General features: G+C 41.7%; 1 protein-coding gene across 3 annotated transcripts; it reads left to right on the forward strand.

The window, feature by feature from the left end:
• Positions 1 to 2120: 2120 nt before the first annotated feature.
• On the forward strand, positions 2121 to 31218 carry TMEM40 (transmembrane protein 40). 3 transcript variants are annotated; one of them, XM_072598419.1, is made up of 12 exons: positions 2125 to 2523; positions 20095 to 20175; positions 21082 to 21240; positions 21630 to 21683; positions 22771 to 22824; positions 24128 to 24163; positions 24262 to 24294; positions 25503 to 25553; positions 27113 to 27184; positions 27281 to 27355; positions 28941 to 29003; positions 30463 to 31218. In XM_072598419.1, exons 2-12 carry the CDS (start codon positions 20103 to 20105, stop codon positions 30480 to 30482), a joined length of 690 nt encoding a protein of 229 aa, XP_072454520.1. In that variant the 5' UTR covers positions 2125 to 2523; positions 20095 to 20102; the 3' UTR covers positions 30483 to 31218. The 3 variants fall into 3 exon arrangements, with proteins under 3 accessions (XP_072454523.1, XP_072454520.1, XP_072454521.1); XM_072598420.1 differs by lacking the exon at positions 2125 to 2523 and adding an exon at positions 15533 to 16174; XM_072598422.1 differs by lacking the exon at positions 24128 to 24163 and having other exon boundaries at positions 2121 to 2523.
• Positions 31219 to 62491: the final 31273 nt, after the last annotated feature.

Below are 62491 nucleotides of genomic sequence, written 5' to 3' on the forward strand. Positions count from 1 at the left end.
TCCCCAGCAGTAAGGAAGACAGGCATGTGTTATCACTTCTGGCTCTATTTTTTGTTTTCCAAAAGTAATGTGAGGAGCTCCCTTTGAACTTGGACATATTGCCTGGAAAGGTTCTTTCCATTACATTCTGCTATGTCATCCTTAATAATAAGAGATTCATCCAAACCTATGCCTTTCCTAGTTGTGACTCCTACTGTATCTAACATGAAATAGACATCTCATTAAAATGTAAGCTCTTTTCAGGACAAGAACTATGTTGCTTTTCCTCTTTGTAACCCTAGAACTTAGCACAATATTTTTTTTGGTCCATACCTGGGATTTAATCAGTCTAGTGAACTCCCTGTATAAAAATATCTTCTACTAATGCAGATTTCCAGCTTAGCATACAGGAGGTACTTAATAAGTATTGGTTGATTCTGGAGAATCTCTTAAACTATGCCCAAAGGGCCATAAAACTGTACACACCCTTTGATCTGGCAATACCAGTACTAGGTCTGTATCCCAAAGAGATTTTTTTAAAAGGGGAAAAGGACCTATTTGTACAAAAAATATTTTAGTAGCTCTTTTTGTAGTGGCAAAGAATTGGAATTTGAGAGGGTGCCCATCGACTGGGAAATGGCTGAACAGGTTGTAGTATATGATTGTGAGGGTATACTATTGTGCTGTAAGAAATAAGCTTTGTACACAGCAACAACCACAGTGTGTGAGGAATTTTTCTGGTAGAGTTAGTCCTTTATGGCAATGCAAGGTCTTAAATAATTCCCAATGGTCTCTTAAGGCAAAATGCCGTCTACATCCAGGGAAAGAACTATGAAATTCAATTGCAGAATGAAACAAATCATTTTCTTTTGTATTATGTTTTGATTTGTTTTATGGTTTCTCCCATTCATTTTAATTCTTCTATGCAACATAACTGAGGTGAAAAATGTATTTAATAGGAATGTATGTGTAGAACCTATATAAAACTGTATGCCATCTCAGGTAGGGAATGGGAAGGTAGGGGAGAAGGGGGGGAGGGAGGTGAAAAATCTAAGATCTATGGAAGTGATTGTAGAACACCGAAAACAAATAAAATAATAAAAAATAAAATAAACCCACACAAAAAAAGAAATGACAAGGAAGGTAACTTCAGAAACACCTGGAGCAACTTACATGAACATTATACATAGTAACAGCAATACTGTACAGTGATCAACTGTGAATGAGTTAGCTCTTCTCAGCAATACAATGATCTGAGACAATTCCAAAGGACTCATGATGAAAATGCTATCCATCTCCAGAGAAAGAACTGATGGACTTTGAATGTAGATTGAAGCATCCTATTTTTTACTTTATTTTTTCATGGATTTTTGGTGGGATTGTGTTTGCATTCACAACATGACTGATATGGAAAAAAAAGTGTTGGTTGGATTGAATTGATGTCAGGGTATCTTATTTACTACCAATGTATTCAGGTTTGTTTCTGATGTATTGAGAGAGGGACAAAGATACTGAAATCTTTTTAAACTCTTCTGCCCAAGGACATAGAATTCATTTGGAGGGGGTAGTGTGGTATAGGACATGATGTAGGTTCTAGAAGGCCTTACTCTGTGATCCTGAGCAAGTCTCTTAACTTGTCTTGGCATCAGTTTCTGCATCCCTCAAATAGACCCTCTCCGTCTTCTGCACTGGCTGGTCATAAAGAATCAAGACTTGTATGTGAAAGCACTAGACTATGAAATCTTTGAACCATAACTAGAAGTCACCTTAATAGTGATAGTCATTTACCTCTGAGAAAGTAAGGGATTAGAGATGCTCTTACTGAGACCCAGAGAAGGGAAATGAGTTGTCCAAATTCATTTGGCCAATTAATGGCAGAGCTGAAACTAGAATTCTCAGATGTGTTGCCTGAGAGAACCCATGGCCTTCTATGGATCACCAAGAAGAAGCTTCCATAGGCCCAATCTTCCAAGCAAGGTTTTCTTTCTTACTCCTAACTCTCCTCTCCTCCCTCTCCCACTCCATTTGCTACCAGCGCTACTTGTTCTCCCCGAAGTCAGGAAGTCAAACTAGTTTCATCCCCACCCAGACTCATCAGGCAGGTTTGTCTGCATGGGTAGGCAGCTGTGTAAGACTGGGGGACCTCGGTGCTGCCTCTGACTTTCTTGGGCCAGAACGTGAAAGAAATTCAGGGAACCTGGAGACAGGGAAGCCAGGCCTGTGTATCTGTTTGCTGCAGAGGGTTAGATAAGAGGATATCGGGAGCTCCAGCCTCTTTCTGTGGTCCATGTCCTTGAAGGGGACCCTTGCCCCAAGATGGGCAGCCGCAGGAAAGGAGGAACAAGGCATGACTAGAGATGAGTCAGAGCATGGGGCCCAGGAGGCAGGGAGCTGACCAGAGTCACGTGTTTGCTCATTCACAGCCTGTCATCTGTGCTTAGGCAGGCCTGGCCTCTTCCTGGATATCTTCTTCTGTGCCCATCAGTTACCACATATTCTGAGGCACATAGCAGCAGTACTCACTGTTCCTGCCTCCGAGAACAGGTACAGTAGATGCTCTGCTGATTTCCAATGGGGTTGTGGTTTCTTCTGGGTAACTGAGGAGTATGGGGGGAGTGGTAGGGAAGAGAAGAGAAGGAGCATTAAGGACTCTGTTTGTTTAGAAGTTCTTTTTAATTAGTTAGTAGTGACTTGTTTTCTTGGGTGGGGAGAGCTGGATTATTATTGCTTATTGTCTTCTCTGTTCTTGGGTACTTTTCTTAATAGAAGCTTAAAACCTTTCTGTGCTATAGTAGAAATACACTGAACTAAGGATGGCAAGATTTGGGTTCAAGTCTTGACACTTACCCTGAAAAGCTGTGTGAACTTGGGCAAGTCATTTCATCTCTATGGGCCGCAATTTCTGCCTCAAGGTAGACTAGGATCAGGGGTTCTTAATCTAGGTCTCCGTGAACTTTTTTTTTAAATTTCATAATTATATTTGAATATAACTAATTTCCTTTGTAATTCTCTCTATTTTATTTTATTTAAAAACATGATTCTAAGAAGGGGTCTTTACCAGATTGCCAGAAGGAGCCTTCACACACACACACACACACAGAGTTCAGAATTTTTGAACTAGCTAATCTCTAATATATTTTGGGGCAACCAGGTGGTACAGTGGTTAGAGCACCAGGTCTGGAACCAGGAAGACACATCTTCCTGACTTCCATTCTGGCCTCAGACACCTACTAGCTGTGTGACCCTTGGCAAGTCACTTCACCATGATTGCCTTGGTTTCCCCATATGTAAAAGGACTGGAGAAGGACATGACAAACCATTCCAGTGTCTGCCAAGAAAACTCCAAATCGGGCCATAAAGAGTCAGATATTAACTACAGCAATGTATCTTTGGACTTAAATGTTCTGTGTTCCAAGGGATCTTCCATATCTGGCTTTTATGTTCTAAGGTCCCTTCCAGTTCTCACATTCTGTATCCTAAGATCCTACCCCAAGCTCTAACATTCTGTATCCTAAGGCTAGCTCTGACATTTTATAATCTTAGAAACAGTACCTTTCTAATTTCACCAGCGTGTCTACCAAAAGAAGATAAAATTGTTCTCAAATGAGTGAAATTAGCATTCTCTTCTATTTCCAGAAAATTAAGAGGTTCCTGACCATTAGAAAAGTTTTTTCTAAGGTTAGTTAATTTCTCTTGGGGAGGATAAGTCAAGATTCCCTTCTTCCAAGGCTTTGCTATTCCCATGTCTTGAGTGGAATCTTGGGGTTTCTTGATGGAAAGTCAACAGTAGAGCCTATGGAGTCCCATAGAATCATGGTATCTCAGTATTGAAGGTGACCTCTGAAGCTATTGAAGCCCATTTGAACTTGAGTAGGAATCTCCTCTATTATGGATATTATATATCTATCATATATCTCCTCTATTATATCCTCTAATATATTCTATTATATCATGTTTTTAAATACATAAATATACATTATATTATGACACAGGGTCATCTAGCCTTCACTCAAAGACCTCCAGAGATGGAGAACTCACTACTCCTCAGTTCAGTCCATAACATTTTAGCTAGCTCTGTGGGAAGACTCGTTTTCCTGACTTCCAATCTGGCCTCAGATCTTTACTAGCTGTGTGACTCTGAGCAAGTCACTTCACCCTGTTTGCCTCAGTTTTCTCATCTGTAAAATGAAATGGAGAAGGAAAAGGCAACCGCCTCTGGTATCTTGGCCAAGAAAACCCCAAATGGGGTCAGGGAGAATTGGATACAATGAAAAAATGATTGAACAACAAGAAAATTTTTTAAGATTTCTCTGCCTGTAAGATTCTTGAAGACAGTCATCAGGTCACCTGTAAGTAAGCCTTCTCTTCTTCAGATTAAATTTTCAACCAGTCCTCAAATACATAGCTTCCAGGATGGGAAGTAGCTTCTTTTTAGCGAAGGTCAGCAGGAAATGGCAGACCACTCTAGTATCTTCTCCAAGAAAACCCCAAATGGGGTCATAAAGAGTCAGACAAAACTGAAATGACTGGACAACATCAAAAAAGGTACTAGATAGATAACTGGATATCGGGGACCCCAACCTCTTTATCTGTCGTCCTCTCTGTGAGGCCCAGAGAGTACCCAGAGTGTCAGATGGCAGATCAGCCTCTCCCTGCGTAGGGTAGGTAACAGGACCACATATTTGGGAAATCACAAAGATCACAAATTTTAAGATAGAAGAGACTAGTATAACTAGTATAACCTTCTCACTTTAGTCCTGAAGTCCAGGAAAGTTAAGTGATTTGTTCTGGAAAATAGGATGCTTTTACTTCACATCCAGGACAATGCACCACTTTGTGGAATAACTTAAGTCCCTTATCTTCTGAGTATGAATGAATTAATTGATTTATTTGGTGCAATGGGAGAAGGGATATTGGGTACCTAAGACTGTGGGGACCCTGAGCAAGCCACTGAAAAACAACTCATTTATATAGCACCCTATGATGTAGATACTGTAAATGTTATTATTCCCATTTTACAGATGGGAAAACAGAGGCTTAGTGAGCACAGTGTGATGATTAGAGTGCTGGAATTAGAATTAGGAAATTTCACCTTAGAATCTTACCAGTCCAATGACTTTGGGTGAGTCCTAGGATCATAGATTTAGAGGCTGCCTAAAGCACCCTCACTTTACAGGTAAAAAAACCGAAGCCCAAAGAGCTTAAGTCACTTGTTCTAGGTTACATAGGCACTAAATAACAAAGTCAGGATTTGAACCCAGGTCCACTAAACTCCTGGGCAGCTAGGGGACACCATAGTACACAGAGTACTGACTTCAAATCTGGCCTCAGACACTTACTAGCTGTATGACCCTGGGCAGTTCTCTTAATCCTCTTTGCCTCAGTTTCCTCATCTGTAAAAATCACCTGGAGAAAGAAATGGCAAACCACTTCAATATCTTTGCCAGAGAGTCTGACATGACTGAACAACAACCTCTAAGCTCCAAATCTAACACTCTTTCTGCTGTACCATGTAGTCTCTGATCTCAATTTCTTCATATATAGAATGGGGATAATGATATCTGAAGGATTTTGATCACAAGCATGTTGTGAACATCTAATGAGGTCATGTAAAGTCCTTTGCAAACCTTAAAGTGCTACATAACTGTTGTTTATGTATTGTTTTAAATTATTGTTAGCATTGTTCAAGGCTCCATCACTGCTAAGTATGAGAGTCAAGACTTGAAACCAGGTTTTTTTTTAACTCTCAAGAATGGTGATTTTTCCATAACATACCCTGTTGCCTCTAGACCAGAGGAGTCTACATACGGCCAACAACCCTCTTTAGTGCTGCAGAACCAGAGTAAAACATAATTGAGAAATACTAAGCAAAATAAATAAAAATACAATAGAACATAGATAATGTTAATATGTGGTTTCCCAAGTCAGTGGGGCCCCTAGGGATCCTTATGTATGGGTTTGTGTCCCCATTTCTGTTGAGTTTGACCCTAGACTATTTCATCTTTCTTCACTCCATTTCCTCTTTCATAAAATGAATATAATAATTACCTTCTCCAACTCCCAGTGTGCTGGAGAAGGATCAAGTAAGACAACAATCTGATCTTCTTCTGGACTGTATAAAGTGCATGGCAGTGTGGGGAGAATCCAAAGTGACATTTGTTGTTCAGTCATGTCTGACCCTTCATAGCCTAGAGTTTCCTTGGCAGATGCTGGAGCAGTTTGCCATTTCCTTCTCTAGCTCATTTTACAGATGAAGAAACAGAGGCAAACAAAGTGATTTGCCCAGGGTCGCACAGCTAATAAGTGTCTGAGGTGAGATTTGAACTGCCAAAGACGAGTCTTCCTGAGACGACTCCAAATCCACTGCACCGCCTAACAGTGAATGAGGTAGAAGTGAAAAACAAGAGATAAACCTGGTTTTAAGGGACTATGTTCTCATTTAAGGAATATTCATTGAGCCTCACCTTAGCACCTCTGAAAGGAATATGAAGCATACAGAGTGTACATTGCTTTGGGATATCTGTTTTGGTTTCTGTATTAGCACCGGTGCTAAAAGATACTTGGCTGGTTGATGATTGACGGGGGCAAGATTGGGCCCCTGCAGTGTGACTTTGGGGAGGCTGATTCATTTCTCTAGACCCCAGTTTCCTCACCTTTGAAACACACACGAGTCAGACTTGATGAGCTTCTAGGGGCTTCTCTGAAACTGTGGATTCTATGACTACTTTCCTCCTAATGCCTCACTATGAAAGGGTGAAAAACAAAATTCGGATATAAACCCTTTGATAGCAAAGATCGTTTTGTTCTTTAAATTGGTAGGAAGGAAGCCTTTGCCCTTGGGACAAAGTTTCATTCTTCCTAGTTTATCTACCCCTTCTGGAAGTGCGGCATTGGCATCTGACATTTGGAAGAAGCCTTTCTTAGTACAATGCTAAGTGCTTTACGACTGGGTGGCACAATGGATACAGTGCCAGCCCCTGGAGTTGGGAAGATTCATCTTTGTAACTTCAAATCTGATCTCACACACTTAACTAGCTGTGTGACCCTGGGCAAGTCACTTTACCCTGTTTGCCTCAGTTTCCTTGCCTATAAAATGAGCAGAAGGAAAGGGCCAACCATTCCAGTATCTTTTACCAAGGAAACCTCAAATGGGATCACAAAAAGTCGCACATGACTGAAAAATGACTAAACAATTAAAAACCAAATGTCACTTTGTTTTTTTCCCTCTTCCAAACAGAGAAAAATAATTTTTATTGTTCAAAACAAGGTCAGACTGTTATCTTGTTTGTTCCTCCCTCAACACCCTGGAAATTAGAGAAGGTAACTATTATTCTCATTTTATGAATGAAGAAATGGAGGTCAGGAAAGGTGAAATAATCTAGGGTCAAACTCAGTAGAAACAGGACCACTAGCCCATATGAAAGGATCCCAATGGATCTCATCAACTTTACAAAATCACATATTTGATTTTCCACAACTCTGAGAAGAAGGTGCTATTATTATCCACATTTTACAGTTGAGGAAATTGTAAATATCTGTTGCTGGATTTGAACTCAGGTCTTCCTAACCCCACACTCATCTCCCTATTCATTGATATCTCTAGGTATCTGAGGCAGAAAGAATGCTAGAAGGTTCAAGACAGGCCACTAAAGGAGGTAGAGGTTGGGGAGAGATAAAAGGCCAAAGACAAAACCCCCTAACTTGGAAATTTTGCAAAGACCCCTGAATGCATACATATGTATATATACATATATATATATACATATACATACACACACATATATATATGTGTATATATACACACACACATATATATATATATATATATATATGTAAAATCTTAGATTCTTAGAATCTAAGAAAATTAGAGCTGGAAAACACTTTGGAGATTTTAAAGCCAAAACCTTGATCTGAAAGCCAACCTTCCCATGGAAGGATCATAGATACATGGGATGAGTCATCCAAAGTCATCTTGCCCAACCCCTGCATTTCACAGATTTGGAGATATAAAGCTAGAGATGTAGTAACTTACCTGAGGTAACAAAAGCATATGGCAGAACCAGGATTTGAACCAGAAATAGAATCCCCTCAAATCTTTCACTCCCAAGTCTTCCCTACTGTCCTAGTTCAGTCTCTGCCACTGATTAGCTGTGTGACCATGGTTAAACCACTTCCATTCAATGAACCTACCTAGCCTACTGACTTATGAAACAATGCATGTGGAAGCATTTTCAAAGAGATAAAATGCAGTCATTAATTATTAATATTACCCATTATAATTAAAATATTATTAATAGTCCCCCTCCCACATGTCTACTTCTCTCCTTTAAAGGTAATATGAGAATCAGGAGGGTGGAGGAGAAATGGAATCCCTTTGGAAACTCCTGTAAAAAGACTCTATTTATTCTGAGTTGTCCCTTATCTTGGTCAAACTTGGCTTATGGAGGTCAGTTTGGGTCACTCGATCTTGTAAAAAGGATTTTGATAAGCTCTAGAGTAGACAGAGAAGGGTAGCCAAGCTGTGAAGGACCCAGAGGTCTTGCCATATATGGATGAGTCAGAGGAGTCATGGGGGAGAGAGGTTCAAAGAACTGTCAAGAGAGAAGGCATTCAATTTGTGTTGCTTGTCTCTGGAGTGCCAAACTGGGGAGCAAGGCATGACAGTTTCTGAGAGGCAAATGTACGCTTGACATTAGGAAAAAATGCCTTCTGAGAGGAGCTGTCCAAAAGTGGAATTTGTCGCCATCTTAGTCCAGGTACATTCTGGCCCTAAATGCAAGGTATGGATCAAGTTCAAGATCTAAAAAAGTTGATTCCACTAGGCAAATTTACAAAGTATTCTTTAACTAAATGTAAACAAACTCTTAGAAAAGCTGCATAAATACTGTCAAGTGTAAATAGGTACAGCTCTCCAGGTCCCTACTTAGGGGCATTTACAAAAGTCAATAGCGACAGCCCCCCAGTGGGAATAAACAACTCATCCAATTGGTAGGGTTAATTAAAGCCTCCTCCATCCAGGTTTCCACAGATTCCCTTCCAAAGTGGGCTTTAGCACATTCCCATCCAGTGGTGACCAAGGGCTATTCATGTATTTTAAATAATTAAAGGCTCTCACTGTAATCACTCCCTTGGGGCCTAAGATTGGGTCTTAAAGAACGAAGACCCCGCAACTACAAGTGTGGCTTCTCATTGGATTAGTCATAAAGAGAATTCTTTTTCCAGTGGGTCTTTGTGGACTAAGTTGGATGGGTTAGGCTAGATGGTCCCTGAGATTTCTTTCCTCTCTCAGATTCCAAGATTCTTTGGGAGTAGGCCTGACTTTGAGGTTAACATTGGGTTTTTCATGGGGACGCAGGCAAGCCCTTCTCCCCTCTGGACTCTATTGTGCTGGTGTCCATGCATTAATCCTACCTGTCTCTTGGAGAGGTGAGGGAGTAGGAATGGGAAAGGTCTTCCATTCTATATTAACTTCCCAGCACTCTTAGGAGAATCTGTAGAATGGGGATAATAGCTGTACTATCTAATTTAAAGGTTCACTGTGAAGGTGGTAACTTTTCTAGACTGTAAAACACGTTACAGTGTAGGCTACTAGACCTGAGATCAAATCCTGATGTGGTTATTTACTAAGGGTGTGAACATGGGCAATTCCTGATCCATAATGGGAATGATACATGTAATACCTACTGCACTGGGAGACTCTATAAAGTGCCTTGTACATCTTGAGAATGCTAGTTTAAACTGTTTTGCTGTTGAGTTGTTTTTCAGTCATGTCCAACTCTTCATGGCCCCATTTGGGGCTTTCTTGGCAAAAATACTGGAGTGGTTTGCCATATACTTCTCCAGTTCATTTACAGATGAGGAAACTGAGGTAAACAGAATTAAGTGACTTGCCCAGGGTCACACAGCTAGTAAATGGCTAAGGCCAGATTTGAACTAACTGACTCCAGGTCCAGCACTCTATCCACTGAACCCCCTAGCTACACATTATTAAACTGTAAAATGCCATATTAACATAAGCTGTGATTGTTGTCTTAGAGGTAAAAGGTAGCTCAGAGATGATTTAATCCACTTCCATCATTTTGTAGTTAAGAAAAGGAAGCCCTAGAAAAGGGAAGTGATTCACCAAGTTTTCCCAGTGAGTTTGTGGTGGAACCAGGCCTCCTGGACACTCTATATAAGGCCCTTTCCATTTCATTAGTTGCTTAGCCCCTTGGGAGATAGTATGGGATTGCAGGATTTGGACTATTTATTTCTATCAATCTCGATCTATCTTTATTCATCCATCCTTCCATCTATCTATCTATCTGTCATCTAGCTTTCTGTCCATCTGTTTCTTTATATCTAGTATCTATCAATCACTTTCTATCTCCATCATTTGTCTATTTCTTCACGTATTAACCTTTATCTAACATTTATCAATCTATCACATCAAACTATCATTTATCTATTATTTATTTTATCTCTCTGTCTCTGTCCCTCTGTCTCCTCCCTCCCCCTCTCTCCTTTCCTCCCAAGATCATTCATACCTTTGAATTCAGAACCCTAGAGAGCCTCTTTTTGGAGTTTTCTACCACCTTAGGAATATAACCCAGAAAATTTATCTCCCACCATTTTTCTTGGGAAGATGAGCAGGAGTAGGAAAAGGAATCCAGATAATTTTCTTTGGTCAATCTTTGGGACTCTGAAGGGAAAAACTATGCTTCTGAAACTCCATATTTACATGATTCAAAGGCAGCAGGATTGAGAATCTCACGCTATTAAAGGGTGAGGGGAACCTTGGGGATTATGTAGTCCATTCCCCACCATTCTACAGTCCTAGGAAGCAGAGATGTGTCCTAGGTCCTTCAGGGAATTAAAGGCAGAGAGTTCAGGTAGTATAGTGTGGTATTCTTGAGAGTATGATTCCAGGAGGATAAAAGCTTAGAACTTTCATCACCTTGAGAAATCATAGGTTTTGTAGTGGGGGTGGGAAGGAATACATAGGAGGAAGAAGGCACAGAATTCTATATTCTTAAAGAGCTGGGGTAGCTGGAAGCAGAAATAATGGGGTGTCCTAGAGAGGATTTCTTTCCTTCCTTTCTCTCTTTTTCTTTCTCTCTCTTTCTCTCTTTCTTTCCCTCCTTCTCTTCCTTCCTTCCTTCCTTCCTTCCTTCCTTCCTTCCTTCCTTCCTTCCTTCCTTCCTTCCTTCCTTCCTTCCTTTCTACCTGGGTCTTAGTTCTCTACTTATATGGTCTAATTTGAGAAGTTCCTGCAAGGTCCTAATTCCCACCTACCCAAAGCCACCTTATTATTATAGGTTAATCACTGAAATACCATCATTAGTGATTCATTGTTTTTCATTAAGCTTTTCCTTTTCCCTATCTTCCTTTAAAATGTAAGTATTACAGGGATAGGCAAAGAAAGCATTCAGGGTCCCTCAGAATTATCAAGTCTTTTCATCTTGGTTGCGGGAGAGGTCCTGAACTCTTAGAAGTGTATGTGTGGGGGTAGCCATTGAAAGGCAGGACATCAGGCAGAAAGTGAAGGTCATACTTACAGATCTTCCAGGCATTGGCACCATGTGTTAATTTTTTTCCACACCCCAATCCTCACATGAAACGAAATCCCTCAGAAGCCCAAAATAGCCCAGGAGTCTGAGGAATGTACTATTAAGTCTGAGAGAGCTCCATTAGCTTCCTCTGTGTCATTGTCAATGTCTAATTATATCTGGTCCATATATAACTCATGCATAACTGTAATTACTGTTTGCTATCTACCATACTTGGTTTGAACCTTTCCCCCTTGTTCAGGACTAGAATCCAAGAGTTGGGATCCCCTGAAAAAGCCCCCAATCCGTTGGCTAATATTTGAGGCACATTGGACTAATCTTATATGATGCAGTTTAAGGGAATAAGTCCAGAACTGGGTGAGAGGAGTGGAGTCTCCTAAAATCTCATGTTTCCTTCAAAGCTCAGCTCAAGTACCATCTTCTGTCTACATGAAACCTTTCCTGATTACCCCAACTGCTAGCTCCCATCCTCCCCAAATTATTACCCTGTATTTATTTATCTTGTATATACTTTGTGTGCACACACACATGCACACACACACACATACACACACATATACACACATGAGATCAAATCAGTCAATAATTTAAAGAAATTAATTCAGGCTATTCATTGGAAGGTCAAATACTGAAGCCATAGGCTGAGAAGAAAGGACTCATTGCAAAAGATTCTGGGAAAGACAGAAGGCAAAAGAAAAAGGGGAAGGCAAAGATGAGATGGATAGGCAATGTCCTGGAAGCAGCAGACATGGGCTTGGACAGACTTTGGGAGATGGTGGAGGCCAGAAGGGCCTGGTGTGATATAGTCCCTGGGATCATGAAGAGTCAGACACAACTGAACAACAACAATAACACACATGCTATTGCCTCTGATAGAATATAAGCTTCTGGAGGGCAAGAATTATTTAATTTTTGATTTTCCATCCTTAGGTCTTAGCATATAGTAGGAACTTAACAAATGTTTCTTGATTAATGGATTGGTCAAATCATGGGGTGATAAGAGATATAGAACTGAAAAGAACCTCAGAGGCCAATCAGTTGCCAGATCTTATCATGGTCCCTTTGTACCCCCTGGCAGTCTGGTGAAGCCTAAGGACCCCAGTGGTTAGCCAATTATGTCACCTGGGCATCTATAAGACAAGAAGATGCCATCAAGCTCACTCCAGGGGCAGTTCTGATAACTGTAGTCATCTGGAAGTAGTGATGAGGGTAACTCATCACTATTGATGAGACATCTGCAACAACTGTAATGTGATATGGAAATGTCTAGGATATCTGTGGGTGGCAAAGTCACCCACTGGTACTGCTAATACAACTGAATTGAAGGAAATGCTAAATTTCATTACAGGTAAGTAAAAATAAAGATGCATTTTATTTTTCCATCCAAGTTCATAGACCCCCCCAACCTATATCTGATGAGGGCTGGAAAGGGGGGGGGGTGAGACCCCCACAAAGATCGTGGTACCAGGGGCAGGTCACTTGGAAGGAATTCACAGACTCAAGCATTGTTGAGGTCAAGGTAAAGATTTATTATGCTTTTCAGTGGGCAAGAGTTCTTAGGGAACCTGCAACCTTAGAGGCATACAGGTAAAGTTTATATAGGATATTCTATAGGAAACATGTGCCAAATATGCTAGCTAGGTGTTTTGGTGTGGGATTAGGGAGTGGTTAGTTCTTAAAGGAACATGCACTTTGGGTATCTACTGCTCAGGTATTTTACTCAAAGTTCATTGGGAAATAGCCCAAGGTGGGTGCTACATAGAGGTGTGGTTTTAGGCCTGAAATGTCACTAAGTCAAGTAACGGTCAGGGCTGGCTCAGAAATACCAGGTTGCTCTCATCAATGTCTTATTAGACAAGAAAAATGTAAGAGAGTGTACGTGTGCCTAAATCTAGGACACACATGATGGGTCAGTGAGTAGTTAACGTCATTATGACCCAGTGCACAGCGCATTCAGCCAGGACACAGCTGGTTCAGACTAATAAGTTCTATGTGTATAGCTGGCTGCTGTATCAGGTAAGGAGATCAAGACTGTTGCTGGGGGAGGCTGTGTCTTTGGGCTGGGGAGAAACTGCCTGGGATAGTATTATGAGGCTAGAGAGAAATGTGATTTTTAAAGAGAAATGTGATTTTAGAATTGGGACCCAAGCACATGCACCCAAGCACCCCATCATATCCACAAAGGTCCTTGTACCCTAGGTTTAGATCCCCTTCTCTACTCTAAGACATGTCTTGGAGATGTCTTTTGTCTCCATTTACACAATCCTCTCCTCACCCCCTCACCCCTAGACCAAACCCATATCATCTCTCTCCAGCTACTATTACAATAGCTTCCTGATTGGGCTCTTTGCCTCAGATCTCTCCCCTCTCTGGTTCATCCTCCATAGTGCCGCCAAAGTCATTTTCGTAAAACACAGGTCTGACCAAATCATTCCCCCACTCAAGAAACTTTGGTAGCTCTCTATTATTTCTAAGAATTTTGTAAACTCTGTTTGGTATTTGATGTCCTTCATAACCAGGTCTTTTCCTATCTTTTTAATTTTCTTGCATGTTATTCCTTTCCATGATTTCTGTGGTCCAGCTATGCTGACCTATTTACTATTTCTCACACAAGACAGTCCATCTCCAGACTCCAAGCCTTTGTATTGCCTGCTCCCTCCTTCCCCTGCTTGGAATGCTCTCCCTCCTAAGTTCAGACTTTTAGAATACTTGAATTCCTTAGGACTCAGCTCAGGCAGACTCCTCTGAGTCTTTCCATGGCCCCCCAGGTTCCACCTTCTTTTCTAAGACTACTTTCCATCTACTCTGTCTAGTTATTCACAAGTTCTAGCCTCCATTAGGATGTAAGCTACTTGAGGGTGGAAATTTTGTTGTTGGTTTTTTGTTTTCCTCATATCCTCAAAGCTTAGCTCAATGCCTGACGTGGATGGTGGATAAATGGATTGATCTATTTTGACATGAGTTTATAGGAGAAAGGTGAGGTCTGGGGAGGTGAGGTCATTCACCCAAGTTCATACTAGTATAAACGTCAGAGGTAAGTGGAGAAGTTTCCCCTAGGATTTTCAACGTACTATTTAAATTTTTTCAGTTTACTGTCAACTGATATTTAGCACACGTAAAAATACCCTCCTGGAGAGTTGTAGTGAACCAGTCATCCACACCTTATGGGAATTAATTTAATTTGCTGTTTTCTTCTGAATACTTAGATAAGATTAGCCTGGAGGAAATGGGAGTTTTTTATTGGAGGGGAGGTGGAGCAAATTACTGATAGAGATTACCCAAAGAATGTGGTTGACTATCAATTTAAAAGTGGCCTGTCACATCCAAGCATACTTTTTTCAACTTTATTTTTCTTGTTTGGGGGGAGGGTCCGTGTTTTCTTTCACAGCATGACTAGTGTGGAAATACGTTTTGCACGAGTACAAATGTATGACCTGGATCAAGTTGCTTGCCTTCTCAGTCAGGGGGAACAGGAGGGAGGAAGAGAATTTGGAACTCCAAATTTTGAAAAACAAATGTTACAAATTGTTTTCCATGTAACTGGAAAAAATAAAATATTATTATTTTTTTTTAAAAAGGGACCTGTCCCTGTAGTTGCCTTGTCTCTTGTGGCCTGTCAGGAAGTTCGTTTGGAAGAGCTGGTCTTTGTAGACAGCCAAGTGGCTACAGTGCTGGAGTTAGAGTCAGAAGTCTTGAGTTCACATCCAGCCTCAGAAAACAGCTACATGACCTGGACAGTTATATGACCTCTTACCTCAGGTGCTCCGTTTGTAAAATGAGGATAATAACAGCACCAACCATAACATTACTGTGATGATAAAATGAGATAATATTTGTAAAATGTCATACAAACTTTAAGGCCCTATAGGAATGCTAGCTTTAATTAACATTTTTGGCAATTGTGGAAACGTGGAAAACGTATTCCCTACGGCTTCACGTATCGTGGGCTTCTCAATGGCAGGGGTAAGGGGAGGGGAGCCGGAGGGAGGGAGAAAATTGCAACTGAAAATTTCAAAATGAGCATTCAAAACATCTCTAGCTTTGATTTGAATTATATTTGTATTATTACATTTGTATACACTTGTATATTTGTATGTGCTATGAATCTGTGGGTGAGTGTGAAGGGGAAGAAAACTCATATGTTTGGTGACAGAGTAATAATAGTTATTTGCATATAGGCTTTTATGGATTGCCTAGCACATTTTATTCATTTATTGCCATTGAATCTTACGAGTTAGGTACTATAGGTATCAATCAATAAACATGCATTAAGTGCCTACTATGTGTTAGGCACTGTGTCCCCCAAAGAAGGGACAAAATACAGTCCCTGTCCTCGAGGAGCTCAGAATCTAACATGCCACAAATATTTACAAAGCAAGCTACAGAGGATAAATAAGTGATAATTAACAGAGGGAGGTCACTAGAATTAAGAGCGGTTAGGAAGGCTTCCTGTGGAAGGTGGCATTTTAGTTGGGACTTAAAAGAAGCTAGGGAACCTGGCAGGCAGAGATGAGGCTTACCTTTACAGGATTGCAAGCATAGGCAAGAGCCAGGGAAACTACATTGTCAAGAAATGGAGCATCTCACTAGTGAAAAAGCCAGGAAGTCAGTGCTGCTGGACCGAAGAGTACGTGAAGGAGAGTGAGGTAGGTGAAGACAAGAAAGGTGGCAAGGGACCAGGTTTTGAAGGGCTTTAAAGGCCCAATAGAAAATTTTATATTTGATCCTGGAGGTGATAGGGAGTCACTGAAGTTTATTGAATAGAGGGTGATATGGTCAGACTTGTGCTTCAGAAAGATTAATTTGACATCTCCCTAATCGATCTGCTATCCCACTTACCATAGATGCTTTTCCAAATATCATTTATCCTTCCTCAGGTCTCCCATGACCCTCCCTCCTTCCACCCTCTCAGCTGAGAACCTGGCCTCATACTTCACTGAAAATTGGAGACCTTGAGCCCCTCTAGATCCCCCCAGACCCCTTCTGCCACAGAGTTCTCCTCTACCCCTGCCTCACAAGATGAGGGGAACCTTCCCCTTGCAAAAGCAAAGCCTTCCACATTCACAAGTGATCACATGCCAGTACATCTTTTCTAGGAGATTGTTTTCCATTAGTATCCATTCTCTCTCACTAATAGTCTCTCTCTCCCCCTCCATTGGTTGCTTCAGTTTTGCCTACCCTGGGCAAGTCACTTAACCTTTTTTGCCTCAGTTTCCTCATCTGTAAAATGAGCTGGAGAAGGAAATGGCAAGACCACTGAAGTATCTTTGCCAAGAGCACCCTAAATGGGGTCAGGAAAAGTAGGAAGGACTGAAACGAATGAACAACAAGACCAAACACGCCCTTGTCTTCCTTGTTCACAAAAAAACCCTCACTTGTTCCAGCCCCAATATCTGTTGTCGTCCTTCTTTCTTTTATGGCTAAATTCTTTTTTTTTTTTTTGCAGAAGGCTTTCAAATTTATTTAGAAGGCAAGTCATTAAAGGTTTTCCAACAGGAGTGTCATGATTCTATGTCAAGGATGAAGACATTTTCATTAAATAAAATGCTATCCCGTTTTTTTTGAGATTTTAACCTAAGTCTCTTTGGTGATAGCCAATGCACAACCCATAAGGTCTGTTTCTCTCCTTGAAACAAGGACCCCAAGTCTGAAAGTTAATCAAACAAGGAGCATAGTTTTGAGTTCAAAATATACATTCTTGGTCAGTGATTTTCATATGAACAGCAACTTACTTTTAGAAAGAACAAATGTCCTGTCTTACTAAATTGGGCAAATACAAATTCTCAAAGGGGCACAGTTTTTACTTTTTAACAAAATCAGCAAAACCAAGGAAACAAAATGCTAGAATAAAATCAGGAAACAATCTGTTGAGAATCTAGTTAATGCTTCCTCCCGGCATTAAATAGGCACATACCAGGACGTTGTATGGCCAAACTCTTTGAGAAGGCTGTCGATTAACAGATGCCACTATTTTCTCTCCTCTCACTTTTTTCTTTTAAAAAATATACTATTTTTTCAATTACATGTAAAAATAACTTTAACATTCTTTTTTCAAATTTTGAGTGCCAAATTCTCTCCCTCCCTCCCCCCCATATCAAGAAGGCAGGCAATCTGACATGGGTTATACACACTCTCCCTCTCCTCTTAACCCCTTATAATCTGACTTCAGACCTCATCATTCAACTAAAACTGTCCTCCTCTCCAGAATTACCAATGATCTCAAAGCAGACAAATATAATGACTTTTTTCAATCCTTGTCCTTGACCTCTCTGCAGCCTTTGATGCTTTGATCCATAATACTCTCTTCTCTAGGTTTTTGTGGCACTGATCTCTACTATTATCCTATCTGTCTGACCCCTCTCAGTCTCCTTCTCTCTATCTTCATCCTCATCAGACCCAGTAAGGGTAGATGCTCAGTCCTGGGCCTCTTTGTCTCCCTCTACTATTTCATTTGGTGATCTCATCAGGTCCCACAGTCTGAATAATCATCTCTATGCAGCTAACTCTGAGTTCTGCTTGTCCGGCCCTAGCCTCTTTCCTAATCTCCACTGTCGAAACTTTAACCTATCATTAGACATTTCAAACTGTACAATTTACATTTTACTAGTTTCACATCTTAAACTCAACATGTCCAACATGGAATTCTTCTCCAGCCACCCCTCCCTACCTTCCTAACCACCTCTGCATCCTCCCAGTCACTCAGGCTCCAAACCTAAGTGTCGTTCTGGATTCCTTGCTCCATCATGCCCCATGTCCAGAGAGTTGCCAAGCTCTGTTGTTTCTGCCTTTCTAACATGTCTTGCACATTGCCCCTTCTTTCCCTGACACTGCCACCACCCAGGTTCTCATTACTTTACACCTAGAACATGACATGATATAACTGACATGACATGACATGACATGATATGATATGATAGCCTGCTGGTTGGTCTCCCTGCCTCAAGTCTCTCTCCACTGTAATCCATCCTTCCTAAAATGCAAGTCTGACCATGTCACTCACCTACTCAGTAAACTCCAGTGGCTCCCTATTACCTCTAAGGTCAAGTATAAAATCCTGTTTGGCTTTTAAAGTCCTTCACAGCCTGGCCCCTTCCTACCTTTTCAATCTTCCTCCATCTTGTTCCTCTCTGTGCCCTCAGCAATCCAGTGACCCTGGTCTCTTTGCTGTTCCTCAAACGAAACAAGCCACCTGCCAACTCCAGGCATTTTCACTGGCTGTCCCCTGCCCCTCCCCCGCCCCCCATCCCCCACCCTGTGCCAGGAACTCTTTTCCTCCTCATCTCTTCCTCCTAGTTTCTTTAGTTTTCTTCAAGTCTCAGCTAAAGTCCCATCTTCTGCAAGAAGCTTTTTATAATCCTTCTTAATCTCTACATCTTTCCCCTGAGATTACTCCCAATTTATCCTGTATATATCTTGTTTATACATAGCTTTTTCATGCTGCTCTCCACTGTAGCCTTAGTGCTTAGCACAATCCCTGAGACAAAGCAGGTACTTAATAAATGCTATTTGACTGACATCTGAGTGCAGGGTGTGCTGGACTGGGGAGGAGGGAGGGAGGCTATGACCACAGATGATGAGGGCCTGGACCATGGTGAGAGCTGTGTCAGAGCAGAGAAGGGGGCATCTATCAGAGATGCTACCAAGGTAAAATCTCCAGGACGTGGCAACGGAATGAATGTGGGAGGAGAGGGAGAGAGAAAGTGAGAAGGCAAGGATCACAAGTAGGTTTCACATCTGAATGACCAGGTGGACAGTGGTTCTCTCAATCATCATACGGAAGTCTGGAATAGTGGAAGGTTTGGGAGGAAAGATAATGAATTCAACTTGGACATGTTGAGTTGAAGATGTGTATAGGCCATCTGGTTTGGGATATTTATTATGCAATTGGAGATTCCACTTTGGAGATTAGAAGAGAGGTGTGAACCGGACAATTAGATCCTAGAATCTTCCACACAGAGATGATAATTGAATCCATGGCAGCTGATGCAAGTATCAGGTTGGAGTCAAGGTTTACCCTCACTCACACTCCAGCATTTTCCCCAAGCTGCATGTTCCTCTCTCAAGAATAACAATAAATGATCATCATAGCTGACGTTTATATAGAGCTTTAAGGCTTGCAAAATGCTGTTAGAGGCAGTTTGTGGTATAGCACACAGAGCGCTGGGCCTAGAGTCAGGAAAACCTGCATTCCCATCTGGCCTCAGACACTCGCCAGCTGGGAAAATCACTCAAACTCTTTGCCTCAGTTTCCTCAACTGTAAAATGGGTATAATAATAGCACCTATCCCATAGGGTCATTGTGAGGATCAAATGAGATCATATTTGAAAATTGCTTAGCCCAGGACCTAGCATGTAGTAGGTTGCTATATAAATGCGTATTCCCTCTCTACCTGTTTTATCTTCTTGGACTTGCCCCAGGACATAAGGATTAAATGTTAAGGTTGGAATTGCAACCTACTGTACTCTGATTCCATGTCCAGTACTGTGCCACTATATATACTAGATTGCATTGCGTTGCACTGAATTGAATTGAAGTCTAGCATTATCATCATTGTGATTTCTGCAGGGAAAGCCATGGCCACTACTGGAATACCTCCCCCACCTTGGGATGAGCACATGCCAATCGAGAAAGAGACTACACAACCAGGTTAGATCTCCCTCTGGTCTCCAGAAGGCGAGGATCAAGCAGTATGGCCTTTGGAGGAAGGAGCTCTTTGGCAGGGGAATGGGGGGAAGATGACTTTGACCCATCATATCTTTCCACTGCCGTTGGCCCTTTTTATCTAGCTCTTCATGAGTTCCAGATGCAGGGATTTCCTAGGCTATAATCCATATCTCAAGATGGAATCTTGGAGCTCCTGGATGTTTGGGGTGGGGCTGGGACAGACCTAGACTTTATAGACATCTGAAAGAGGACCCCATCTGGCCCAAGAGTAGAGACTATGGGGGGGAAAAAGTCTTATTTAAGAAAAATTTTAACTCCTTTAGTACTTAGCACAGGGCTCGTCCACCCTGGATGTTTCTTAAATATTTACTGAATTTGTCATACTGAAAAGTCCACTGGCAAAACCACTGTGGGGTGGACCAAAGACTTGGGAGTGGGAGTGGGAAAAAGGGGAGTGGAAATAAGGACGTAGAATCAACTGACAGGGAGATTATTGGGATTTCCAATGTCCATTGAGGACTATCCCACTAAAATTACTGTCCATTTGCTCACTAGAGTCCCAAGGACTCGCAAGGTCACTTAATGAATTATAGTTGTGGAACAGAAACATTAATAAAATAATTAGTAAGTTAATTATTCCTTTGATTCATGGGATTTTGGAGGTGGATCATATAGTATAAGCTTCTCATTTATAGGTCTGTACTACTGCCATTATTATCCCCATTTTACTGAGGAGGAAACTGAGGCCCACTCTGTAATGGCTCACCAAAGTTCAAGAGAACTCCTAGCTGGGTAGAAATGCCAGAAACTCTGTAGTGATCCCTGATCTCTGATAAGAAAGGGTGAAGGCAGGCCTGATCAAAGTCTTCTGTCTTACGTGTTTCACAGAAGAAACAACCCAAGTCCATGAAAAAGAAGAGGAGCATCCTCTTTCAACAGGAGAACATAAAAATGCTACTGATTCCCTTCCCTCTCCACCTCCATCATCACCATCCAAACCATCATCACCAAAATCATCATCTTCATCATCATCATCATCATCATCAGGTAAAACTATCGTCCCTTTGGACCTACTTTTTAAAAAATTTTTATTGATATTTTCTGTTTCTTGCATCACCATATTATCCCAATGATCCCTTCCCTGGCCTCTGTTGTCAGTAAATAATCCTCTGCTTGGGATGTTTAGGGCAGCCTTGGGTGTAGTTTATTATCCATTTGAACAGCTCAGTATTTCCATTTGTTCCCTTACCTCTCGCCTTGTGTTCCTTGTCTTCCTCCTCTCCAGGAGAAGTGGTTACTGAAACATAGCTCTCACTTTTGTGGTTATTTAGTAGTAATTGTGTTCTTTTCATTTGAACACTTTTACAATTCTTTAATTTATAAAAGCTCTATGGACGTTCTGTGATTATCCTCAAATGTGGACTCTGTTCTTACAGATAGTAACAGTGATGATGACCAACTTCATGGAATCAACAGAAAATTCCATCCAGGTGAGCTCACTGGTAGTGGTGGCAAAGCTGACCTTTGTGGAAGGGGAAAATCAAAGCATTAGAGACTCAGAGTTGGAAGCAGAGCTACAGCCATGGTTCTGCACTGGGGCAGCTGCAAGTTTACCCCAAGTAAACTTTTTAAGACAAATTCAGTTGGTAGGTGGTAGAAGAGTGGGAAAAACCTGGGAAAAGATAGTTGACCTTTGGACAGAAGTCACCATATGGGGAGATATTCCAGCATGCTGACTCATTGGTGGGACCCTGGGAAGCTGCTGGGGAGGCTATCCTTTGAGGAGACACCAAGAAGGTCCAGGTCCAAGATGCACCTGATTCAGCAAGATATTGCTGAAAGGGGAAGGAAGTACCATCTTTTAATTGACTAATTATTCTTGCTAACTTGGTGCTATGCTTAATTATTTTAACCTGCTAAAGTTCTCAATCACAACTGTTCCCAATGGCCTTTATATTTGGGCATCCTCTTGCAAAACCCTAGTCACCCAACCTTAGTTAGAAGAGATGCTGGAGCTTCAAGATCCAAGCCTTCTCTGAGCACAGGAATCCTTTCTACAAGTAACCCTGCCAGGTGGTCACTCAGCTTCTAAGGAAACTCTTCCTGGGAGGGGAATCCATTCCATTGTTGTAAAGTTCCAATAGTTGGTTCTTCCTTGTATTGAGCTGAACACAATGTGCCCACTCATCTTAGTTCTACCTTCCAATTGCACAGATCAAGTCTTTCTTCCCCCTGGGAACGGTGCCTCTGAGAGGCTCCAACCATTACCTTGGTGTAGCATCGCCCTCTTCATTTCCCCTCCTCCATCCAATTCTTTCCCACCTTTTAAGGCTCAGCTCAGACACTGTCTTTCCCATGATACTGTCCTTGAGCCCTAGCAGAGTGTAATGTCCCTTGATCCCATTTTCTCCCCTTTTGCATTTTCCTTATATTCCAGTTATTTGGGTTCATGGTTCATCTCTCTTGCAAGATGGCAAACTCTGTGGAGACAGGAACCAAGACTTCTTCATCTCTATATTCCCTTCTAGAGCCTGGTAAAGAGCCTTGCACATAATAAATGTCTCTGTTCTCATCCAGATATCATCAAAGATGAGCCAGGGATTAAGAAGAATGAACTTCAGCTGTATGGAGGTAACTCAAGTCAAGTCAACAGACATTTCATAAGATCATAGATTGAAAGATGGAAAGGAGCCTAGAGGTCAAGTCCAACCCCTCATTACACAGGTGAGGGCAACAAGGCTGAGAGAATAAGTAATTTGCCCAGTGTCCCACAGCTAGGGTAGGAGGCTGGATTTGAATCCAGGTCTTCTTAATTCCAAGTCCAACCAACCACACTGCCTTATATGCACAAGGCACTCTACTGGTTTTTAGGAATACAAAGACAAAATCCAAAGACCCCTGTCCTCAAGGAACTTACATTTTACTGAGGAGAGGAGGAAATTTAACTCTTATACAGGTAGATAAATACAAAATCAATAAGTTAATTAATTGGTGTGTAATTAATAAGAAATAATTTTAATTGTGATTCAGCACTAACCATTGGGTAGATAAGGAAAGGTTACCATCATTTCAGAAGAAGCCAGAATGAGGTTATTGGCATGAAAACAATCAGTAGAGTGGTTTCCAAAAGAGCATTAATAGCTTACCTTTAGAAGGCAGCTCAATGGCACAGTAGATAGTGTGCTGGACTTACAATCAGGCAAGTCCTGAGTTTGAATCCCACCTCAGACTCTTGCTAGTGCTTTGACCCTGAGCAAGTCATTTATTTTCTCAGCCTCAGTTTCCTCATCTGCAAAATGGGGATGATAATAGGACAATCTTGTGAGGATCAGATAAGATAGTACGTGTAACTTCAAAGTGCTATATAATTGTTAGCCATTATTTGTACTTCATATAGCAGTCTCAAGTTTGTAACATGTTTTACATATATTATCTTGTTGCAGTGAATTCTTAATAACATCAATGGCAAGAAGATAGTAAGAATCACCAGAAATATTCCTTGTTTTTCTGGGAGGCAAGGGATAAAATTGAGAATAATGTCCCGGAAAAAGCAACTTATTCATGTCAACAAGAAAATGAGCTTTAACGTATTTTTGAACTCACTGCTTCTCTGCTGAGTAGGAGTATAACTTAGGCCTTCATTAGCTACTTTAACCCTAATAATAATTTTGGTTCTTAGTGGAAGTCCTGCATCAATTGGTTCTTAACAGTTAGGCAGCTTCCATTGGCCATTTTATAGAAGGTCTGGCCAATCTTCACAAGAACGTAGGTCTTCATGCTTTCAACAACTACTCAGTGCTCATCTATATATCTATACGGTCTTATACCTCTTAAATAATATGCTACTTTAAAACTTATTCCTTATTTTCTGTTTCCAAATATGATGATAATGGTTATGTACTGATAGCTTTCATTTGTTTTGGGGATGGGATAGATACGCCTGGAGAGATAGAACCCTATGATGAATCAGGTAAATATCCCAGTTGTAAGTTTGTCATTATTGGAGAAACAAATGTGTTCTCCATATTGTGGGAGAGCGGAAACTGACGTTTGGTTTCTTGTTTACAGAGCTCAGAAGAAGAGAAGTTGTACCCTCAGATGGTAAATATATATACTAAAAGTGTGGTAATAGATACTGGGTTTGCCTCTAGGGTAAAACATTGTCAGAGACATTCAAAGGCTATCGGTAGTAAGTATCCCAGCACCACAGGCCTAGTCCTATGTACAGATTGAACAGACAACCACCTACCTAGTGGGATTTGAGGTATACTGCCTCCCAAAATACCTCCTTTCCTCCCTAACCTAGTGCCGCCATTCATTCACTTGGATCTTTAAGGATACTTGGGCAGTCGTGTGAGTGAAATGTGACTTGTATTTGGGTTTGAGTCTTTCTTCTATCATCTCTGAGCTGTGTAATTTTGTGATATTCACCATCACTTCATACCCATCTTACAGGGTTGTTGTAACGATTTCATGAGATAATAAATGTAAGGTGCTTTGTAATTGTAAAGCACTATATATGTTGCTGCTGGTCCTATTGTTTTCAAAGAGGTTTAAGGACATCATGGGGTGATTGTTATAACTGTTCCTAGGAGGGAGCAGCTGAAGCCATTAGCTATCCAGAAAACAAGGTATCTGGGGAGGGAGGGAAGGGAGGTGGGAGGGCACCAAAGTCAAACCTTATAGACACCTTTGCAGTTTTGCCAGCTGCAGGCCAGCCTTTGCAAGTTAATCATTCACTTAACAAATATTTATTTGCTGTATACGGAGTATTATGTTAGGGGCTGGAGGAGATACAGAAAATTAAGACATGGTGCCTGCCTTCAAGAAACTTTGCAATCTATGGAAATATGTTTTGCATGACTTAGAATTTGCATAATGGGTATCATATTTCTGGTCTCTCAGACCAGAAAGGGAAAGGAGTTGAGGGAGAGAGACAATTTGGTGCTAAAAATTTTACAAAAAACATTTTAAAGGAAAGAAATTTTCCAGTCTAGTAGGTGATACCATCAAAGAACTTAAGAAGTATAGGTGGTAATGTCAATAAGGCTTACCATGGATTTAGAAGTCACTGATTGGACTAAACACTAACTTTGGGATAAAGCCACTCCCTGGCTTTATCTTATGCTATGAGTTTGCAGAGTTAATGAACCACAGCTATTTCTTTGGTTCAAGAAGAAAAATCCATTGCATTGAAAGAGAAAATTGAATTGAAAAAGAAATGAAAGAGAAGAAATGAATTTTTCAAGTGAAAACTATCTCTTGAAAAATCGTTATCATCTTAACACAATCATCCTTTTGTTTTAAAGAGCCAGAAGTGGAAGACAGTCAGGAAAGAAGAATGAACATAGAGAAAGATGGTAAGAAACTCTCCACATGCCTCAAAGTTTCTTCTCCCCATTTTGGAGTCAGATTTGTAAACTGAGTGGATCCTATCTTATTATAGTTTATTGTTCCTACTTGAATAATAAAAATGGGGCAGAAACATTAACTACCTTCCCATGATGCTGAGATACTAGTAAGCTTCATAACCTCAAATGCAGGAGATGGATTAGATGGTCTCTGAAGATTCCTGTTAACACTGACATTCTATGTTCTAAGTACTTCCTAGGCCTGACATTCCAACTCTGACACTGTGCTTCCACTCTCTGGGCCTCTATTTTCTTCATCTGTAAAATGAAGGCAGTGGATTAGATAATCTTTCATTCTAATCTCAAATATCTCTTTAGTCTAATATTTAATGACTGAATAGGAAATGCTTAACAGAACTTTGAAAACCAAAAGATCAGGCTAGGGAGAGATTCCTAAGAATGCCTAAAGTGGAAAGAGCCTTGGAAGACAGAGTTTTGGATGATGCTTGTTTAAACCCCAAAGGATGGATATGTACTGAACTTATCCTGAAGGGAGAGGACAGGAAGTCATCCAGTAAGTTTCTGTGAAGGAAGGAGTTGGCAATCCCAACATGATTGAACTCACCTGTCATATGAAGGGGCTGGCTGTACTAGATCAAGAGGGTCAAACTCCAGAGGAACCATTATCTGGAAATATTGTTTACCAAATTTGGGAAATGTTAAACAAACTAAATAAAGATACAGTACAGAATAGATAATGTTAACTTGTGGTTTTCTTAGTCAATATGCTGTCTGCAATTTGAGTCTGACACCACTGGATTAGATGACCTAGAAGGTCTTTGCTTACCCTAACATTCTAGGATTCTAAGTCTGGAAAGGAAAATTCTATATGAGTTAAGAAAAATGGGGCTGGGATAAAAGGTGGGCATTAGTTGAGGGGCTGGGCAGTAGATGGTAAAGCAGAATTCATAGGCTTTCAGGATTTATATTTTTAGAGCTGAAAAGCTCTCTCGTCCAACCTCTACATTTTACAGGTGAGGAAACTAAGGCCCAGAGATTCCCAGGTAGGACATGAGTTCAAATTTAACCAATGTTTTTTAAATTTAATTAATTTATTTGTTTTCAATTTTCAACAATCACTTCCATAAGTCTTAGATTTTCTCCCCCCCTCAATGGCATGCAATCATATATGAGTTCTACACATATTATTAAACACATTTTCACATTAGTCATGTTGCATAGAAGAAATAAAACGAATGGGAGAAACCATGAGAAAAAAACCAAAACATAACATAACACAAGAGAAAAGAACCAGCTTCATTCTGTGTAACCAGTGTTTTTGAAAGGCCTACTGTGTGCAGAGCAGTACAGTACATGCTAGGGGAGGTATAATTTTTAGATATAATATGGTCCCTGTTCTCATGGAGTTTATGATAGTGAAGTCAGTGACCCACTGGAAACTTCCATATTGGAAACCCAATAATTCCTTTAATTATTTAAAGAGATATTTTTTATTGTCAGGCTGGGAGAGGAGAACAAAGACTAATTTTCAATTCTTGTCTTTTCAGATGAATTTTTCCATTTTGTCCTTCTTTGCTTTGCTGTTGGGTCTGTGCTAGTCTGTTATCACTACTATACAGGTAAGGCTGGCTGGGGGTAAATGAGGAGTGAGAGACACAGGCCTGTGAGTGTTCGCACAGAAGCTAACCCACATTCTCCCTTACTCAACTTCCTAGATTGGTTCATGTCTCTGGGCGTTGGTTTGCTAACCTTTGCTTCTCTGGAGACCGTTGGAATATATTTTGGCCTGGGTAAGTAGGACTTCAAGTACTCCATGGAACTTGGTGGTCCCATGGTGTTGTAACTTGGTCTGTTGCAGTTACAAGTCACATTTGCAAGGTGACCATCGTACAATATTGGTATTTCTTTCCTCACTTAGGATTTATACCTCATCTACTTCCAAAAAGAATTTCCAAGAACTTGCATAATTGAATAAAACAATATAAAAGAGGATGGCTTAAAGTGAAAAAGGGAAAGGCCCATTACAAGGAACATAGAAATACATGCTAACACGTACCTGAAATAAGTTAATTATTGAAGTTAGGTACAGCGTAGAGGTCTGAATTTCTTGGCAATTCAAAAATTCTTTCATTCATTTGATAAGTCTTCATGGAGTTCCATTTGTCAAGGCCCCACGTATTGTGGGGAGACAATGATAAAGGAAATCCAATTCTTATTTTCAGAAGTTGCAATCTAGCAGGGGAGGTGAGAATATGTACCTGGATAACAATAACACAGTGCATAATGTGAATGAACGATGAAATGATGATCACACGATGTAAATGAGAACGGTGATAATACCAGCCTGACTTAGGTTCCAAAGTTCCCACTCTAGAACCCACCTGATTTGTAGGCTTTCTCTCTTGACAAAATGTCAGACGCCTAGGAGGGCTAGAAGTCTGCACCCATCATTAGTCATTTATACCTCAATAGAGCCTTTCCTGATGGCAGATTTTGATGTGGAATAAAAAGGAGAGAGCATGAGGGCAAAGGGAGGACAAAATCATGAGAAGGCCATTAAGAGGGGCACAGGACACTCAACGCAAATTTCTCTTTGTCTTTTGAGAAAAGAGTCCTAGAAATGGAGTTGGAACCTGCCCACCCCATCTCTTCGTTTCTAACAGTTACCTAGAGTATGGGTCCACAAACAGGAGAAGCTGTCGTCCCACTCCACACTAAACAGCAGGACTGTGGCCTGGGACCTTTCTTTAAGGTCTTGATTAGGAGTTCTTGCTTCTGGGGAAAATCCAGTCAAATGAATGTGGGGGTGGAGGTAGAGTGGAGGTGTGGAGGGTAGACTGCCTTGATCAGATGCAATTACTCTGAGTGGTAGGGAAAGATGTGTCCAAGGAAATCTGGTCTATAAAATCTGAAACTATATTAACCAACAGTTTCTGACTCCCGAACCCCTAGAGAAGATGGGGTTGGAAAGGAAAGCAGCAAATAGGAGAAAAAAGACTTGAGATCATTGAGTGACAAGAGCTAGAGGGTGACACCTTAGTACAGATGCCCTGCAATGAAAGGGGTTTGTGAGGGATAGTGAGGGGTTGGGGCAGTGAGCCAGAGGAAGCCCATAGGGAGGAAGTATACTGCCTCATGCCTCATATACTTTGCCTATGACAAAGCTCCGGTCACCCTGCCCTAGTTATGGCTCTGCCTTTCTTGCCACAAAAAGTTTAGGAAAGGTCTCAGAGACATGTGGTCCTAAAGGAGTAGGGGGTCCTGAACTGGAGGGAAAGTCACTTGTCTTAATTACAAGGTTAGATTAGATGGTTCTTAGTATCCTTTAGCTCTAAATCTCTTACCTTAACGAATCCTGTTTTTGTTTCTCAACAGTGTATCGGATTCACAGAGTCCTTCAGGGTTTCATCCCCCTCTTTCAGAAAATAAGACAAAAAGGTAACTTTTGAGTTTTTCCTGAGTCCTATGGCCCCTTTGCTTTGACATGCTTATGTTCTGCTTTAGCGAAGTCTCCTGGTTATAATGACGGGGATCCCTCCCTGGCTTGTTATCTACAAAGCACTTTAACCTATTATCTCATTTGTTCTTCATAACAAACCTTGGGGGGAAGCAGAAGAAGAGAGTATTATCTCCCTTTCTTATGTGATATAAGTGAGGGGCCCAGAAAGGTCGAACCAGTCACTTCTCTTTAAAATGAGGATAATGGTGCTTACAGCATCTACCTCATGGGCTTGTGGTGTAGCTCAAAAGAGGTGATACTCAGAAACACCAAAACGTCAGTTGGGATGATATTAGCCTCGTATTCAACACTTTATTTTAGAGTCCTTTTGCACACCTTATAGAACTGGAGTCTCGCAATAGCCTGGGGAGGTAGACAGGGTTGGTATTATCTCTCCCCTGTCTCTATTCCTAACCCTCACCAGCTGGATATCAGCAGAACTGAGACCAGAACACAGATCTCTGAACCTCTGAGACCTCAGGCCAATTGCTTCCATCAGTCTGCTCTCCTGGGTTTATCCCAGGTAGCCATTCTGTCTGGGTGCTAAGCAGCCAAAACCAGCCCAGTTCCATGGAAAGAGTGCCAGCTTTGGCATTAGAGGGCTGGGTTTCTAATCCTTGTTCTGTGTGATTCTGAAAAAGTAGCAAACTTTTAAAATTTGGTTTTTTGGAGACAGTAGGGGTTGAGTGACTTGTCCAGGATCACACAGCTAGTAAGCATTTGAAGCTGGATTTGAACTCAGGGTCCTCCTTCCAGGTCTAGTGCATTATCCACTGTGCCACCTAACTGCCCTCCTCCTCCATTTTTTTTCAATTTTTTTACAGTCAAAACCTGTGGAGTATCCTCAGGGTTGCTTCCAGCTCTCTGGCTCTCACTGTCTTCATCTGTATAATGTTGAATGGGAAAAAAGAATTTTTAACCTTTTCTAAGTCATGCGCCCCTTTGGCTTTCTGGGAAAGCATACAAATTCTTAGAATAATGATTTTAAATGCACAAAATACATATAACTGCAAAGGAAACCAATTAAATTGAAATACGATAATTCTTTTTTAAAGTTTACTGACTTCATATTCAGGATTCTTGGACCAGAGGATGTCTCAGGGTCCTTATACCTCTAGCTCTATGAACCTACAGGGACAATATCTGCATTTTACCCAAATATCAGGAGACTACCAATAACAACAAATTCAGGTTTATATGTAGTTACTATGCAGTGAAACAATTAAGTAATTAATCATTAAATCCAATTAATTCTAAGAAAAAATAAATTGGTCAAACAGGATATCTGGGAGATCAAGGCAGCATAATTATTGTTTGCATTATAATGGAGTGTTCTAGTGAAAGAGAATGAGGATCGTTGTGATCAATGCCTCTTCACACACTGCCTTCTCCTCACAGGTTTCCGGAAGTCAGACTGAGAGGTTGGTTTCAGAAGGACAGCTGGCATCAGGCTGGACTTGGGGTCATCCAACCAGAAATCATAAAATCAATCGTGCCAGAACAACATCAGGGTAAAGGAATCCCCCACCCCATGCCTTGGCGGGACCTACTGGAGAGAAATGAAAACCCTTTGTCCTTCAGCACCACCTCATAAGTCTGAGCCAAGTCTTCGGGTCCTAGGCTCACATCAGTTTAATTCTAAGGGTTGACTTAATAATCAAGGGGAGGGAAAGTAAATGGGAGGGAGTGGGAAAGGGTCCGTGTCTTCCTACCTGAGTAATTCTGATTCTGAAAAAGAGAAGACTTCATTGAGAAAGCCTTGGGAAAGAAATGGTCTTTGTAGAGTGTCCTCAGGGTTCCTCCCAGCTTTGATCTTGACCGTAATGGCTCTGACCATGACCTCCATCTCTGGGCTTCCTGTTTGCTTGGCACTCTTCAGTCAGGTGGTATTTGTTCGTTTGGTCTCCCCATTGTTGGATACTTCTCCCAAACAGCAGGGATTCTTAAGCATCTGAACTCCAAGAAGAGCTGGCCAGGCTCAGGACCACCATCCCAGACAGAGGGGGTGGGATACTTTGACCAGACTGTTGAGTCAGAGATGTACAGTTTCTTCAATCATTCAAGCTGAAAACCATGACCAATGGCTACATAGGAAGAAATGTATCATGCTGGGAGTGGAAAGAAATCAGAATAAATTGTTTATGATCATGAAAACAGTGTTAGTGTCTTACATCCATTCCTCAGATCCAATCATCTTATGGCTGCTTTTGACTTGATCTAACTCCAAATACATTTCTCTTTTGCTTGGATTTGCACAAGTTATATAATATTCCTTTGTATTTTTGTATTGTATTTTCTTAAGGAAGGATCATTCTCTCTACCCTTATCTAGCCTCCTAAAGAGCTAGAATATGGGTGTGGGAGGTAGTGTGGTCCAGTTGTTTTTGGATTCTGAGGACCTGAGTTCAACTCTTGCCTTTGATGTTCACTACCTGTTTGACTTTGGACAAGTCACTTGGATCTCAGTTTCTTCGTCTGTAAGAGGTTTGTTCTCATAAGACTAGATGGCCCCTTCTAGCTCTGGGCCTATGTTCCTTTAAGATGAACATCAATAGGGATAAATCAATAGGGAAATGGGAATTATTAAACTTGGTTTAAAAAAACAACCACCCACCCCAGCTGTATAAGCACGGAGTTGAGAAGATGGGGTTAAAGGCATGTCCCATTTAAAAGATCTGAAGGTTTTAAATGATAAGGACCTCAGATGAGGCAACAACAGTGTGATGTGACTGCCAAAAAGGTGAATTTGAGCTTCAGCTGGATTAAAAGAAATGTGGCAGCCAGCCCACTGTCATCTGCTTCTGGTCAGTGAGGGCCTCATATTACAAAGGGTGCTGGTTGGAGTATGGGCAGAGGAATGTGACCAAGATGAAGGGTTCAGAAGCTGCCATGTTAGGAATGACTGAGGGAAGGGGGCATGGACCTTAAAGAGAACTATACTAAGTAGAAGAAGGGAGAACTATATTTTCCTCTCAGACCTCCTACTTACGAGCTATTAGACTTCAGGCCAATTGCTTCCATCAGTCAATAAACATTTATTAAGAACCTTGTTCCAGGCACTATGCTAAGAGCTTGGGATGGAAAGAAAGAAAGAGAGAAAGAAAGAAAGAAAGAAAGAAAGAAAGAAAGAAAGAAAGAAAGAAAGAAAGAAAGAAAGAAAGAAAAAGAAAGGAAGGAAGGAAGGAAGAAAGAAAGAAAGAAAGAAAGAAAGAAAGAAAGAAAGAAAGAAAGAAAGAAAGAAAGAAAGAAAGAAAGAAAAAGAAAGGAAGGAAGGAAGGAAGGAAGGAAGGAAGGAAGGAAGGAAGGAAGGAAGGAAGGAAGGAAGAAAGAAAGAAAGGAAGGAAGGAAGGAAGGAAGGAAGGAAGGAAGGAAGGAAGGAAGGAAGGAAGGAAGGAAGGAAGGAAGAAAAAAAGAAAGAAAGAAAAGGGAGGAAGGAGGAAAGAGTCCCTGCCCTCAATTATAACCTAATTGCAGAAGACAATTATGCAATTTCACAAAGAAAGTGAAAAGTGGTGGGGTACTGGGCGGAGTGCTCTGTGCAGGAGCATGATGGAGCCCAAAGGAGTGCAGCTGGGTAAAAAATGAAGAAATGCCTGGCTTGGGCATCTTCCTCAAACGAGAAGCACTCTCCATTCTGCCTTTCAATCAGTGGGGTCCCAGGGGCAGAGAGTTCTGATGAAATGTCAGTACCAGGGCTGATGGGATCTTGCAGGATAATGAGATATCTGGGGGCATGATGGAACCCAAAGAAGTGTAGCCAAGTGAGATATGAGATGGCTGGTTTGGGTGCCTGGCTTTAGGAGCTCTCTACCCTTTAGTCAGAGAGAAGGGTCCCAGAGGCAGAGGGTGGTTCTGAGGTGTTTGATCCAGGGACGAAATAATCTTCCAGGGTGCAGAGGTTTCTGGGGCTGCAAGGGGAGCCAGATGAGAGAGTATAGATAGCTCAAATCAAAACCATTGTTGCAATTAGAAAAACAACATGGAGGACAGGTGCCCTAGTGTGGGGAGGGGGAGGAGAGGAAAGGGGAGACTGGAGTTTCTTATTCTTGTGCAGAGGATAAAGAGACAATGGGAAAGTTAATTCATGCACAGCGGAGCCATAACTAGCTGAAACTTCCCTTTGGACAAATCCAGTTGGTGGTTGATGGTGGGGAGTGGGCAAGGAGACAAAACTCAGTCTCAGAAGAAGAATAGGAGGGGGTAAGAGATGGGTGGGTGGGAAAGAGCACCCAGGTGCTGCCAAACTGGGCACAGTCCCTACCTCAAGTACAATTGTACCAGAAGAGGGCACCCATCATCTTAGGGAGTCCTGAGGAGATAATGACACCCCAGACAGGCCCCAAGGCCAGCCCTATTACACGCCATGCTAGGTAAGGTTCTGGTGCACAGGGTCAGTTTATGTCACTGGTTATGACACTAGAATTAATAGAGTAGAAAGTTCAATGACTAGAAGACCCCATTTCATATCTTGGCTCTGCCATTAGTAGCTGCATGACATTGGTCAAGTCTGACTTTTGCTGGCTTTTGTATGTTTTAAAATGTTTTATTGATGCTATTTCCTTTTAAAAATAAAGTGTATTGATATTTCTTCATTTTTACATCACCAGAATTTCTTCCAATTTTCCTATTTCCCTCACCGGAGAGCCATTCCATATAACAAATAATAACTTTTAAAGGAAAAAAGAAACAAAAGAACCAATCGATACATCAAAAAAAAATTCTGAAAATGTATAAAATGCTCCACCTCTGTGGGCGTGCAAAGAGATGGAGTGGGAGGCATCTGCTTGTTCTTTGCACTTCTGTAAAATTCACTTTCTTTCCATTTCCATTTGCTGTGACCCTTGTGTATGTCATTTTCTTGGCTCTGTTTACTTCACTCTGCATCAGTTCATGTAGATCTTTCTATGTTTCTCTATATTTATTCATTCATATACTTACATAAATTAAATAGATTATATTATTAAATATATTTATTCTCTCTGTTTATTCATGCCATCATTTCTTACTGCACAGTAACATTACATTCACGTACCACAATTTATTTAGTTATTTCCCAACTGATAGGCATTTAATTTGTTTACCATTCTTTGCTTACAAAAAGTGCTACTCTAAATATTTTGGTGTACATAGGCACTTTTCTCTCAATGACTTCCTAGGGGTTTAAGCTTAGTACTGAAACTTCTAGGTCAAAGGGTATGAACATTCTGGTCAATTTATTTGCATAATGGCAAATTACTTCTCAAAATAGCTGTATTGATTCACAGCTCCACCAACAATGCCCAGTATGTGTGTCTTCCTGCAATCCCTCTAATATCAATTATTCTCATCTTTGTCAGTTTGTAAGGCATTAGGTAAAACCTTAGTGTGATTCGCATGCCTCATATGAGTAATTTGGAGCATGCTTTCATATAGTTATAAAGAGTTTGCAGTACTTCTTACTTCTGAGAACTGGTTTGTTTATATCTCTTGACCATTAATCACTGGGGATGGGAATTTATTCTTCCCAAGTTCTGCTTTCTGCAGGTCTTTCCTGGTGCTCCCAGATGCTAAAACCTTCCTTCTCAGATCACCTTCCACCTTGTTTACTTGTTGTCTCCTCCTTTAGAAGCTCCTTGAAGGCCTTCTTTTATGTCCCCAGAGCTTGTTACAATGGCTGGCACATAGTTAAGTGCTTAATAAATGCTTATTGATTGGTTATGATATTCCATGTTTTAAGGTCCGTTTCAGGTCTCACATTTTATATATCTATGATTCTGTTTGCCTAATAAGGATTTGTTGAATGACTAAATATTGGGAATGGGCAAAAGGGTTGACCCTAAGCACATTCAGAAAAAGGCAATCTTGCTTTCTCCCTGCCCCACCATAAATATGTCCACCCATCATACTGTGTACTGGTTCATATTTAGATTGCTTATAGAGATGTTTCCTCTCCCTGTTTGCCTCCCAGTTCCAGAGGACAAGTTTGTCACCCAAGCTATTATTATGGATGCTGAGGTCTTGACAGGTAGAAGGGATAAAGGCAGTAAGATTTTACCTACAACCAGTCTAGGCATGCCTCAAGAGAGAAAAGCCCAGGAGTCTCCTCAGAGCCTTGGGACTGGACCAACAAGGTTAGGTCAGAGTGTAACAGATCCAGTCCCTCTTCTTTACACCATTTTTTGCCTTGAAAGAGGTAAGGGAAAATCCTTTTCCTTTTTTGTTCCACTTGTTTAAAAAAATGGGATTTTTTCAAAAGTGACTTGTAAGTGTGCAAGAGTTTTTTCTGATAGACTTGAAACTTCATTGCAATGCAAGGACTTAAAAAAATTCCAATGGTCTTTTAAGGCAAAATGCCTTCCACAGCCAGAGAAAGAACTATGGAATTCAGTCACAGATTGTAGCAGATCATTTTCTTTTTTGTATTACATTTTGGTTTGTTATATGATTTCTCCCATTCATTTTAATTCTTCTACACAGCATGAGTATAGTGTAAATGTATTTAATAGGAATGTATGTGTAGAACCTATATAAAATTGTATGCCATCTCGGGGAGGGAGGGGGAAAGTAGGGAGGAAGAAGGGGAAAAAAATCTAAGTTATATGGTAGTGATTGTAGAACACTGAAAATAAATAAAATTAATTTTAAAAAGTGACTTGTACCAGTGTAGTAAGGGGAAAAAACTAAACTGATAATAAAGGTGTAATTTGGAGAATGTCTGTTTCTATTTTTAAAGGCTCAGAGTCTAGCTGCCACAGCCTTGTGGAGTTCCTTGGCCCCCAGTTTTCTTACCATTATTTAAATCCTGCTTGGAGATTGTTCCCAAAACAATACTCTTCTTGGAACTTCAGAGTCCCCCTTGTTTTTCCACCCTTAATAGTATTTTATTTTTTCCAATTATATGTCAAGATAATTTTCAACATTCACTTTTCTAAGATTTTGAGTTCCAATTTTTTTTCCCCTTTGCTCCCTCTCCTACCTTCTTCCCAAGATAGCAAGCAATCTGATATAGATTATATACATGTACAACTATATTAAACATATTTCCACATTAGTCATGTTGTAAAGAAGAATCAGAACAAAAGGGGGAAACCATGAGAAAGAAAAAAGAAGTGAATATAGTATGGTTTTATCTGTATTCAGATTTTATAGTTCTTTCTCTGAATGTGGATATAATTTCCCATCATGAGTCCTTTGGAATTGTCTTAAATCATTGTATTGCTAAGAAAAGCTAAGTCTTTAGCTGATCCTTGCACGGTGTTGCTGTACAAGGTTCTCCTCAATCTGTGCACTTCACCCAGTATCAGTTCATGTAAGTCTTCCCAGGTTTTTCTGAAATTTGCCTGTTCATCTAGAGAAACAAAACGTCAAGAATATCAAGGGAACTAATGAAAAGAAATGCAAGGGAAGGTGGTCTAGCCATACTAGATCTAAGACTATATTATAAAGTAGCAATCATCAAAACTATTTGATATTGGGTAAGAAATAGAGTAGTGAATCAGTGGAATAGGTTAGGTACACAAGACATAGAAGTAAATGATGATAGTAATCTCATGTTTGATAAACCCAAAGACTCCAGCTTCTGGGATAAGAACTCATTATTTAACAAAAACTGCTGAGAAAACAGCATGGCAGAAAGGAGGCATAGAGTGCCCCTAGGGATGAGGGATAGAGGAGGAATATGATCACAGTCCCCAGAGGCAGGTGAGATAATAGATTGTAGACTGATTGAGCTACTTCACTCAAATTGGGATGGATTTTTCTAACTCTGTTAGGTGGTGCAGTGGACAGAATACAGGGCTTGGAACCAGAAGACATCTTTTTGAGTTCAAGTCCAACCTCAGACATTAGCTGTGTGACCCTGGGCAAGTCACTTTAACTCTCTTTGCCTTAGTTCCACATGTGTAAAATGAACTGGAGAAGGAAATGGCAGACCACTCCTATATTTCTGCCAAAAAAACAACAACCCGCAAATGGGCTCATGAAAAGTTAGACACAACTGAAAAGACTGAAGAATAATAGTCACTCAGGCCTTGTGGGTCCTTGGGAGCCACTGGGAGAGTTAATGTCAAGTTGGAGCCTGAAACTTAGAAGATACCTATTTTGCAGAGACAAGAAAAGCTCTTTCAATGAATTACAAAACCAGCAACCAGAAGATGGTGGGAGGGACTACTGGATCTCAGGAGGCAATTTCCAAGCACCATGGTAAATGGGGAATTCCCAGTTCTGATGACAGAAAAAAAAGGGCAAGGTAGTGTTGGGGGAGAGTGGAAAATGGCCTTGTTAGGATTTTGTGGGTTTTTGTTTGAACATTTGGACTTTTTCTTTTGATTGCTTCATTGAATGAATTCCTCTCAAGTGCTCCTTTCACATTACAGTAGCAAGTTATAATAATAATTTATATTTTTATGATATTTTCTACAAGGCAGCATGATGCTTCAAATCCCAGCTGTCCCTACGACCTTGGGCAAATCAGTTAATTCTTTTAGGACTCAGTTTCCTCAGCTATAAAAAGAGGACTAGATGTTCTCAGAGGTTCCTTCCAACTCGAGATCTATGATCCAATCCTTTTATGATTCCTTAGGGCCTTTCCAGCTCTATATCTCTGATACTTCATTGTTTGGAAAAACATGACACAGAACCTCTTAATTGGAGACCATCAAGTTAAACTTGTACCTGTCAGGAATCCTTCCCTACAATAATGAAAATAGCTAGTATTATGAGAGAAATGTCTCCTCTCTGTGTTTATTGCTGACAAATAGATATTTACCGCAGAAATTGTGGAGGAAAAACCTAGGTTTTGTTATTATCCTCAAGTAGAGGTTCAGGCCTCAAAGAAAAGCTGAACTACAACCAGGGGTCTTCACTCTTTTAGGCAAAATTACATCAGAGTAACAGAGAAATAATTCATTTACACATTGCAATGCTATACATTTTTCTTAGGCTATAAAAGCTAAAGAAAAGCTAGATTCATAATCCCATACTTCCTTCAAGGTCATAAAAGTTGAAAAAGTGTAGTTAAATAGAACCATAATCTAAAACATCTCCTAAGGAAATAAACTGCATTAAAAAACCACTTCTGTAGGTAAACTAAGTCAGGTTACAGATTAAGTTTACCTGATTGAGGAGAAGGATTTACATGTTGCCAAGAAATCAGGAATAGTTAAGATTCTTCCTCTGTCTTCTTATCTAAGGAATACTTAAGGAACTTAAGTAAATTTTTACATCCCATGAGACAATTTTTGTTCAGGTGAGGTTAAATATCAAAACAGACTTTTAGTTAACCAAAATCTGTAGGAGGAATTGTCCCGAGTCCCAAATAATAAAAAAAAATGTTTTTTAATTCCCATAACACTAACATTTATGTAATGGGTAAGGGTCACACCTGTTATCTCATTTAATCCTCATGACGGCCCTGAGGAAGTAAATGCCATTGTTATCCTCATTTAATAGAGCATTTCAGCGAGGCTTGCCCAAGGTCCCACAGCTAGGTAAGTGACTGAGGTGGGCTACGAACTCCCACCTTCTTGATGTCAATCTCCCAATAAATACTGATGCAGCTTTAGCCTGAAGACTTCAAGTGAAAAGGAGTCCCTTGTATCCTCAGGAAGATGGGCCCATTTTCCAGATACTGGTAGGTATCTGTAGGACAGTTTTCCTTACTTGGAGCTGGTCTGTTTTCCAAACTCTTCCACAGGTTGTTCCCGGTTCTGCTTTCTGGAGCCAAGCTGAATTAGTCTGATTCCTCTTAATTCCATTTTCACAACAGGCCTGTGAAAGGCATGGGATTATTATCCCCATTTTATAGATGAGAAAACTGAGGCTCAGAATGGGTTAAGGAGCCAGCTTGTGATGTCACATGGATGGTAAATTGGGCAGAATTGTTGTCTCAGCAGAGGTCTCCTGACTGCAAGTCAGGCTGGCGTTCATTCCACTAAACCATACAGATTTTCTATGTTGCCGTAACTACAGATATAGTCTACAGAACATTGTGCATAGTAAATTGGATGCTGGCCTTGGAATCAGAGAGACTGAGGTTTAAATTCTGCCTCAGACCAAATTTCAATCACTACTCTGCCACTAAAACTGCCAGGGTGACCTCAGACCAACCACTTAACCTTTCTCTCAGTCCCTGTCTGTACAATGAGAGAGTTAGAAACCCGAAGACATCTCTCTTCTTATCCAACTCTAGATCTCCTATCCCAAGGTCCTGGGGTCCTACTTACTAGCTGGGCAAGTGACAATTTATCTCAGCCTCAGTCTCCTCATCTGTAAAATGGGGTATTTAATAATACCCATAAGCAATTACCCCATAGGCTGGGAGGGTCTAATGAGGTAATGTACATAGTGTACTTGTAAACCTTAAAAGCATCCCATAAAATCTCAGCCAGTGTTATTATTAATACATTATAACCAAACAGTCCCATAAAACTGTGAAGCTTCTCCTTAAACATCCTGTTGTTCCTCCTGAGCTAACTGCCCCAGGACAGCATTTTGCTTACCTTGGACTTTTGCTAACCCAATTAAGGACATGAAGTGGGTATATTTTATTGCGCTATACTTTCTTTCCAAGTGAAACTATTCATTATCTCATGTAAACTCCTCTGTGACTTGTCCAGGGGGGCATACCGGGTGAATAGCTCCCGTTTACATTTAGGGCTACTGTGCACAGGAAGAAGAGCATGGGAGCCACTGAATGACTTATCTGTCCTATACTGCCTTGGTTCTGAAAGGATGAGCTCATTGATGTGGGCATTCTCTCCAATGGTGCAGATCTTTCATGGACTTCCAGTGAGACTCCTCTTGATGTACTCCCAGAAATCCTTCCTCGGGGGTCCACCTAACCTGCTAGAGGTCTTCATTTTTTTTTAAACATGTTTCAGTAGAAAATGTAATGATCTCAGGATCAGAGGAACTAGATTCAGCTTCATGACCTCTGATGATTACCTCCAAATTATTCTATTTCTTGTTTTCACCTAGTTGTTTGCCCATTATCTTCCCCATCAGACTATGAGCTCTTATAGGGCAGGGACTGTCATTTACCTTTTTTTTGAATCTCCAGCACTTAGCACAGTGCCTGACATAAATAAGTATTTAAAAATGTTCATTGATTGACTGCTTGTATGTAGGAGCTTGGGCAAGTGACAACCTCCTTAGATCTCAGCTTTCTCATCTGTAAAATGATGGTTTGACTATGATCTCCAAATTTTGTTCCAGCTATAAATTTATCAACCAACCATTCAACAGATATTTATTAAACACTTACTATGTACCAGACATTTTTTTTAAACTGGACCTATAACATCAGGTATAGGTAACTCAGTGAGGAGTTCCATCTACCAATGTAGGCTAGCACTTTCTCTGTAATTCAGAGACCTAGGGAGCTTCTTCTGTCACAGAGACATTAAAATGACTTGCCTGGGGCCACAGAACCAGTATGTATCAAAGTTGAGCCAGAGTTGAACCTAGGACTTTCTAACTCCCTAACTCTGTGGGTGGCCCTCTGTCCACTGGACCGTGTTGTTAGGGATAAAAAGGTAAATAAATGAAATAGCCCTTGCTTCCAAGGAGATTACTTTCTCTGGGTTCAGATTGCATGTGCATATGTAAGTATCTGTAAAAGAAAGACACAAGATAGTTTTGGTAGGGTTGGCACTAGCATCTGGATGAAGCAGAAAGACTCAAGTAGGAGGTAGTTGAGTTTTGAAGGAAGAGAGGGATTGGATCCTGAGAGGTAGAAGTGAGGAGGGAGTGCATTTCAGGCATAGGGGACAGCCTGTGCAAAGATATGGAGACTGGAGATTGCTGTGGTTCTAGTAGGCAAGTTTGGTTGTCCTATACAGTGTGGGAAGGGAAGTAACAGCTAATGTCTGGAAAGGTCAGTGGGATCCAGCCTGTGAAGAGCTTTATTTATTTTTTAACTTCTCTCTTTTTTTTATCATTCAATTAACAAATATCAGCAAACAAGAGCATTTCACTCTACCATGAAAAGCAGAGAAGAAGATTGAACAGTTTGGACTTCTTTTAGGTAATTTTGCTTTTTAGTTCTACATTTAATTTAAGACTGTAGTAACAAAGCTGTCCTGCTTGTCTGTGTCTGTCCAGACCTTTAAATACTAGCTCTTTTGCTGGTGGCAAAGAATTGGAAACTGAGGGGATGCCCATCAGTTGGGGAATGGATGAGCAAATTGTGATTGTGATGGAATATTATTGTCCTATAAGAAACAATGAGCAGGATGGTTTCAGAAAAACCTGGGGAGACTTATATGAACTGATGCAAACTGAAATGAACAGAACCAGGGAAACATTGTACACAGTAACAGCAACATTGTTACAATAATCAGCTGTGAGAAGACTTGGTAACTTATCAATGCAACAATCTCCCAGAACTCCAAAGGACTAATGATGAAAAATGTTATCCACCTCCAGAGAAAGAACTGAGAAAAAAGATTGAAGCATACTTTTCACTTTATTTTTCTTGCTTTTTGTTTAGTAACATGGTTAATATGAAACCATGTTTTGCATGGTTTCATACATATAATTCATATCACATTGCTTGCCTTCTCAATGGGTAGGGAGAAGAGAATTTGGAACTCAAAAATTTTTTTAATTGTTGAAAATAAATAAATAATGACATTGTCTAAGAGAAAAAGACTCGTAAATGCCAGAGATGAAATTGGATTAGATTCTAGAAGTAAGAAGTTACAATGAGACTTGTGTTTTAGACATGTCACTTTGGCAGTTGTGGGGATTTACAACCTGGTTTCATGGGTTTATTTATGAATATTTCATGGGCAACAGAACAACACACTGTTGTCCATATGTTGTCTTTTGCTCTTATTACATGATCGACCCACCTCCTTTTCCAATAATAATAACCTTTGAATGATATCTCTTGTGCTACTTTGCAGCATTTACTATGTGGCCCTGGGCAGGTTACTCAGCATCTGTCTGCCTCAGTTTCCTCAACTGTAAAATGGTTTACTCACAAGGTTGTTGTTGTTTTCAAATTGGTAAAGCATTTTGCACATAGTAGGAGTGAATAAATGCTTATTCCCTTTCTCTTTTCCCACATAAGTGATCGCTTGTGATAAGCTACAACCTACATGTCCCCTTCATATTTCTTTCCCTTCTGTGTCCTCTTGGAGATTGTGGTATTTCATGATTTGCAGTCAAATAGAATTACTGGAAGATGACTGGTGATCAAAGTTTGGTTTCTGGACTGGGGAGCAGTTTGAGATCATGGAAAACAGTGAACAATTTTCCAAACATATTTCTAAACTAAGAGAAAGTAAAATTTAAGCATTTGTCTGCCATCTACTGTCTTTAGGAGGCAACTGTAACTTTCTTCACATAAGATCACAGATTATAGAATTTCATAGCATATTAATCAAAGTTACAGGAGATCTTTTAGCCCATCTGATACAACCCCACCATTTTGTAAACAAAGAAACCCTCAAGGATTAACTTTCTCAAGTACAGCAAAATACCCTCTCAGTCTTCCCCTCATCCCTTCTCTCCTCTTTGGTTCTCTTATTGCCTAAAGAGGGTGTGGGAAGGGAAGGGGAGACAGCTAGGTCCCTTTCAGGAAGACCTATGGAATTAAAATGATCTCTGAGATATTCCCCACCCGCCCAGAGGATCATAGATTTTAGAGCTGGGTGGTATCTTTGAGGTCATCTAGTCTGATTTCACAAACACAAAGGTTATGTAACTTGCCCAAGGCCATATAGGTCAAAATATGGCATTTGAACTCTGGTCTCAAGTGTCTTCTGCCCCATACCACATGATTTGCTGCTTGTCCAAAACCTACCAGAAATCTCAAAAATAATATCAGGATTTGGACAGAGCCATTGAACATTTCACAATCAGGTACCTGGAGGGGGAGTCAGGGGCCTCTGAAAATTAAGCAGAGATGATTGAAAACTGGAGCCCAAGAGACATGCTCATCTTATAGAAATCTTGGGATTTAGAAGGGGGGGTTGGAGCTTAGGGCATGGTGTCAGAGCTGGGAGGGCCCTTAGAACACAGAAATTTAGGGCTTCCAGAAGAGGAAACTGAGGCCTAGAGAAGGGAAATTACCCAGGTTACGGGTAACAGAGTTGGGATTTGAATCCAGCTCCTTGGATCTCAAATCCAGGTCCCTCTTCCCCTAACCATAAGCCTCTTCTCATCATTCATTCTACCTTGCTGTGAAAGCTCTGATTCTCCATGCTAGTGAATACAGAATGGGTTCAGCTAATTAAGTACATTAACGCACTCCATTACAGCCTAGTTTTTGGATTGGTGTTCACCGTGGACATCCATTTCACATGGACTACCCATCCATGACCTTGTCTCTTCCTGTCCCCAGGTCTAATAGTGAGTGAACTGAAGCCTCTGGCCTTCCAGGTTGGTGCTGTTTCCTCTCCACCAGGTCACCCCTGCCTTTGGACACAGGTGGGGCCAACAGAGAGTAGTCCAATGATATTGCCAAGCTTGAGTCACTGGGCTTTGTTCCAGGACTAGTTAAATCACCTAGGCTGAAGTGGCTTAGCTCATTTTCCTGTGTGATCAGGAGGTGGGTCCTGGCTTCCCTAAGAGACTAAGGGACTGCAATTGCTGGGACTATTGCAAAGGCCTCCTAACTGACCCCCCCTTCACCCACCCTTGCTGTCTCCTCTCACAGACACCAGACTAATAATATTCCTAAAACGCAGGTTCTACTGAGAAGCCAAAGCTTCACTGACTTTCCATTGCCTATGGGATAAAACCCTAACTCACCTGTTTAGCATTTCAAAGCCCTCACAATCTGACTCTGACCTACATTTCCCGGCTGATTGCACACTTCCCCATACACAACATTCCATTTCTTGTCTCTCTGTACCTTTGCACATTCCTGAAACATCCTCCTTCCTCCCCTCCGTCTCTGGGACTCCATAGCTCCCTTCAAGGATCAGCCAAAGTGCCAAATGCTCCAAGAGGTTTTTCTCAGCTCCTCTAGCTGTTAGTAAATTCCTCCTGCTTCCCCCACTTCCCCTAAAAATAAAAAAAAAAATCACTGTATTTATTTTGAATCTCTGCTGTATGGACTAGACTGTGACTAGGTTGTATCCCAGCCTGGCTTTTGTTCCAGCCTCCATACCTTTGCCCAGGAGGATTCCTGGGTCTGGAATGCATTCTCTCATCATCCCTGCCTTTTGGAACATGCAACTAATGAAAGCACAGTTTTAAAAAGAGGGCTTTCTTGTGTACCTCCAAATTAAGAAAAACAGCTAACATAGCCAGGCACTGTGCCAAACACTTTATAATCATTATTTCAGTTGATCCTCATAACAACCCTGAAAAGTAGGTGCTACTTTTATCCCCATTTTACAGGTGAGGAAATGGAGGCAAACAAATTCATGGTGTTCTCTCCCTCCTGAAATTACTTCGTATAAGTCTGTATCTAGAAAGGCAGGATGGTGAGCTGACCTCAGAGTGAGGAAAACCTGAGTCCAAATCCCAATCCTGACATATTTAGACTGTTTGACTTTGGGCAAATTCCCTAACTTTTAAGTGCCCTAGGCCAGTGGGGTCAAACTCAAATAGAAATGGGAGCCACTAAACCCTACATAAGGTTTCCTGCTGCATATTGACTCAAAAACCACATGTTAGCATCATCTATGATCAATCGCATTTGTTAAAAAAATTTTGTGAAATAATCACATTTTAATCCAGTTGGGGCTAGCCTTGGCTGTGTTTGACACCTCTGCCCCAGGTAGCACTCTGTAAGATAGATAGATAGATACATAGATACATAGATAGATACATAGATAGATAGATAGAGACACACATATGTGATTTATGTTATATATACATATAAATATATATGCATGTGTGTGCGTGTATATGTATGTATATATACACGTGTGTGCGTGTATATGTATGTATATATACACGCACAAACACACAGATTATTGCAGAGCAAAAACCAATCTGCCTTGGTAGATGGAGTTTCCTCCCTGGGGTCTCCTTATACTGATAAATCTCTATACACTTTGTATTCCTACAGTAGAATAACCTCCTTGGGGGCCATGACTACGTGATTTTTGTAATTGTAGTACACAGTACCTTACAGTCAGGTAATTAAGTAATATATATTTATTGTTGAATTGAATTGAATTGTGCTCAGGAAAATGTTAAAGTCAGGGAGAGGGTTTTCCTCTGGCTGTCAATCCAAACTGTATTGGCCAGAGCTCCCGAGGCATCCGCTTTATCAATCCCAGGTTGTTGTGTTCGTCCTCAACATCTATTAAGTACCCATTCTTACTCTACTAGGATGCTTTGTTTGTGATAAACTCTAGGGATACAAAAAGAGGCAAAAGTCAGTCCTGACGCTCTAGGAATTTACAATCAAACGCCCCTAGGGCAGTTTAGAATTAACCCTTTTGTGTCCAGGACACGTTTGGCAAATCTCATGAAAACTATTTTTAAATGCACAAGCTAAAATGCATGGGAGTACAAAGGAAACAATTTGTATTGATATACGCTTATCAAAAAAAAATTTTTTTAATGCGTTCACAGACCCTAGGATAAGAACCCTAGCCCCAGGGGCTTCCATGGTTCCATGGTAAAATAATAAAAACAATAATTGTAGGGCACAATAATAACAATTATTATTTTATCTTTCAATTGTATAGTTCTTCCAAGGCATGTCGGTATCTATTATTTCATCTCATTAACCCTCACAAACAACGAACACCACATAGTAGATAGGGGAAGGGTTATTAGCTCCATTTTTACAGATGATAAAATTGAATTTGAGGGACATGAAATGAAATTTGCCCAAGGTCACTTGGGCTGGGTAGGGACAGAGCTGGGACTGGAACCCAGATCTCCTCACCCTCAGCTCATGCTGCCCTCAAGGGGTTAGGACATCACTTACATTGTCTTCCATCTAGGTCAATGCCTTTTCTTCCTAGACTTCAACCCATCTGGGTATACTCAACCTTTTTCTTAATTACAAAGGTGCTTTAATTAAAGTATTTTCTTTAATTACAGAGGAGACTATTTGCTGCCAAGATGATTTTCCAAAATGTGTTTACTCCTGAAAATAGCTCTTAGCTGTGCTCTCATGATCCCAAATAGAACATGTCCAAAATCAAATTTATCATCTTTCCTCCCAGGCCAATCTCTTTTTATTTTACTCATTTTTTTTCAACAGCTCCTTCATTTTTTCCGTCATTCAAGACTTGAAAAATTTGTATCACCTTTGACCCTTCCCTATCCTTCATCAGTCAATCAACCATTGAGACCCATGGGTTTTTCCTCTTCAGTGTTTCCCTTCTTCTGAGGTCTCAATGCCTCTGTCCTAGCCCAAACTGTCATCACCTGTATCTTCCCAAAACAGTCAACCTTCCAATCACCCCTTGGATCAAGTCCAAACCTGTAAGCCTGACATTCAAGGCCCCCTACAGCCTAAGCCTGAACCACTACTCCATCTTTATCCTCTACCAGAATTCTCTGTATGAACCATTCCCATCTCCCCTCCTCATAAATACATACCATGTGTATTTCTGCTTCTTGGTTTCTGCTCTTATACTCTCCCCCTAAATGTCCTCCCTTGCTATCTGCTCATCCCTAACCTCCCTATGCATCAGTATCTATCCCCAGTTCCACTTCATCCATGAAGTGTTTTTTGATAAAGCCAACTAACACCAATCGTTTGGATTGGAGTCACCTGCATGGTCTAGAAGAAAGATGGTGAATTTGGAACCAGAAGCAAAACTGTGCTCTGACCTGCCCTGCCTGTGTGACCTTGGGCAATTCATTCTCCCTTTGTGGGCCTCAATTTTGTTCTCTGTAAAAGGAGGGGATTTAACCAGATGATCGATCTCTAAGGTTCCTTCCAGCTCTAAGTCCTATGACTGATGTTCCTGACAACTCAGAGCACTTGTGTTTACCGTGTATTTTGTCACCTCAAATCTTCAAATTAGCCCATGATTATAGTCAGTCACCCTTGCGTTATCTTACAGTTTTTTTCAGGTGCAATAGTCTGATCTACCCAACAAGACTGTAATATAGTTCAGTTCAATTCAAGTCAGTCAAGTCTATATGCTCAAAAAAGCATGAACATGGCTCCTGCCTCTTGAAGAGCTTATATAATCTGTCTTCTCCAGCAGATTGTCCTAATATCATCCTTCCTTCCTTCCTTCCTTCCTTCTCTCTCCCCCTGTTTCTTATTCTCTGTCCCTTCCTTCCCCCTCATTCTTTCTTTCCTCTCTCTCTCTCTCTCTCTCTCTCTCTCTCTCTCTCATTATGAGATCTTTGTAATTGTCTTGGATCATTGTATTACTGAAAACAGCTAAATCGTTCACATCTGATCATTGTGCAACATTGCTGTTACTATGTACAATGTTCTCCTGGTTCTGCTTATTTCCCTTTGCTTCAGTTCATGTAAGTCTTCCCAAGTTTTTCTGAAAGCATACTGGTTATCATTTCTCGTAACATAAAACATCATAATCACATACCACAATTTGTCCTGCCATTCCCCAATTGATGGGCATCCCTTCAATTTCCAATTCTTTGCCATCCCTAAAAGAGTTGCTGTAAATATTTTTGTGCATAAAGATCTTTTCCTTCTCCTTTGATCTCTTTGGGGCTTAAACCTTGTAGTGATATTACTGGATCAAAGAGTATGCATAATTCTATAGCCCGTTGGACATGGTTGCAAATTGCTCTCCAGAATGGTTGGATCAGTTCAGAACTCCACTAATAGTGCATTAGTGTCCCAATTTTTCCCCTCCAACATTTGCCATTTTCCTTTTCTGTCACAATGACCAATCTGATAGGTGTGAGGTGGTACCTCAGAGTTTTTTTTTAATTGTATTTCTCTAGAGCATTTTTTCATGTGACTATTAATAGTTTTGAGTTCTTTATCTGAAAACTGCCTGTTCATATCCTTTGGCCATTTATCAATTGGGGAATGACTCACATTCTCATAAATCTGACTCAGTTCTCTATACACTTGAAAAGTGAGGCCTTAATCAGAAAAAACTTGCTATAAAATTTTCCCCCAGTTTCCTGTTTCCCTTCTAACCTTGGCTGCATTGAATTTGATTGTGCAAAAACTTTTTAATTTCATGTAATCAAAATTATCCATTTTACATCCTGCAATTCTCTCTCTCTCCTCTCTCTTTTTATCTCTCTCTTATCTATAAATCTAATAGGTAAAATATTCCCTGCTCCCTTAATTTGCTTGTGATATTGCTATTCTGAGCATACAGTGTAAGATGTTGGTCTATAACTAGTTTCTGCCAAACTACTTTCCAGTTTTCTCAACAATTTTGATCAAATAGTGATTTCTCGTCTCAGAATCTTGTGTCTCTGAGGTTGTCAAACATTAGATTACCACTGTCATTTAGTGCTGTGTAGTGTATGCTTAATCTGCTCCAGGCCTGTACTCCATCCATAACTGCTGCCCCCAGGCTACTGCCTGAAACCCTTTCTCCCAGAAGCCCTGGCCTCAGAATCTGCATTTAACAATCTGTGGACATTCTGCTGGTTCTGAATCTGAGCAGACTTCTTGTCTTTCCTTGCCTTTACTCACACCCTCCACTCCCAACAGAAGCTTCAGTAGGGATTCTTGGGTCTTGGCAAGGCCCCAAGTGCAACCCTGTGGAGCATGCCGTGCGTGGTCACCGTGCCCCCATGCCAATAGAGGCTGGTGGATCTGGTTACATTCCTGCGCAGGCCTCATCCAGGCTCCCCTTCACCACTGACAAACCTAGAGTCTAAAAGTAAATGCCTGGAGTCAGGCTCAAGATAGGGCTGGCTGCAAAAATGGAAGGAATGAGAATGAGACCTGCTGGGTGCAGAATGGTTTGAGGCAGGGGACAGAGGAAGAGCTGAGGCTTCTCCCACAGTGCACGGTTTTCATCCAGGGCCATTTCTCCTATGGGTTTCTGCTGAGTGGGTGGGGGAGTAAGCAGGAAGGTAGGGAAGTCATGACTATTTATTACGCTCCTACTGTGTAGCTAGTTCTGTTTTAGGCGGAGGCACAGAGGGAAATGAGAGAGAGTGAAGAGAGTGAGTGAGACAGAAGAAAGTGAGGGCCTTCTCTTCAAAGGTGGTGGACTATGGGTGTGGGACATTCTATAGCCTGGTTGAATTCCTTTTCACCCCTCTTTCTTTTTTATCTTTTGTTAAAAGAAACTCTGGGAAGGGGAACAAGGGATGTATTTGGAAATGGAGGTGATTAAAAAAACAAATATTAAAACTAAAAAAATGTAGGAGAAAGGAAGATGGAAGAGTAAGAAAAGGAGGAAAGGAGGGAGAGAAAAATGTAGGGGAGAAAAGAGTGTAGGAAAGGAGAAAGACAAAAAGAGAGGAGGAAGAGACACAAGAAAGATGAGATAAAGACAGTAATAGAGGAATGTGGGGTGGAAGAAAGGAAGCTGTAGAGAAAGAGAAAGAAGGATGGATATAGGGCAATAAGGGAGGGAGAGGGATTCAAGGAAGAAGAGGGAGAGATAGGGAAGAAAGAGGGGGAGAGGGACTGGGTGGGGGGGAAGAGGATGGGAGAGAAGAATGAAAGGAAGAAAAGAAAAGGGGAAAGGAGAGAGAAGAGAGATGCCAGCTGTTTACTGGCCAGTACTTTATCCTGAGCCCAGTCTGTGCTCACATCAATGGTGCTACCCTCGTTGCAGAAGAACTTGTCATAGGGAACTCCTGAGCGAGTAAACTCTCTCTGCCAAGGCAAGGTAGCACCTCCTCATCTTTAAGAGTTGCCTAGAGCACTGAGATGTTAAATGGTTTGCCCAGGGTCAGAGGAAGGACTGGAACCCACGCCTTCCTTGCTTCTAGTTCAGTGTTTTCTCTATTATACTATTTTGTTTATCATTCTCAGTCATATATCATATTCTAACTTTTTTAAACAAAAAAAAAAAACCAACTACAGTTTAAATTTTGGTAGCCCTAACCCACATGGTAGCCCACATGGGGATGTCAAAGGAACATGGAGCCTTCGGCACCTTTGTCTTACATCTTCCTCCAACTCATCTGTGGACCAGTCTCCAGCTCCAGACCAGTTATGGGCATATTATCAATAGCTTTCACTTAGAAAAATTTTCCTTGTAAAGACCTTGTGAAGTAGATCACTCAAGGATGACTAGCCTACTTTTATGGAGGAAGAAATTAAAACTCAAGGACTAAAATTACTTACCTGGGATGACAGAGTCAAAAAGATTTAGAGCCAAGATTTGAAGTCAGGTGTGCTAGCTCTCAGCCCAGCCTTTTCCCTATTTTGCCATATTATCTTTCAGAAGACTCAAATCACTGCATGTAAATGGTAGAGAGGCAGGGGACTGAAACAGCTAGGTGGTGCTGTGTGACCCTGGGCAAGTCATTTAATCCTGATTGTTTTTCCCTCCTCCCCACCCCAAAAGGAAGGAAGAAAGAAAGGAAAAAGGAAGGAAGGAAAGAAGGAAGGGAGGGAGGGAGAGAGAGAGAGAGAGATAGGAGATTTTTTTGAAGAAAATACTTTGAAAGAAGTTAGACAGCTAGACATATCTTCAGATCATTCTTAGGAAAGAGTTTGAGATACAAATTAGTACAGGCTAGCTATGGGGATGAGAAGAGGGTTTTAGAGATGGCTTACAATTTAGCTTGGGTAGCATTCATTCATTCATTCATTCATTCACTCAAATACATATTGAGTGGTTACCGTGTGCTAGACCCTGTGGGGGACACAGAGATGAAACAAGGTGTGATCCCTGAGTACTGACTAATAAAGGGGAATCCATCCACAAGCATTTATTAGGTACTGACTATGTACCAGGCTCTCTACCAAGCACTAGTAATACAAAGAAAAAAATGAAGCATCCCCTGGCCTCAAGGAGTTCATATTCTAACTGAGTAGGACACGGACATGAATCCCTAACATATAAAGCAGCACTGTGTGGATCAAAATAAAAAATGAATGTAAAGTCCTCTGTAAAATTTAAAATTATATATATATACATATATATGTATGTATGTGAGCTTTATCGTTATTTCTGCTGAGGATGACTATGGAAGATTTTGTGAAGGGAGAAAGTGGCATATGAACGTTGAACTTATCAAGGATCGGTAAGATTTAAAAGTTGGACATGGAAAGGTATTCCACAATAAGGCATGGCATGGATAAAGAACAGGAGGTGGGAAATGTAGAACTGTTCTGAGAAGTTCTCCAGAAGCAGAATATGTGAACAGCACCAGTGTAAGATAAAGCAGGAAAAGGTTGTTTGAAGTAGTTTGTACAGGACATTGAACAGTAGACTGAGAAGTTTTTTTAATTGCCAATTAGCTGTGTGATCTTGGAAGTCATCAGTTAGTACCTAGCTAAAGCTAACCACCATAATCCAAGACTCTGAAATTCCCCATCTGACCACAGTTCTCTTATCCTTCCATCTCTCTTCACACCTCACTCTTGTTATAACAGAAGTTCTTAACCTTTTTTTTGTGTCATAGACCTCTTTGACAGTCTGGAGAAGCATGTGGGAAGCAACTATGGAACTCCATGGAAAGAGTGCTAGTCCTAGAGTCTGGAAGACCTGAGTTCAAATCTTACTAGCTGTGTGACCCTGGGTAAGTCATAATCTCTGCCTACCTCAGTTTCTTCATCTGTAAAATGGGGATAGTAATAGCACCTACCTCCCAGGATTGATATGAAGATCATATGAGATAATATTTGCAGAGTACTTTATTTATACTTTGCACCTATACACACATACACACATCTCTATAAATGCTAAATATCATTATAGACTTCTCAGAATAATGTTTGTTAGCTACATTCATAATCGAAAGAAATGCTAAATTTCAATTATAGTTAGTGAAAATAACCTGTAATTTTTTTCCTATCCATATTCATGGACTCCTGAAATCTATCTGCTAAGCTTGGCAGTCTGTGAACCCCAGATTAAGAGCCTCATTCTCTCAGCCAGTCTCCCACACTTGGACTTCACTTTTCTCTCTTCTCAATCTTGATCCTGTAGTTAACCAGTTCAGCTCTACTCTGCTCTTTATTCAGGAGTCCTTTTGTCCCTTTGTCCTATAGAGATTTGCCATCCACTGGCCACCGTTTTTGGTCCTAGATTTTTGCCCTTGAGTGCCACTGGTTGGAGTCAAACAAGTGTGCCTATTAGACCCATTACGAACGGATGTCATCTCATTTCAGCTGGGCTCTCAATGCTGCACAGCAATCCTTTAATTCTTCACTGACTGATTCATTATTGTGCTCCCCACGATGCCTATGCCAAGGCTTTTCTCTCCTCATTATCTATATGACCCTTCCCCCTTTCCAGCAGAGGACCTCACCCCCTACTTTACTGAGGAAACGACATTAAAACATTAGATTGCTTCATTCTTTGTATTTGTTAACTGCAGAATTCCTGCATGTAGCAGGAATTTAATAAATTCTTTGTTTTTCCATTGAAAATAGAGGTCATCTATCTATCCCAAAAAGCAAGAACAAAAAATCCACAGAGAACTTTCTTTCTCTCTCTTCCTCCCTCTTTCTCTCTCTCTCCCTCCCTCCCTCTCTCTCTCTTCTCTCTCTCTCTCTTAATTCTCTCTTCTCCTCTCCCCTTCTTTCTCTCCTCAAGTTGAAGTCACTGGAGATGTTAATCCCTGAGGAAACAAGCCCAAAGGACAAGGGAGTAACCTTTAAGTATGTGACACCAGAGAGCAGCACTAGAGGCTCCAGCTAGAAGTCACAGGATGGATTTTGGCTCAGTTTATGGAAGAATGTCCTAATGGAACCACCAAGCAATGGAATGAGCTGCTTCCTGGGAGTGAGGTTCCCTGCCTGTATGAAAATTCAAACAGAGGGTAGAAGACTACTTTTTAGGAACATGGGACATGGGACATGGTCAGATTAAAATCATTTCAGAAGTCACTGGGATCCTGGGATACTTTGTTTGCTCTCCTGGGACCCAAATCCCCCTATCAAGAGAGTTCATTTTTTTTCTTTTCCTGAAATCTCTAGGTACCATAAATAATAAGCCCGTAGATGACCCAAATGGAGTCAAGGTTGCCAGAATAGTCATCTAAAGCACTAAAAATCCTGTCTTGCTCTGCTGAGTTATCCCAGGCCAGCCCTGATACTTCTCCGAACCCTGGCAGCCTGCACTGTCAAGGGGCCTGGTGGCCCCATTCCAGGGTGGAGCCGGCAGAGAGGCCTGGAGACCAACCAGGGGATAATACTCTAGGGCTTCCTCTCTCCGCAGCTGAATTTCTCAGTGTTTCCAAACAGGCTGTTTAGGGTTATGTCAGTGAATTTGCCTTTAGGAGAGGCACGTTGCCCTGGCCCAGAGAGTAAGAGATCAGGCCCTATGGTTCTCCCTTAGGGAGAGACCTCTCGAGTTACAGGCCTATTCCTGAAGCCAGTCTTGGCATCCAGACCCCTGCCAAGTGATACAGCTGCCTCAGGGTGCAGCTGGTGAATGGACGTGAGCAGACACAGAGTCCTAACTGTTCTCAAATTCCCTAAATCCCCAAGAAACTTCGGCCTTGCTCCAGAGTCAAAACTCGAAGATGGAAAGGACAGAGAATGCCAACAGGGTCTCCCTACTGCCTGCCCATCAGACTTGGAGCTGGGAGGAAACTTTGAGGCCTTGAATTCAATCCCTTTGTTTTATCGATAAGGAAATGGCTCAGAAAGAGGTGAGGTGATTTAGCCAGGGTTACACAGGGTTTGAACTTGGTCTTCTCACTCCCAAGAGAACACTCTGGTCCCTGTGCCATCCTGCCGAGGGCTCTTGGGGGATGTCAGAATCAGGTGACCAAGAGAACTGTGGCACCAAAGGTTCCCTAGCTTACTTACTAGTCCCAGAATAGACTCTACCAGAGGCTCAAATCAGGCAGACCCAGAGGCCAGTCAACAAGGCTTGCTCCAAAAACCATTGTGAAACAGGAAAAGTTTATTTTGGTGAACTTCCTTGCTTTTTCACCCTCTGCTTGGCACTCTCCCACCCAGTACCCATTTCCCCTCTCCTTCTTTATCAAAAGCTCTCCAGAAAGGACCTAAAAAACTCATGCTCACTAAATGAAGTGATTGTGATTGATAAGGCTTACCGTGCTGCCTGCCCCTCCCAGAGGTTTGTGCATTTTAACGGTGCACTAACAAATTAATCTCTAATCAGAGAATTGAAATTTTGAGAAGGAGCTTGGGGAGAAGAGTAAGAGAATCTTCTCAGATGCCTGTCATCACATGAAGGTAGTCAGTCACCTACTCCATCTATGCATAAAGTTAGCCCTGATGGCAGGTGGGTTGGTAAGTCATGGTCTCCATGGTCTGGGTAGGAGTTTCCTGCTATAAGTGAAAGCAGTCTCCTAGGGTGATAGGGAAACATTTGTGTGTTAACAGGGACCTCCCCTCCAGGAGCCTGGTGATCAATGGGTCATCCATGGGTCAGATGATCAATCACTCAGCTTGCCCAAAGGCCTGAGTCACAGATGGGTAATCCAGAAGTCTCAAGAATCCCACACAATCATGGGACACCAGCCACACTCCACCCAACTTAGCTCAATGCAGTGTCTAATATACTCCAGGCACCGTGTTAGGCACTCGAAACACAAACAAAACAGGAACCTATAGTGTTTTCCGTGTATGTGATAATTCTGAGTATGTGTGTTCTGGGGTCTAGCTTCATTTGGGGCAGGCTGCCTCTGTTCTAGATCTGGCCTCTCCTCTTGGGAACCTTCATGTTCCATACTGAAAAGTTCCATGTCCCATACTTATCCATGAGGACCTGGGGGGCCTCTCCCCAGCATTTTTATGCCTAAGATATTCGAGATGGGAGAGCAATAGGGCACCTGAGCAAGAAGATGCCTCCCAACCCCACCAGACCTACGGCCTTTGCCTCTTCCATAAACAGGAAATGGAAGTGATGAATGGGCCAGGTGCCCTATCCATTGCTTAGGAAGAGTGATAAAAACTAGGAGGAACCCAGGGATGCCAAGTCCAAGAATATCCTCTGAAAGAGCCACCACTGATCCCCCTTTTCTTCCTGCCATGGCCTGAGGACTTCTGAGCCAGAGGTTCCACCAAATCCCTTACCCTAGCCTCTATTTCCTACACTATTATATTTTATAGTAGGCTGAGCCCTTTTAATGGACATTTTGTCATTTGGTAGAGAAGGAGAAAGTGGGATGAGCTTGGGTCAGGAGATGGACCTAGAAGGTCAGATAGGATATTGGAAGGCAGAACAGGAGGTGGACAGGACAGCGAGTCAAACAGGGCAAGGACAGCGTCACCAGCTCCTAAAAGCTCTTCACCATTTTTTCTCTTCAAGCTGGCCTTTGTTACCGTGGCTGGAACAATCTTTTGAATGCCAAGACATGGTGACAACGGCGGCAGCAGTATTTATATAGCCCTTTCAGATTTGCAAAGTGTTTTACAGATATTATCTGAATTGATAACTCTACAGGCAGGTGCTTTTATTATCCGCATTTTACAGCTGAGGAAACTGATGCCAATCGAAGTTAAGTGACTTGCCCAGGGTCACACAATAGTGAGGCTGGATTTGAATTCAGGTCTTCCTGACTCCTACATTCTAGGGCCAGGTCACTCCCCTGTGTTAGTTACTCAAATAGCATTTAAGTGCCTCTTACACACAGGTGTTGTGTCAAGGGCTGGAAAACAGACAGGCAAAAACCCAATCTTTGCCTTGAAGGATCTCACGTTCTAACAGAGAGACAAGGTGATAATGACTGTGTGCATCTGAGATCTCTAGAGGGTACATGAAAGGTGATTGTGAAGGGAAGTCACTAGTAGTGAGAGAGATGGGGAGAGGCTGCCTGAAGAATATCAAATGGCTCCCTAGGGAGGATGGAGAGAAGACCCGTGCTTCTCCCTGTAGTAGCTTCCAAGGCCCACCACAGACACTGGCCAACCTTGTAGCCCTATTTTTACACTCCCTTCCATGCATTCTACACTCTAGGCAAACCTAGAGTGCTTTATGCCTCGTGCATATTTGAATACAGGTCTCTCCTGCCTCTGTGCTTTTCTTAGTTCAACCCCTGTCTCCCACATCTGGAATACCCTCTTTCCCTGTCAAATTCATCCTCATCTTTTAAAGTCCATCTCACAAGCTCCTTCCTCGGGGAACCTTCCCTGATTCTCCTGCTTGGTAATGCCCCTCCCTCCTCAGACCAGACCCCACATAACTTTCTGTTGGTCAGCTTTTAGTTTTTATCATGGAACAAGCATTAGATATGCCATAATGTAGATAAAGATGGAATAATGGATCAGAAAAGGTGAAGGCCGTCCTGCTGGTCTGGGAGAGGGCCACGCACCTCCCGGATTGCCTTTCCTTCCCCCTCGCCATGTGGATTAGAGCAGTCTATGTTCTTGTCTCATTTCCCAACTAGATGTAAGATCCTTAAGGGAAGGCACTGTGTCTTATCTATCTAAACTTTGCATTTTCCCAAGAGTTTGCTACACATTTAATAACCGTTTGGAATTCAGTTAAAGCAGGTAGGCTCAGAAAGCAATGGGGAGACCCCCCTGGCAGCTGGAGGGGAGATCAGGTGTTGGTGGGCTGAGGAGTTAGCACCTGGTGTTTTGGTTTCACCTCAAAAGCACATCCAAGGCTGAAACTCATCTCTGCTCTTAGGGGTGAGGGCAGGCATGAAGACGATCAGTCAGCCAGGCCCTTTGGAGATTCTCAAGCCCTGAAAGGTCCTGTGTGACGGTAGGGCCTGGTTTGGCAGGCCCAGGACTCCCCCTTGCCAGCTGTTTACTCCAAGTCCAATACTCCCACACTCACCCTGAATACTTGGCCCTCCACTGCACAAAGCCCCAAACTCCTCAGTGGGGATTTTGTCTTCTTCCTCCCTCCCTCCCAGGGATTTTTTTTTTAATTGAGATTTTGAGACTATAGGCCCTCTTTTCTGGTTGGATTTAGGCCACCCAGAGCCATCTGGCAGTGATGGAGAGTTGATGGAGAGGCCCCAGGGAGGTCCATGGGAGACCATTCTTCCTTTCCTCCCCCTACACATAGCCGACCTAGAGCACCAGCAGCTGAGGAGGGAGGGATGTGGCTGTCTCCCAAACCAGCAGGATGGCCTTTTGAGTCAGAGCAGAAGGGAGCCAAAGATCCTCTCGAAGCCAGAGCTGGCAGTGGTGATTTCCCGCATGTCACGTGGGCCTCAAGCCTGGGACTGAGGAGTCTCAGCAGATGTAGGGCTAGTGAAAACAGAACAGCCCAAAGATTCCCAAGAAAAGCTGAAGGCCAGAGCCAAGGGTGGCAGAAAAAGCATCAGAGTCAGGGAAATTGAATTTTACTTCTGGAACTCCCACTGTGTGACCTCAGGGAAGTTGCCTCACTCTTCTGGGCCTCGGTTTCCCCTTGTGTACTATTAGGGAGAAATCTTACTTATTCTAGAGGGTATTATGTTATCACATCCGATGATGGATACGGAAGTGCTTTGTTGAATACAAAACCCTGGTCAACTATAAGAAATGATTCTTGAAGTCAGAATGCAGAAGGAAGCAGAATATTTTCTCTTTTATGTTCTCTTTTCTGTTTGGTTTGGTTTTTCTCAAGGTTTCTCCCATTCGTTTTAATTCTCCCATACCACATGATTAATGTGAAAATGTGTTTAAAAAGAATGTAAATGTAGAACCCACATAAGATTGTATGCTGCCTTGGGGAGGGAGGGCGAGAAAATTTAAAATTTATGGAAGTGAGAGTTGAAAACTGAAAACAAATTAATTAATTATATGTAAAAAAAAGATGATTCTTGAGTAACCACCAATTTTAAGTGAAGTAGAAAGGGCTATGTGACTGAAAGTTGGCATTTTCCACAAACCATTAACAACAGAAACCTATGCTAGATACTTGTGAATGTTAGCAAGGTAGAGAAAGGTGGGTGATCGCCGTAGAGGATTGCCATGGCGAGTGGGGCAAAAGGACCCTTGGGGCAGTGCAGGGTAGTGGATAGAATATTGGGTCTAGTGACATTGGCTTCTGTTCCTGGCTCCATTAGCTAGGTGGCACAGTGAACAGAGTGCCAGGCCTGAAGTCAGAAAGACTCATCTTCCTGTGTTCAAATCTAACCTCAGACAATTCCTAGCTGTGTGACCCTGGGCAAACCATTTAACCCTGCTAGCCTCAGTTTCCTCATGCATAAAATGAGCTGGAGAAGGAAATGACAAACAACTCCTTTGTATCTTTGCCAAGAAAACTCCAAATGGGGTCACGAAGGGTCAGACACTTCTGAAAAGACTGAAACAGCAAACAAACAGAAAGAAAAACAAGTTCAGCTTTAATCAAATTACATCATCTTTTTATGGGAAAAATAGTCACAGAATCTCAGAGTTAGAAGATTCCTCAGAGATCACTGATTCCAGCTCAGAACTGAACAGGGATCTCCTCTCCCATATTCTGGAGGTAATCTAGCCTCCTCTTGAAGACCTCCAGTGAAGGGAAACATGTTACCTATTCTGTTTTCGGGGGGCTCAAAGTCTTTTCTTTTATCAAACCTAAATGGACCTTTATCCATTACCTCTAGGGTTCTGACCCTCTTTGACCAAGCAGAAGAAATCAGATTGAATCTCCTCATTGTTCTTAAGGACAAGACCTCATGTGCCTTCTAAGTCTTCTTAAGACTTAATGTCCCTAGATCCTCCAACCAAGCTTGACATGGCATGAACTCAAGGCCCTTAGCCTGGCTGACTCCCCTTCTTTGGGAGGGATAATTCTCCCTCCTAAAATGGGATGTCTAAACTGAACACAAGGCTCTAAATGCAGTCAGTCATTCAGCCAGTCAATAAGCTTTTATTAAGTGCCTACTATGTGCCAAGCACTGTGCTAAGGGCTGGGGCTACAAAGAAAGACTAAAGACAGTCCCTGCCCTTGAGAAGCTCCTGGTCAAATGAGGCAGAGCATCATCCTCTGTAATATGTAGGGTTGGAGCAGATGACCTCCAAGGTCCCTTCATGCTCTCCATCTCTGATAGTAGGACTACTCTCTCCCCAGTCTTGGATGCTACGCCTCTCTTAATGCAACCTAAAATAGCATGGGAATAAGAATCCTCGCCTTGCCTCCCTCATGGGTTTGTTGGGGGGAATCAAATGAGATAATGGATAGGAAAGTGCTGCGTAAACTGTAAAAATGAGAAAGAGTGATGGAGAGGGCAGCTCTGGAGGACCTGACCACAGAAATCCTGATGAGAAGGAAAAGCAGACTCAGCGGCTATGGGGGAGGAGGAGAGCTGACATGGCTGTAAAATGATGAGGAGTTCAGACCAAATGATCTCCAAGGTCTCTTCTAGCTTTGACCTTCTATGACTCTGGGACCATGAAAGTGAAATGGAAGGTAGGAGGGTAAAGATTACCCTCTCAAATGAAATAGCAAGAGATGATGAGGGTGAGCAGCTACCTAACCCAGATGTTAGCTGGCTCCTGGGGGTTGGCTACCCTCTAGGACCCCTCACCTTCTGGCTCTTTCCTCCTTCTCCTACCCCTGAACCAGGGGCAGCTAGGTGGTTCAGTGGATAGAGCACCAATGCAGGAGTCAGGAGGACCTGAGTTCAAATCTCACCTCAGATACTTGACACTCACTAGCTGTGTGACCTTGGGCAAGTCACTTAACCCCAATTGCCTCATCCTGGGTCATCTCCAGTCATCCTGATGAATATCTGGTCACTGCATTCAGATGGCTCTGGAGGAGAAGTGAGGCTGGTGACATGCACAGCCCTCACTCACTCAAAGCAAAGTCAAGCGCAAGTCATGTCATCATTTCTCTGATGGCATGGTCTTCAGCAATGAAGGATGAACACACCCCTGAACCTCATTTTGCTCCAATAACCTCAGTGCACACCAGCTACAGATGCTGTCCTGGGTTCAGCCAACCCTCCTTCTACCTCAGTACCATTAGAGGACCTGGATCCTGGCTCCTTCCTGAGCTGAGAACATAGCCAATGGGGAGCTGGGGACACCAAAGAGATAAGTGGGGGTTAGACACAGCCAAAGAGTGCTCCTGCCTCTAGGCATATGATTTTAGTGGGGCTTCTCTGGATGCCTTCTTTCACCTCATTCCTAAACAGAAGTGAATAATTTCAGCCTGGTACCTCCAAAATCCTTCTACCACCTTCCTCCTGAGATCTGAAATCCCTTTCAGAGAGGGCCGCTTCCCACTCCCCCATCTAAGGCTCAAAAAATGAGATCATCTTGGGAGAGAGGGGACATATTAAATAAAACTGATTAGAAACAAGGCTTATTTTTATTGGATGCTTTCCTGACAGCAGGTCTTTCTAGGGCAAAGAAAGGAAAAAACAAGAGGCCACTGTAGAGGGTTAGGGATGGGGAGTTGGAGACAGTTCAGGGGTCTATACCAGAAGGGCTCAGAATAGGAAAACTGAGGGCGTCTAAGGAATGTCAATAACCCACAGACCTGGGTTTATGGGTCCCCAGGGGCAGACCTGCCTGGTGGCTGTTGGCAGTTTCCTGTCTGCTCCAGACTGACATCCCCCTTTAGGCGCCTGAAAAAGAAAGTCTGGCTTCCCCTGAGACCTTGAGCAGTTTCAGAGACAAACTGGCCCCTCCTCTGCTGGGCTTTTGCAACTGGCTTTCTATAATAGTGGAAATGTAGTGGAAAGAGACCTGGATTAGGAGTGGGAGGGTGCTAATTAGTGTTTAACTGCCAGCTGGGGGGAGGGGATGCACATAATAATTTCAAGTTTAACCTGCATAATTAACATTTTCTACATTACTTTCTTAAGTCTAGGTAATCAATAAAATAATCAATTGAGTCCTGATATGTAGAATTTGTAATTTCTGAGATGTAAATGCTCCCCCAGAAAATTTAACAATCGGCTCTCAAAAACCAGTTGGAGCTGATTCCAGCACACCATTGAAAGAGCTGAGGACCTGACTTTAACTTTTGCCACAGACCCACTGTGGGACCCTAGGAAAGTCACACCATCCCTCCCTGGACTTCAGTTTCTTGAAATATAATAATAGCAAAAATAGTAAGTAGTGTTTTTATAGCCCTTGAAGGTTTGTAAAGTGTTTGACAGATACCTCATTTTATCCCTACAACAACCCTGGGAGCTAGGTGAGCTTAGCATGGCATCTTGCATACAGCAGGCACTTAATAAATGTTTATTGGTTGATTATAAAAATTGTCATTGTTATTATTCCCATTTGACAGTTATAAAATGAGAGTTGAACTAGATGATCTCTGAGAGTCCTTGAGCCGAAGCGTGTCCTGACTCAGTTTGGGGATTAAGCATAGGGGTAGTTATTCAGTCATTGGTATGAAATTGTAGAACTTAAACTAGAAGGGCTTAACGTTCACCTCGTTCAACCCCTCCATCTTACAGATGAGAGGACTGAGGACCCAAGAAAGGGTCACACAGCTAATGAGTAACAAAGGCAGGTTTTGAACTCGGTTCTTCTGACTGTTGATCACTATTTCATATTACCTCCCTGCTTAGTTAGATTTCTGGGCAAGAAGAGTCATAGAATCATAAGGGACCACAACAGCCAACCTGGTCAATCCATACCTGAAAGGAATCCTCACTCTTACATACCTGGCAGATGAGCCTCCAGGCTCTCCTTGAAGCAGTCCAAGGAGAAAGGACCCACCTCCAGAAATCATCTCATCCGGAGGCAGGGAACCTGCGGCCTCAAGGCCCCATGTGGCCTGCTAGGTCCCCACTTGGGTTCAGTCAAAGGGCTGCACTTGAGGACCTAGCAGGCCACATGGGCCTCAAAATCGCAGGTTCCCCACCCCTGATTCTCATCCATTCCCTCCCATCTTGTTCTGACCATGCTGCTTATGACACTGGCCTGAATCATTAGGTCAATTCCCAACTTTGCCTTTGGGGTTTCCCCCATTGCACTCCCTTCCTCCCTTCTGATATGACCTCCTGGTTTCTTCTTATGCCCTCTTGCTGCAGATTTCCTGCAAGGATAGTAAGGGGTTAAATGGTAAATCTCTTCTAGGGCCATTTTCTATTTTAATGTGGCCTCTTGATTCTAGTCAATTCAGTACAGGTATTCAGTATCTGTAAGGACCCACAGCAGCCTGCCTGCCCTTTGCTAAGTCTGGGTTAAGCCAGCACCTAATAAATAATGACTCAAATAGAGCTTTAAGGTTTATAAAAGCTTTCCCTACAGCCACTCTGTGAGGTAGGCAAGACAGGGCAGGCATTAGTAATAGCTAGCATTTATATGGCTGCTTTAAGGCTTACAAAAATGCTCCCCATTTTGAAGATGAGAAAACTGAGACTCAGAGAAATGTCAACCCACAAAGCAAATCAGGAACAGAGATGAGACTTCCCTTCACTTCTCGTTACCCCTCTGAAGAAAAGCTAAATAGGTGAACAGATGGACAGACCACAGAGATCCAAAGGACCTTCGGGATCATCTAGTCCAATCCCCTCATTTTAGTAATGAGGAAACTGAAGCCTACTATTTGGAAGCCTAGTTAATCCCC

The sequence above is a fragment of the Notamacropus eugenii genome, chromosome 3 (assembly GCF_028372415.1).
Source record: "Notamacropus eugenii isolate mMacEug1 chromosome 3, mMacEug1.pri_v2, whole genome shotgun sequence".
Classification (NCBI taxonomy): Eukaryota; Metazoa; Chordata; class Mammalia; order Diprotodontia; family Macropodidae; genus Notamacropus; species Notamacropus eugenii.

Coding starts and splice junctions, on each gene's coding strand:
- TMEM40 (XM_072598419.1), top strand. CDS start 20,103: ATGGCCACTACTGGAATACCTCCCCCACCTTGGGATGAGCACATGCCA. Junction 20,176..21,081: donor GAAAGAGACTACACAACCAG/GTTAGATCTCCC, acceptor CGTGTTTCACAG/AAGAAACAACCCAAGTCCAT. Junction 21,684..22,770: donor CAACAGAAAATTCCATCCAG/GTGAGCTCACTG, acceptor GTTCTCATCCAG/ATATCATCAAAGATGAGCCA.